General features: G+C 47.1%; 1 protein-coding gene across 1 annotated transcript; it reads left to right on the forward strand.

The window, feature by feature from the left end:
• The first annotated feature begins 8216 nt into the window (after positions 1–8216).
• Positions 8217–25461, forward strand: C19H16orf78 (chromosome 19 C16orf78 homolog). The gene is made up of 5 exons (XM_059903585.1): positions 8217–8366; positions 12118–12231; positions 12763–12898; positions 22667–22919; positions 25314–25461. The coding sequence occupies exons 1-5, from the start codon at positions 8217–8219 to the stop codon at positions 25459–25461; spliced, it is 801 nt and encodes a 266-aa protein (XP_059759568.1).
• The last annotated feature ends 46399 nt before the right edge of the window (positions 25462–71860 follow it).

Here is a 71860-nt window from a genome sequence, read left to right on the forward strand (position 1 = left end):
GTGTGTCCCATCTCAAGGGGGAAGCTGCCAGCCCAGTCATACCAGATCACCATTTATTAAACAGATCAGAAATCTGAAGTTTTTTAATGAAATGCCCTGATCTCTAAAACACTCTGCGGGCTGAATAGGATACACCAGTGGACCAAATATCACATGCACTGATTTGCAACTCCTAATGGAGTCCTAGTTGCTAGAAAAGCAAAGAGGCCAAACAGCAAGTCCAAGGTCACACAGCAAATGAGGCAGAGCCAGGCGAGTCTCGGCCGAGGCTTCTGGCTCCCTGATCAGCCCAGTCTCCCCAGCTCCATGCTGCTCGGCGTTTTAAGCACCTTCAGAGGCATCCAGCCCAAGGTCTGCGCCCCTGGGAAGCAGTGGCCTCCTTGGAGCCCTGCAGAGCAAAGGAAGGACATTCCCAGGACAAAGGAGACTGCAGGGCTCTGAGTATGTAAATCACAGCACAGCCATCCTGAGGCCTAATTGAGACATTTGCTTGGAGTGTCCTCAAAAACTAGGGCAGATGTGGCACTCTGAGAGAGCCACCCGCCGCAGCTGCCCTGCCAACACTGGGGACCGATGGCTGTTCTCTGGAACTTGGACCAGCCACAGGGAAGTCGGTTCTCACTAATAAGATTATATATATTTTAAATGGCCCTTGTTTACTACAAGGATACTGAGTATTAAAATGCCGGAAAAGAAAACAAAGTAAAAAAGACAGCCCATCTCTGCAGGAACCGTGCAGCACCAGGCTGAAAACCCCCTGCGGATTTTGCCCCCAGGCATCCCCTAGCCTGAGCCCGGAAGGCTGGAGGTGTGTTCAAACCCATCGCAACACTCAAGGCCTCCTTGACTCTTGAGGGGGGCCGCTGCTTGAACCCTGTTTCTCAGACTCGTTTCTCTTGGAAACTCACAGTGCTCTCATGGGCTGGGGGTCCAGTCCTGGATGTACTTATTCCCAGCTGAGTGGACTTGTGTAAGTCACCTCCCCTTCTCTCTGCCTCAATTTCATCCTCTGTCCTTTGCGCTGACATAGCACCCAGCTCTGGGGAGGGTCCAATGAGGCAGAGGCTACAAACGGGCAACCCCAGGCCTGAGCAAGGCCACATGGGTTTTGCCCAATCAGCATTTCTTTTTAAGTTTGTTTCCAACTAATTTCACATAAACATTTGGATTTTTGCCTTCTCTTTAAAAATCGTAATATCTGACCCCACGGGGCTGACACTCCCACGTGGCCACAGTGGGCCGTAGCTGAGGGACAGCTTGCCCGTTCCCCCCTCACCACCCACTCCCTACTGCCTATACTCAGCCAGCTTCACTCCTTTATGTTACCTACTTCACACTTGAATTTGAGACCCCTGATTTAATGCAATAGATGTGAAGATTCTTTGGAGGAAGTCTACAGATTCTGGGCTTCATTATTATTAATGGAATTTCCGGGTCTCACTATTTGGCTTTGACCTTGGGCAGGTCTCTTGGGCTCTCTGGGCTCTGGTCTCCACCTCATCTGTGAAATGAGAGCGAGTACTAGGGGGCCCCAAGAGCATTTCCAGCTCTGACCCTCGGAATGTCTCAGTGGTCCAGTCTTGCAATCTTGGCTCTTCAATTGCAGTCCAAGAGCCTCTCGATTACCTAGGTTCTGCCATAATATTTGTTAAAGGGAGGGAGGCAGAGAGGGAGGGAGGAAGCTGGTCAAGGCTCCCTGGGTACAGGCCACTGAGTTTCCATCTCTCTAAACCCACCCCCCACCCGCTGTCCCCAAGACAGAGCCAGGCTCTAAAGCCAGGAGGAGTGAGCCTAGGAATGGGCCAGCTGGGGGCAGGACTGCATGTTGGTTCTGATGACAGAAAGCATGGAAAAACACCGTCTTCCCCCGACCACACTTTCTATTTCTTCTTTCTTTTTTAACATCTTTATTGGAGTATAACTGCTTTACATTGGTGTGCTAGTTTCTGCTGTATAATAAAGTGAGTCAGCTCTACGTATATGTATATCCCCATATCCCCTCCCTCTTGCATCTCCCTCCCACCCTCCCTATTCCGCCCCTCTAGGTGGTCACAAAACACGGAACTGATCTCCTTGTGCTATGCGGCTTCTTCCCACTAGCTATTTTACATTTGGTAGTATATATATGTCCATGCCATTCTCTCACTTTGTCCCAGCTTACCCTTCCCCCTCCCCGTGTCCTCAAGTCCATTCTCTACGTCTGCGTCTTTATTCCTGTCCTGCCCCTAGGTTCTTCAGAACCATTTTTTTTTTTTAGATTCCATATATATGTGTTAGCATACGGTATTTGTTTTTCTCTTTCTGACTTACTTCATTCTGTATGACAGACTCTAAGTCCCAGAGATAAACCCACACACATATGGTCACCTTATCTTTGACAAAGGAGGCAAGAAAATACAATGGAGAAAAGACAGCCTCTTTAATAAGTGGTGCTGGGAAAACTGGACAGCTACATGTAAAAGAATGAAATTAGAACACTCCCCAACACCATACACAAAAATCAACTCAAAATGGATTAAAGACTTTCTATTTCTTTTGCACCACTGCTCCTAATGTCTTTTTACTAAAACCTTAATGAACATCATGTCAATAAATTGCCTTGCAATTTGTTTCAATAAGTACTGTTTGGTGGGGGGGAGGGGGGAGGTCATTGTTCTCCACTCCACCACCAAATTCCCAAGCTTCATTTCTTTCACCCAACCCTCAACTCAATCCCAGGTCCAATCTGGACTTGGGATCCAGGCTTGCTGGCAACAGTGCTCTATTTGATGCTGTCTCTATATATGCAGGGTGTCTTCCTGACTTTCTCCAGCTCAGCCTGCCAACTCTCCTCCCCACCTGCCCCTATTTCTGTACACATCACTTAGAGGTACCTGGCCCATCAGAAGCATTCAAGAGCTGATTGTTGAATGAATGAGCTTTCTAAAGCAACAAAGCATCCCTGTACCTTCATTCCCTGGCTCCAGACTAGTTCCCCACTCCCTGTCCCCAGGCCTCCACCCTTTAGACACACAGAGTATTACCTCCCCATACAACTCCATGCTCTGGTCGATGCAGTTCCCTCCATCTGGAATGTAATTTTCCTATTGTCAAAATCCTCTGCAAAATACTTTAAGATCTACCTAGCTCTAATACTTCCTCGGTGGAGTTTTCTCTCATCCCCCGAAGCAGACTTTACCATGCCCTCCCTTGTGCTCTCACAACACATTTTGTAATGTCACTACTGCACCATCTCCCCTGTATTAGCTATTTGTATCACACAAAAGATTTTGATTGCAAGTAACAGGAAACACAACTCAGGCTGAGTTACACATTAAAAGTCTGAAAAGCTCAGACACTGGTTCAATTTTTCAGTGAGTCTCATGGCTCTGCCTTGCTCTTTGAATGGGGTTCATCCTCATGGTATCTTCCCTCCCTCATCAGAACAAAATGACCACCACCATTCCAGGCTTTACATCCAAATGCCCCACCATTCACAGAGAGTCTGTTTCCTCACATCTCTAGCAAAAGCTCCCCATTCCATGCTGATTGGGCCCCTACTGTGCCAATCACGGTAGCCTGGGGAAGGCTGCATATTGATTGGCTCAGCCCAATCTGGTCCCTTCCCTCAAATTGGAGCAGTGTTTACTCACCCAAACTACAAGGGGAACAGTGGAGGGAGCATGGGGAGACACAACAGTGCCCACCAGGCTTTGTAAATGTCTCCCTAAGGAAACAACAAGCTCCATGAGGGCAGGGACTGACTCTAATTAATCTCTGGGTCCTCCTTCCTCAGTGCCCAGCACGGTGCTTGGCACCAGAGACACATGTGTAAACGTTCCTTGATTTGAACACCCTCCTGTCCCATGAGATGATCTTCTGGGACCTGGGTGGCCTGACCTCTGGTCTCTCAAAATGACAGTGATGGCTGTCAGATGACCTAGAGCACTTATGTTCACAAGAGTAGAGTTCTGCTACCCCAGTTTCAACCTCAGAATAGGGCTTCTAGAAACATGTGACCTCTACTGAAGATTTGGGGAAGAGAAACCTAGGATGAAGAAGCCTGAGATTAGGCGCCAGGTATTGTCCATTCGCTCGCTCGCTCGTTCACTCACCTGCTCACTGTACTGATGCCTACTTATCATTGCCTCCCCAGCCCACAGCCCCTGCTGAATGGGGACAGACCGTGTGACTGTACGCTGCCTGCTTCCACCCATCCTAACCATTCTTGATTGATTACAATAGATTATTTCATTGGTTTTCAGTGGAGTTGTACCATTCCCTCAGAGGTGTTTGGAAAATTGGGGAGGCTTGTCTTCTATTTTAGTTGAGACCACGCATTAAAATATTGACATACACCCAAGGGAAGAGTATATTTTTTTAATTTCTCTTTTTTTGTTGTTGTTTGGAGGATTATAGTAATTTTTTAAAATATGTGTATTTTATTGCAAGATAGCAAAGGGGGTCTTCTAAAATGTGTTATGTAAAGTGTGCATTGGCAGGGGACTTCTGCCTCTGGCTGAGTGAGAATATGGTAAATCCTCTCCCCAAAACGCAATTATAAAGCTGGGCAAAATTGATCAAAACAACCATGCAGCACTCTGGACATCAACCAAAGGCATACAACAATTGGAACAGCACTTGTGCTGGGAAACTGGAAATTTGGGCAATAACAGTGAGAATCTATGACATTCTAGCCAGAGGCGGCTCCCATTCCCCTCCTCCCAGTTCAGTCAGAAGGGAGGTTCCACCAAGGTGGGGCAGTTTCTCTGGTTTGGTTAAAGGGGGCTCACTGGATTTGGATCAGGGAGCAGCACCTACTCTTGGCAGCCTTGTTGATTTAAGTGAAAATCTCCAAGTCAGAAAAGCAGGAAGGCCAACAACTCCACTGGACAAATGTTGCAGTTGTGTTTGGGCATATATATTTCTGGCTAAAGCTGCATGCATGCACCACAGAAACTAGAAAGGGCTCAATCAAGCCACAGGCTCCTGGCCAGCCCTGAGGCTGTGAATGTGTGTAAAGGAGACAAGAAAGAGCCCAGTAGAAAGTAAATGATAAGGACCGTGTGAAAATGGCCTGAATTTTGAATGTGCTCCTGGGATAGGCAGCTTCTAAAATGGTTCCCAATGATCCTCACCTCTAGGATGAGTGCCCTGTGTAATCCTTCCTTTGGGTGTTGTCTGGACATAGTGACTTGCTTCTAATAAATAGAACATGGCAGAAGTGATAGATGTCACTTCCAAGTTTAGGTTATAAAAGACTGACTTCTCTCTTGCTCTCATTCTCTCTTTAGTTCTTCTCTCTGCTGTTCTGATGAAGCAAGCTGCCATGTTGTAAGTTTCCCTATGGAGAGGCACATGTCACAAAGAACTGAGGGTGGCCTTCTGCCAACAGCCAGCAAAGAAAGAACTCAGTTCAATGGACTGCAAGGAACCCACTCCTGCCAACAACCAGATGAGGAGCTTTGAAGTATATCCTTTCCCAGTCAAGCCTTTTGGGCCAATCAACCTGGCCAGTAGCTTGATTTTAGCTTGAGTCAGAGGACCCAGCTAAAGCACACTCAAAATCCTGACCCACAAAAACTGTGTGGTAGAAAATGCTTTTGTTTTAAGCCACTAAACTTTGGGATGATTTGTCATGTAGCAACATGATAACTGATACAGCTCCCCCACCCACACACAGACAAATCAGCAGAGGACAGATAATTGAGGTGTTTGAGCACAATCTCTGTCCAATCTGATATGCAGGTGTAGACACAGAGACAATGCTTAGGAAGCTAGACTTAAATATACAAACAAGAATATAAAAAATTTAATCAGAACTTCAGCAGCTTCATACCGTAGGGAAGACAGGATTCCCAGATTCCCAGACAGGGATTGTCTGATTCACAGAGCCTGGAGAAGTTATTTTTAAAATAAACAAATTAAAAAACAGTAACAATAAACCTTGGGGGCAGAGGGGTGAATCAGAATCCAAAGTTACCACTATACTATTTTAATGTCCAATTGTCAACAAAAAGAAATTACAAGTTATACAAAGAAACAGGAAAGTGTGAACATACTCAGAGAAACAGCTGTCAATAGAAACTGTCTGAGTGTTCCCAGATGTTGAATTGAAAGACTTTAAATACCTATTAAAATATGGTCAAAGAACTAAAGTAAACCATGTTTTAAATTTTAAATGGAAGCATGACAACAATGAATCAACAAAGAGAGATTCTAAATAAGAAGAAAGAAATTATTTTTTAAAAGGGGATATTCTGGGCTTGAACAGTACAATTGAAATGAATATTATACTAGAAAGGCTCAACATCAGATTATATATGGCAGAGGAAAGAAGACTGAACCTGAAGATAGACTGATAGAAATTATACAATCTGAAGAACAGAGAAAAGAATAATTGAAGAAAAATGAACAAAGCTTTAGAGACCAGAGGGACAATATTAAGCCTGCCAACAGATGTATAATGGGAGTCCAGAAATAGAGAAAAGGGCAGAAAAAAAAAAATGGAAAAAAAAAAAGGCCAACATCTTCCAGAATTTAATGTCTTTAAAGACATTAAATACATATCCAAAAAATTCAACAAATCTCAAGTGGGATAAATACAAAGATATTCACACCTAGACTCATCATAGCAAACATTTGAAAGACAAAAACAGAGAAAAATCTGCAAGAGAAAAATGACATATATGCAGGAGAGTAACAATATGATTAGCAGCTGACTTCCCACGTAAAACAATGAAAGGCAGAAGAGAATGAAATAACACATCAAAGTGCTGAAGAAAACGGTTAACCAAAAATTCTATTATCCAGCAAATTTTTCTTCAGAAATGAAGGCAAAAATAAAAACATTTCTACATACACAAAGACTAAAGAATTCATTGCTAAAATCCTGCAAATATATTGTAAAACAAATGAAGCCAGACACAAAAGACTACATGTGTATGATTTTATTTATATAAAACTCCAACAGGCAAAAGAAATCTATGAAATTAGAAGTCAGAGTAGTGCTTACCTTTGGAGGGAGGTAGTGAACTAGCAGGGGCCATAAGGGGGAATTTCTGGAGCATTAGTTATTTGTGATTCTGGCACACTTCTGCATATAGTTTCCATCAATAAAAGTTTACTAAAACAAAAAAGGAAGCTTGATCATGTCACTCCCTCCCCTATGTTTGATTCCCTTTATTGTTTCCCCTTTACTTCCCTTTCCTTCCCAGTCTCAGCAAACCTGTGACCTCCAAGGTGCTCTCTGGTCCGGCCTCTGCCCACCTCTCCCAAGGTGCTCTCTGGTCCTGCCTCTGCCCACCTCTCCAGCATCATTTCTCATTACCTAGAACTCTAGCCACCTTGACCTTCTGCTATTCCTCAAGTGTTCCCTGCTTCCATCCTGCCACAGGGCCTTTGCACATGCTTGTCCCCCTGGTCCAGAGCCCCGCTGAGACCAGCTTACCCTTTAACTCCAGCCACTCCCCAAGTGTGATCTACTCACTACCCACCCAAGTCCAGTTCTTTTGTTTTGTTTAGTTCTTAGAATTATATTCCTTTCCTTCAGAGCACTCATCTTCATTTGTCATTATGGATTCACAGGGTAATTATTTGACTGCTGTTTTGTCTTTCCCACTAGCCCATAAGTTTTAGAAGGTCTGACTATGTTTTTATCTTGTGTTGTATCTCCAGCACCATGCCTGGCACATAGTAGGCATCTGATAACTATCTGTTCAATGACTATAAAACTAATTAAGGCTCTACAAACCTTCATTCTAATTAGAGCACATTGTGGAAAGCCTACCAGACTAAGAAATTTTAGATTTTTTTTTATAAGCTACAAGGAGTCATTGAAGGTTTTTGAGAAGAGGAGATATGTAAGCTGAGCTTTGTTTTAATAAGATCTCTGTAGAAATGGAGGTGGAGAGCCCATAAAGGAGGCTGTGGCAGAGTCCAAGTGATGGACAGTGCCTAAAGAGGGACAGTGGCCATGAGGGAAACCAGTGTCTTGCTCCACTCTGACCCCCATGGACAGCCTGACAGTGACATCACAATCACCCTCTGGATCTCCTACCCTTGAAGGTTAACATCCCGGCTCTGGCCTAACGCTGCCCTTTATGTTCACATTTATGTTCACATCTAGGGGACAATACCCTACCATCTGAGTCATCCAGGCCAGCAACCAGAGGCAGAGGGTTCAACAAAGCAAGAACGTGCCACCTTTCCGCCCAAGGCATGACCAAGGCCCCATGATGACAGAGCAATCAGAGGACCTGAAGGATTCCCTGCCCACAGAGAGGAAACACGTGTGGAGGACGGCCGAGGAGAGGCGGATGTCAGACCTCGCGCGGGTGTTGGAGTGGCTGGAGCGGAGGCAGGGGAAGAAGAAGCAAGCTCTCCAGGTGTGTACTGTCAAAGAAAACCTGCAAGGAAGGCTTCACTCGAGACTACTGCGGTATGATGTGACGGGGTGAGGGGAGGGTTTGCAGCACGGGGGTGAGCCAGTAGAAAAGCACCGGAGGGCATGGGGGGAGATTGTCAATGATGTGATCAGGCCATCCTTGTTGGCTAATTATCCCTATGGAGTTAGCCTCTTACCCTCCCACAGAGACTGGGAGGTGGGAATGCTATCTTTCCTGATGATTGCCTTTCAAAGGGATGGCTCCCAAGCTCTGGAGAAAAACATTCCTGGATTATAAAGCTGGGCAAGAGGCTGGGAGAAGATCTACATCTCAAAGGGGCAGAGAAAGAATTTACAGGTGTAAATTGTCTAAAGGAATTGTTCTAGGAAAAGGGAGGTCAAGGTCCTAGAGTCAGGAAGAAACCTACCTAGTTTAGTCGAGGTGAAGGGACCTTAAAGCCATCTTGGTCATTGTTGGAGAAGGGCTGAGAGGCAATAGCTTCCAGTGTTTTGATGATCTCAGAACGGGTCGTCCCACTGTTCCCAGGCGCTTCCATCCACATGATGGTCGCAGGGTCAGAGGGCATTCTCCACCTCCACTATCCCCACTGGGACTCCTGCTAACATACCTCTTCCTTTCTATCCTGCATTAAAACTAGTTGTAACTGCCTGTCTTGGTCCATTTGGGCTGCTACAACCAAATACCATAGACCAGGTGGTTTAGAAACAACAGAAATTTCTTTCTTCCAGATCTAGAGGTTGGGAAGTCCCAGATCAAGGTGCCAGCAGATTTGGTGTCTGATGAAGGCCTGCTTCATGGTTCATAGGTGGCTGCCTCCTTGCTATATCCTGATAAAGAGGAAGAGTCAGGAGAGCTCTCAGGGGCCTCTGTTTTAAGGCCCTAGTCCCATTTATGAGGGCTCCACCCTCATGACATAACAACCTCCTGAAGTCCCCACCTCCTAATACCATCACATTAGGAGTTAGGATTTCAGCATAGGAATTTAGGGGGACACAACATTCAGTCTGTAGCACGACCCTTTCCTCTTTCTCCAGGAACTATGACAACCAATTTTGCCCCAGTTTCCCCCAGAGTTCCCCTCTGGGCCCATCATCTACAGAAAATTAAGCCATGTCCTTGGAAAGTGGTCTCCTCTGCAGAGGATGTCACCTAATCTTGACTCCCCTGGCTCCCAGAGAAAAAAGGGTGAAAATGGCATTACTAAGAACAATGATAACTTTTATTAAGCGTTTCCTGTGTGCCAGGCCCTGTGCTTACTGCAATTAGTTGTCTGGTCAACTGCTCCCAGCAAGGCTACAATTTGCTTGAGCTCACAGAGCTAGTGAGGGGCCGAGCCAGGGCTCAAACTCAGATTTATCCAGTTTCCAAGCTCGTGGGCTGTCAGGCCCACGCACCATCACCACCTCCCCTTCCCCTGCTTCACCCAGTTCAGCAGCCCCTGCATTTCAGGGGAGCTCCTGTTCTGGTTATGTGCTTACTTATCAATTATAGTCAGAGAGATCTGGAGTGCCAGTTCCATCAGATACGCATAAACCCATCTGACAAACATATTTTACTCTAAGGCGTTAGTGATTTACCTACCCTCCCCCTTCCCCCCATTTTTTGGGCCTCTCATTACTCATTCGCAGAAATCATATTCAGTTCTATGATGAATATGTTTGATCCCATCTCTTCAACTAAGATTATATTCCTTTTTTTAAAATTTTTATTGGAGTATAGTTGATTTACAATGTTGTATTATTTTCAGGAGTACAGCAAAGTGAATCAGTTATACATATACATATATCCACTCTTTTTTTTAGATTCTTTTCCCATATTGGCCATTACAGAGTACTAATTAGAGTTCCCTGTGCTATATAGCAAGTTCTTATTAGTTATCTATTTTATATACAGTAGCATGTATATGTCAATCCCAATCTTCCAATTTATCCCTCCCCCTCTTTATCCCCTGGTAACCATAAGTTTGTTTTCTACATCTGTGACTGTACTTCGTTTTTGTAAGTAAGTTCACTTGTAACATTTTTTTTAGATTCCACATATAAGCGATATCAAATGATATTTGTCTCATAAGATTATACTCGAATAATGTTTTCACAGCTTTACATTATATGTGGCTTTTATTGTAAATAATTTTGGACCCAGGGATGGAACAATTTAATTTGAAAATACAATTAAATCTTCAAGCATCATTACCCTTGCCAGAAGCATTTGTATTTTGAAAGAAGCTCCTGAGAGAGAGGGTGATGCTTCCGTGGCAGGTCTCGTATGGCAGGTGGCGGGGGACCCTTTAGTGAAGACGGTTGGAGGGGGGCTGTCTGCGGCCTCCTCTCCCTTCTCCTGGCAATCCAGGCTTTTCTCCACTTCAGCACGATTATGGAGCTACCCAGAGGGCTGTGCCCCTTGTGATTCATTTGCCATGCATGAAGACCCCTGAAGTTCAAAGTCTCAGCCACAGGGGCCACTGAGTCGTGGCTATTGCAGTTTCCTTGGGTCTGTGGTATCACCACATCCATTCCACTCAGCTTCCTCCAAAAATGGGGGCTGGTAGCTACTCAGGTGACTCTTGAGGAGAGGCTGAGGGTTGAGAGGAGAAGGTGGGAGGTGGGCCACCCCTGGGGGATCTGGCCTTAGTCTCTCTCTAATCACGCTGCAGCGTCAGCCCTGGCCCCAGCTTGCGCCCCTTCCCCCCACTAAGCCAAACAAAACCCCGAAGTTGAGTAGCACCCCGTCCTTTGATGGCCTGAAGCAGGACCTTGGACAGCTTCCTTCCACCCATCCAGATGGCTTATCAAAACCCTCCTTCCGCCCATACAGTGTTGCTGACATTCATGGAGGGCTTAGCACGTCTGTGCAGTGATTCATTTATTTCCCACTATAACCCTATGAAGTAGGTTCTGCTATCGTCCCCGTCCTCAGAGAGAGCCGTCCCTTGCCCAAGGTTGCCCAGCCACTCAGCCATAGAGCAGGATTGCAAGCCGGGCCGTCAGCCCTGGAGACCAGTCTCAGTCATCACCCCATGACCCCGACACCCCACGGCACACCCCAAGAGGAGACCTAGTTGATTCAGTTTCCCCACGATGCTCCAGCACCCCATGCCCACCCCTTAGAGATGGGCCTGGATGTGCCTCTGTGGGCCCCTCCCCCGATGGGCCCTGGTGCTCCCTAATGAACCTTACTCTTTCCCTGGGCGCTCCTGGCAGCTTTCAGGGCCGAGCACACGTGCCTCGAATGGACTTGCACGTGCCTGACCTTCCTTTCCCAGCAGGCAGACAGGAGCACCCAGGGAAATAGAAAGGCAGGAGGCATTGGGATCACAGCTCTGGGAGGACAAGATGGGGTGGGAGTGGGGCAAGGAGAGGAGGGGCTCTGGGCATAGGGAGCAACCCTGGCTGGGCTTGAAGGCTGGAGGTCGTGGTAGGGAAGTGGCAGCTAGAGAGGCCATTTGAGGGCCGGAAGGAATACCTACCAGGCTGGGGCATGGGGCCCTCACGTGGACGGTGATAGTGATGGATTTTGAGGTGGAGAGGGACAGCCAGACCTGGGGCTGGAAGGTCATCCTGGGGGCAGTGTGATATGGACACTGGGTGCGTCAGGAGGCAGAGGGGCTGCGAGGGGGAACAGGAGCGCCAGAGTGGGTGCGAAAGCTGGGTGGCACCTTCCCCTCTGCAGGGTGCAGGGCTGGTCTGTGCCCACTGGGCCAGCCACAGGGTTTTTCTCCCTGTTCTTTCAGAAGAACAAACCCAAGGTGGTGACACTCTCTACAGCACCTGTGAAGGAAGAAAAGAAAGCCAAAAATGTCCAGAAACAGCAGGGAGGGAACCACCAGGTGGCATTCTCTAAGCAGGTGACACAGCCCCACCACTGTCTCCACGTGGAGGAGGGGCACCCACTCTGCTCCTGCGCGGGATCGGCTACTTTTTTTTTAATTTAAAGCTCTAAAATTCATTCCTGCCCCACACTAGCACCCAAATGGATCACCTGCCCCCTCCACCCATCCAGCGCCCCCCCCCAACACTCTGCACACCCCCGTGGGCAGACTTGCACCCCTGTGGTAGAGTTCATTCTTCCCGGGTGCCACCTCCCTCCCCTAAATCACTCAGGAGTGCCACTGGAAAGAGGAGGCCGCCAGCAAAGGCTGTGGTTTCCAAGGTCCCTCAAGGCCTCCCTCTGAGCTATGGGGACAGAAGGGAGGCGTTGGTGAGCGGACACCAGTGTGCATTCCTGTCCCAGTGTTCCGGCACCCAGAGCAGGACTCTCCTTCGGCCCCCTCGCCTGCCTTTCAGCAAGCCCTGGCACTTGCTCATTTCGGGAATGAAGGAGGCGGAGCCAGATCCCTGTTCTCCCTCCTGTAATGTCTCTCCAGCTCCCCTCCCAGGCTTCAGGGCAAAGCTCCAAAAAGCGCGGGGAAGCCTCCGCCCTATACCGAAGGCTCTACAGAGCGGAAGCAAGGGGAAAACGCCTCAGCAGCATGACCCCGGGCAACTACCCCAAGGATGCACCTAGGAAATCTGGTAAGGGAAGTGCCTTGGTCCGGATGCCAGAACTGTCCTCATAACTGCCCTCCTATCAGAGGGACCAAAAGCCCACAGCATCCTTAGGGCAGCACCATCCACGTCGACCCAACCTCTGTGTATGCAGGAGCCCCACGTGACTGTTCGGGGAATCACAGCGCAAGGGGGTGTGGCCTGGACAGGAGGCGAGCGGATGTCAAGGCTCAGCTGGCACCAGGGTGTTCTATTCTCAGGAAGCCAGTATAATGGCCCCCAGGTTTCTGAAGCCATTTTGGTGACATCAACCTCATGTCCAAATGATCTAATTAGTTTAGATACTGTGACAATGTCAAGGTGCTACAGAAGGTACCACACCTGCTGGCTTGAAATCTGCCCAGTGATGCTTGCACCCAAGAAGAGGTGGGCTTGGGTTATGCCAGATACCTATTGCCAAGACTTCCTGAGTTCAAATCCCAGCCCCACCAATCGATAACAATTGTATATGAGATGTTATATAATCCCAAGCCACTCCAACTCTGGAGTCTAGTTTTCACATCCATAAAATGAAACATAACATGACCTGCCTCGCAGTATAGTTGTGGGTTGAGGCATGGAACATACTTAGCCTGATACAGAGTAGGTGCTCAATAAATGTTAGCAAATGGTTATTTCTAAGTAAACATTTTGCTAACGTTCTCTGGTGGGCTGTGTTGGAAAAACATGCATTTATTGTGCCTGGCCCCTTGGGATGGAGGCGTATGGTAAAAAAGAAATCTGGAAGGGATTCCAATTAGCCCAAAGGCAGAGGGGCAAGAGCCTTCAAGCAGGGGCTCGTTCTCCTGTACAAACTGCCCCCATTGTGCCCCAGAAAAGCTCTTTTTTTCTTTTTCATTGAAAAAGTCATTGTAACCAAACTGTAGTTACTTGCCTGTCAGAATTAAATATGATTGGCTCTAAATGCAAGGCAGAATCCTGGACTGAATCCTAAAATAGCTCTTCAGTGGAAAAATTGGTGAGACCCAAGAAAGTTCTGTAATGTGCCCATGTTAATTGCTTGTTCCCTGCTTATGTAAGATGTTAACATTAGGGGAAACTGAGTGAAGGGTGTATAGGAACTCTCTGTACCATCTTTGCAACTCTTCTGTAAATCTTAAAGTACTCCAAAATAAAAAGTTTATTTAAAAAGTAGAAAGAGATTGACTTATGCCCTATGGGAAGCCCCACACCTTCCCCAAGTTTCCCGTCACTTTCAGTGTCCTGGTCCTGCTGGGACCCTGAGCATCTGTAGGTCTCACTTCCAGTGGCTGTTTCCTTCTCCCTGCTCTCTGCCAACCCAAACACAGAACACATTTCCTTCATTTCTCCCCAAACCTTTCACATGAACCCTTTATGTATAAGCAGACTTTACTGAAGGTTTTGGGCAACAGAGGGAAATAATTACATCACAGACTTACACAGCAAACATATTAGAAGTCGATTATGATCCCCTCTTGTTCTTCAAAGTCCTTTGTCCCCTGCCACCAGGAGATTTCCCTGGCTACATTTCCTGCAGGGGTGGCCTCCAGATGTTTTCCTCAACCCCAAGACTAGGGCTAGAGTCAGACAAGCCAGGCACCCAAGTCACAAGATTTAAGGAGGTGCTCTCTCTCAGGTGCCAACCCTGCACTTTCATGAGCCTGAGAGCAAGCACCTCCTTAAATTTTGTCCCCTGGGTACCTCGTTTGTCTCATTCTAGTCCTGGTTCTGCCCAGCTCTCCCTCTTCTTCTCTCTTTCTTCTCCCCTCCACTCCATCCTCTGCCTTCCTTGCCCCGCACATTCCCATTGGCTTCTTACATCAAGGGATCACTTTGTTTCCTTTGTTTCACTGTCTCATTCCACACTCAATGTAATCTATCAAGATATTTTCCTAAACAAAGGCAGTTCCTTCCCTAAGAGAAACTCTCATGCAAGTCGATTCATTTTTTTCATTTCACTGCACAAGGATGCCAGCAGGGCAGGCTGACTCACCAGCTATTTGGTCTTCTGCAGTTCCCCCTGCATCTGCCCAGCCCTGTCCCGCACAAAACCACCCTGTTGGAGAGCAGTCTTCCCTCTCCTAATGTAATACAACCAATGGCCACTGGGGGTCAGCAGGTGCTCATGCCCCTCAAGTGCAGCAGCTGTTCAGAGGCATCCAGGAACCACCTGGGCATGCAGGTGTGGCACCCAGGACTGAGTCAGGGCTGAGCCTGGGCACAGCAAGGGGAACTTACTGTGAAGGCTGTCAGGAAGCCTGAAATGAGTGAGCAGGATCTGGTTTGGGAGTGAAGATCAAGACAAAGCAGCCTCTAGGAAGGGCATAGAGGCAGTTAAGGGCTAAAGCAGGAGTCTAAGAGGGGGTAAGTGTAGATCAAGGAAAAGTATTATAGACCAGAACATCTGTTTCTAACCTCCCCCAGCCCCACTCAGCACCCAAATCATTAGCGTCATTTTCAAGAACCAGATCCCCTGTGTGTCCCACGTTCCCTGTCGGAAGAGTAAGCTCTTTCCACTCTCCATGTCGTGGTTCTGTGTTGACCCGGTGGGCATGACCATCAAACATTCCCCACCACCTTCGGGACTGGAATGTGACAACTCAGCCCGTGCAATCACAACCACTCCTGCTCTTCTGTGTTTTCGGTGTTGTGATGGCCACAAAATCAGAATCTGCAAAACATTGTGAGTGTTCTGAATGAATGATATTAACTGTCCCTGGCTCCAGAACACCGAAGCAAATAGAAGCAACAGTGACAACACCCATGTGGAATACTTTCGCTTTTCAGAGCAGACTGCTTCGCCTTTGTCACCTCACCTAATTCTCACCAAAACTCCCACTCACTGCTGAAATGCCCCTGTCCCTCCACTGATTACCATTCGGCACATTCAGGATGCAACAGCCTGCTGCCCCTCCCTTCTCCTCCATTGCCTCTCCTCCCTTGAATTCCCTGAGCACACTTTCTTCTACTTTCTTTCCTCTTTCACCACCCTCTCCTGGTCCCCTCTGAGGGCTCACCCATAAATGCTGACTGCTTGGCCGCCTCCCAGCACAGCCTCTAGGTCAGCCCAACCCAGACCCAAGGCAGCAAGAGATCCATATGGCTAAGCCAAAGCTGCGGTCTTGGGTCACCTCACTTCTGTGAAAAAAGGGTGCAAAATATTCCCATTTGGTGGGCTTCTTTCCCTTGCTTCATCTGATTTCCATAAGGCTTCTCTGACCCACACATAATTTCCACTTAAATTTATTAACCTCATATATTTCTAACTTGCTACTAACCAACCTTCCCTTCTTTCCCCCTTCCCAGACCTAAATTTCCCCCTCTGAATTCCCCACTGATCAGTACTGCCATTCTCATCCCATTATACAAGTTTCCTTGCTGATTCTATCCAAAGGAGTGGCTTTAACCACTGTCTAGGGAATTCCAAATCCAAATCTCCAGACAGCCTTCTCTCCTGAGTTCCATCTACATGCCCGCTCCCAGTGTTAGCGTGGATGTTTCTCAGGCTCTGCAAACCCCCATGCCTCCCCTTCACAGGGGCCATCGCATGGGCTAGCACTGGCCCAGCACAGTGGCCCAAGTCAGAAGTTGTCTCCCTCCACAACCCTTTATGACCCGTTACTGGGTCCTGGAGATTGTACCTCCTTCATAGCTTTTATCTCTTTTACTTCCTCTCCACTTTAACTACTATTATTTTAGTTTAACCCCGATCCTGTTCCACCCTAAGAACCTCCAATAGCTTTCCTCCTCTATGGCTACCAAATTGGCCTTTCTAATTTATTTGGGTCTTTATGTTTAAAGGGAGTTTCTTAGAGGCAGCAGATGATTGGGCCTTGCATTATTTTCAATCCAGTCTGACAATTTCAATCTTCCCATTGGGATTGGGGTATTTAGACCATTTACACTGAATGTAATCATTGATATGGTTGAGTTGGGTTTTTTTTTTTTTAATTAATTATTTATTTATTTATTTATTTTGATTGTGTTGGGTCTTCGTTTCTGTGCGAGGGCTTTCTCCAGTTGCAGCAAGCGGGGGCCACTCTTCATCGCGGTGCGCAGGCCTCTCACTAGCGCGGCCGCTCTTGTTGCGGAGCACAGGCACCAGATGCGCAGGCTCAGTAGTTGTGGCTCACGGCCCCAGTTGCTCCGTGGCATATGGGATCTTCCCAGACCAGGGCTCGAATCCGTGTCCCCTGCGTTGGCAGGCAGATTCTCAACCACTGCGCCACCAGGGAAACCCCACCATGTTGGTATTTGTTTCTAATTTATTCCATCTATTCTTTGCCCTCCCCTTCCTGTTTTTCTGCCTTCTTTTGGGCTGAGTAGTTTTTGTGATTCCATTTTATCTTCTTTGTTGGCTTGTGAACTATAACTCTTTGTTGTGCTATCTTAGTAGTTGCTTTAGGGTTGACAGGATTCATCTTCGACATATCACAGCCTACCTTCACCTCATAGTCTGTATCACTCACGTAGAACATAAGGAGCTTACAAGAGTATACTTCCATTTCTCCTCTCCCAACCCTCAGGCTATTATTGCCATTCATTGTATTTCTCCATAAGTTATTATAAACCGCACTATACACTGTTATTACTCTTGCTTTAAGCAAGTATCTTTTAGAGAGACTTCAATATTTATCCATAGTTAACATTTCTAGTGCTCTTCATTGCTTTACATAGGTCCAGCTTTCTGCCTGGAGTCATTTCCTTCTGCCTAAAGGTCTTCCTTCAACAATTCTTATGGTGTGGGCTTGTTGGTGACAAATTCCTTCAGCTTTTATACATCTGAAAAGGTCTTTATTTCACTTTTGTTTCTGAAAGGTACTTTTGCTGAGTGTAGAATTCTAGACTGCCAAGCTTCTTTCTTCAATGGTTTAAAATTTTGCTCTGCCTTCTAGCTTGCATTGTCACCAGTGAGAAGTTGGCTGTCATCTTTATTTATGTGTTCCCTGTAATGTATCTTTTTCCTCTGACTTCTTTGGAAGTTTTCAAGCATCTTGATTATGATGTGTCTTGATGTCGTTTGCTTCATGTTTCTTGTGTTTGTGTCTGGGGTTTGTTGAGATTCTTGGTTTATAGTTTCCATCATATTTGGAAAATTTTGGACCATTATTTCTTCAAATATATTTTCACTCCTCCACTCTCCTTCTCTCCTTCAGGCACCACAATTACACGTATTTGAAGTTCTGCAACTCAGTAGGGTTTTTTCCCAGTCTTTTCTCTCTTTGTTTCATTTTGTATAGTGTTTGTCGCTATGTCTTCAAATTCACTAATTTTTCCTTCTACAATACCTAATCTGCTATTAATCCCACCCAATGTATTTTTCATACTAGACATTGTAGTTTTCATGTCTAGAATTTCAATTTGGGTCATTTTCAATCTTCTGTGTCTCACCTTAGCATGCTCAAGCTTTGTTGAACATACAGAGCTATACAGTTATAATAGCTGTTTTAGTGGTCTTGTCTACCAATTCTATCTGTGTAGTTTCCTCTCCTGCATAACTAATATTCAGCTGAGAGAAGCTTTTGCAGATCTCTACAGCTCTCCATGCAGTTTTCTCCTGTTACTCTGCCCTGTGAATTCTAGCTTCCTTGGCCCATTTAAATTGTCTATTCTCTCTCCCCAACTCAGGGAAACTGCTAGATACTATCTAGGTTTTCCCCTCCCTGTGCTGCAACCTGGAAACATCTCCCAGCTCTCAGCTGGGGCTCCCATGGGACTCACCTCTTCCTTTTCTCAAGGGCCACTGCCCTGAGTTACCTGCTGTCCAATGTCTGAAAAAGGCTGTCTCATGTATCAGGCCCCACTTTATAGCTGCTTAAGTTGGAAGGATAAATCCAGTCCCTGTTACCCTATCTTGGCTGAAAGCAGAAGTCTCACATTGGCTTTTCCAAAGCACAAACCTAATTGAGTACAATGACAAGTCATTGAAAAATTTTAGGAGGGAAGCTACCAAGTTAGATTTGAATTTTTAAAAGGTGACTCTGGCTAAGGGCCACTAAAAGATGCTGGGAAAACACTGGGAACACATTTCCAAAGTAAACCTTGACAAAGTCTGAGCATCTAGACTAAGAAAATGGAACTCATTTGGCTTTCTCTCCTTGCCCACTATGCTCAGAGCATTCTGTCCATGCCAGGCAAGGGTGCATTCCTAATGCAGAGAGTTGGAGGGCAGTTACCAACTCTGTCTCTATGAGTACAGAGTGATCCCTGGAGTCCCAAACATAGCTCAGCAGAAATCTAACTTATCTGTTCAGCCATGGACTCAGGAACATGGGACATTTGGTCCAAGAGGGTAGCCAGGACAGGCTCCCAGAAAAAGGCACTGATAACCTGGGTTCACATTTTCCTGGATCCACCACTGTCTATGGCATCTTGGGCACATGACTTAATCTCTCCAATCCTCCACTTTCCCATTTGTTCAATGGATGTGACATGGTTGTGAGATTGTAGTTGCCCCCCTCCCTAGAAAGGCTTTAGAACACTGCCTGGCACATAAGTTATGCAATAAATGTTAGCTAATATGTAAAATTATCATTGCCTTTTCTATTACTACTCTTCTTTCCTACATGAGACCTACCTTGACCCAGAAGAGGATCAGATGTCTCAGGAAAGGCTATGGCCCTTTCTCCAAGGGATTTCTATTTGTGTCAATGAAGATGTGTAGCTCAGGATTCTCCTGGAACATAGGACCAATTTCCACCATGCACAAACAGACTGCTAACACCACCTGACCCTATCACTCTATTAGGGGCCAGCTGTCAGTTTAGAGAGCCATACTGGACATAAAGTTTCCAGTTCAGCCACTGACTCATTATGAGACATTGGGCAAGTCAAAGCTTCTCTCCAGGCCACTGTCCCTCCCTTTATGTAATGGTAGAAGGTCCAGACTCCCCCAGACATATCCTGGTAAAATTCCTGGATTTTATTTATGAAATCTTGCAAGCTTACAGGAAGAATAACTTACTTACAAAGGAAAAAGAGTCAGATTAGCATCAATCTAGAAGTGAAATGAACACCTATAGACTACTGAGAACAAAGATTTATAATCTCATAATCCTATCCTCAGCCCGTATATAAGTTTCCATTGGGGTGAATGAATGATATTTGCAAATTCAGAAATATTTAGGGACTTTCTCAGCCATTTATCCATTCATCTATAGAAAATGCCCTGGAAGAGAGCAGAGGCACCAAATTAGGAAATAACTGGTTTAAAAATCAAAATCTAGATACACACTTAAAATCATGTGATATAGAAAGAATGAAAAAAAGATAGGCAAAGAGATAACAAGAAATGCAAACATATGAGGTGGATTTAAGGCTAAAAGAAACAACAGGGTAAAAGAGGGATATTTTAAAATGTTAAAGAGAACAAATAATAACAATAAACCTACACACAACAAAAAAAGTAGTTAAATAAACATTTAGAAATGCAAAGAGAATCTGTCAAAACTAAAGTTATAGTAGGAGACTGCAAAATACCTCTTTCAGAACCCAATAGACAGATCAAAGAGACAATTACAATAAGTGCCTAGAAGAATCTAACAATGTAATTAATAAACCATAACTTTATATATAGTTGAATAGAGAACACACATTTTTATATGGCCAAAGAATATTTCTAAAAATCATCTGCATATTCATCAAAAGAAAACATTAACATTCAAAATAGTAAAGATTTTAGGGCCACCTACAGTATCCTAAAGCAATAATTAGAAATAAAATTAAAATTAAAAGATAATCTCAACAGAAATTAAGAAACACTCCTAAAATACCATTATTTCAAAGAAAAAAACTATTGAAAATAAGTCTGTTTCATACCAAAATCCATGGGATGAAGGCAAAATCTATGCCCAGAAGAAAATTTACAGCAAAAACTAAAAGTAATCGTTCTTGTCTGTATAAAACAAACAAAAAAATTAACACTTTTATTAATTTAATGATATAGAAGAAATAATTAATACGAAAAAGAGAGGATTAATACATTAAATACCAGCTAAGATTAATGAAATACAAGATTAAAAATAGTTAAAAGCATAAATCCAAAGCTAACTTTTTAAAAAACCAAGTGACAAATAGCATGAAGTTATCATGAGCCTTGTCAAAAGAAGAGTCAAAAATATACAAGATTTTATATGAGAAAGGATGCATAAGCAAAGATAAGAAATACATTAAATGAATTATAATAGAATACTATATGCACATCTACACAATACACTTGAAAATCCAGCATAAATGAATAATTTCCTATCAGACTATAAATTATCAAAATGGACATAATAAAGAGTAGAAAAGTTGAATAGAGCAATTTCTGAGGTAAAAATTGAAAGATGGTAGACATTTTCCCACTAAAAAAGACACCAGGACAAATGATTTCACACCAAGTTCTACCTAACATTTAAAAAGCAAATAATCCCAATGTTACTTCAACTATTGCAGGCCATATAAAATATAGACATTTGTGCATTAATTTCACAAGCCATCATAACCTTAAACTTAAAAGATTAGGCAAAAAAGCAGGCCAATCTCACAATAATAGATGATTTTTAAATGATTTTAAAAATTTTAGCAAATAGGCTTAATGTATGAAAATATAGCAAATATATCCATGTATGAAATGAATAATAAACCGTGACCAGGTGGGATTTATTATAGCAGGTTACGAATGGTTAGGTTAATCAATATCAAGATATCTAATAACATAATTTATTACATCAATAAATTAAAGGAAAACCATATGATCAGTAGATGATAGAAAAGCAATAAATAGAATCAAGCAATTATTACTAATAAAAACTCTGTGTAAACCAAGAGTAGAGCTGCTAAATGTTATAAAACATATTCCAAAAATAGTGGCATATATCATTCTAAATGATGAAATGCTGAATCACTTTAATTAAAATCAGGAACAAAATGAGGCATGACTGCTATCATCATTATTGACATTGTTTTGGAGGGTCTGCCAAATGCAACATGTCAAGAAGAGTACATCATTTTTATAAATATTAGGAGGAATATATTTTCATTTTTCTCCTGATATGATTGCCTTTCTGCAAAACTCAAGAAATTCTAGTCAAAAAATAATAAGATCTGGTATGGTTGTTGGTGTACTAGAAAAAAAATTTTTAAACAGTAGTCTTTTCTCTATAGTAGTCACGCCAGTTAGAAATAGAAATGAAAAGAAAATATTCCACTCGCACAAGTAAAAATCTGTAAAATACAGAGAAGTATGTTTAACTAGAAAATAATTAAGCTCCAAGTCTCCAAGCTCTAGTCCCAACAGTATTTCACTCACTACAAACACCATATTTGGGTAACATCAGACCCTCATTATTTCATTTCATATATGTGTGTCTTTGTGCACGCTGTTCCTCCTGCCCGCCCATGCTGTTCCTCCCTTTTTCATCTGACACACTATTTGTCCTTTAAAAATCCAGCTCAAAGTTGATCTCCTCTGATACCTTCCCCTAAACCCCCTTTAGGCTAACGTTCACTTTAGGTGAATTTTCTCTGGGGAGGGAGAGAAGATTGAGAGAAGGAAATGAATGAAAGGAGAGAAAGGGAATGAGTTGAGGAGATGAGGGGAAAGGACGGAGAAAAAGATGAATGGGGATTAAACGAATGTTAAGAAGGAGAACCTGCCAAAGCCTTGAAAAGACCTCATGTCTCAGTGATGTCTGAAGCCCTTGCAGCCTTCCAGGCCTATCCCCTTCCTATCCACCCTACTTCTCACCCCTACCAGGATCTAACTCCCTGGTGACATCTGTCCAATTTCAGACTTAGACATCAAGGATGAAATCACCCAAGAGTCCACTCAGCGCTTAACGCCATACCATCGACAAAGCATCATAGAACCCATGCTACAGGATGCTATCTTTGTCCCACGGAAGTCGACCCTCTTGCGAGACTGGGTTGGCAAGATGCCCGACGCTTCCTTTGAGCGGAAGCTGAAGAGCCTCATGGAGAAGGGCAACGAGCCCAAGATGGAGATGGTGAGGATGCTGAAGCCGGAGGAGGTGCTGAGCTGCCGGTGAGCGGTCCTGTGCAGGTGGGGCTGGGCGCGTTCTGCAAGACCAGGCTTTGCTCACGACTGCCTGTGGTTCATACACCTGGGCCGAGCCCAGAGCAAGGGAGGGTGGCTGCAGCATGTCCGGGCTCTGTCTCCGAGTCCAGAGGGCTGCTCCAGGGCTGAAGCTGTTGGGTTTCTGAGCAGAGAATCATCTCCTGAATGGACACAACATTTAGGCGCTGCCATTTTGATGGCACGCCTTTGGACACATACACAACCTTTCCAGAATTTCTTTTTGTTTCACAAAAGAAACCATGAATATTATTCACAACGGAAAGAATAAGTTGTTTGTGGCCTCGTTTTAACAGGAAACTCCCCCAAGATCCTTTACACGATGGTGTTGAATTGCTGGTGACAGTAGCCGCCATTCCCAGGGCTACCTGCTGTATGTTTGGGGTTTTAGACTCCAAAGGGACCATGAACAAAGTATGAAACCATTTGGTATTTACTGCTCTTACCAAGGGGTCTCACTTCGTGCTTGTTCTTTGTCATACTTATCAAGACCCACTGGTTTTCAGCAACACCAAACAGCTTGGTTTCTGCCCCCAAATCCAAGCATCCCTCCCCAGCCCAATGTTATTCTTTACTGTAAAGATGTAACTGACAACACTCAGAAACTTTGGCAAAGGAGGAAATAGGACAAGAGACTAAGGTAGTCATCCTTGTAGAGTTCACAGCAGTGAACTCACCTGTAGGTTTCAGACGGCCTCAGATGCCTGGCATCCGAGGGCCCCACCACACAGGCCTGCTCTGCTGGCTGACTGGCTAGGGGATGGAGGGATGGAATGGCTAACTGGCTGAAAGACGAACAGGCAGTCTCCTCGACTAGAGGGGGCTTCTGGCTCACGCCACCTCCACAGCTGGATGACTTTGGCTATGGGTTTCAAATTGATAAAGTGGTTTTAATTGATTCCAGCCAAAGACAGCCTACCTGGGTTCCATGGTGGGGAGAAAAGAGGCTTGGACAGGGTAGGGGGAGAGAATATTTGGAGAGATGACAATTAACAAGCCATTAGAAAAACATCCAAGAAAAGGATGAAATTGTCCTTTGCAATCTTAGTGAGCGTCCACAGGTAGATATGTGTGAGATTGCCCCCTGGGGCTGGGCTGGTCAGGGAAGGGTGGGGCTGACCGGAGCCATCAGGGAAAGGTAGTACAGGTATAGCGACTGGTGAGTGGGGTCTGAGCTGGCTGTAAGAACAGGGAAGCTCTGGGCAGATCTTGAAAGAGAAGGGCAGTTCCCTGGTGGCCTACTGGTTAGGATTTCAGGCTTTCACTGCCAAGGGCCTGGGTTCATTCAACCCCTGGTTGGGGAACTAAGATCCTGCGGGGCCACAGGTATGGCCAAAAAAAAAAGAAAAAAAAAAAAAAGAAAGAGAAGGGAGACCATTCCCAATGGGTAGAAAAGCCAGGTTCTATCAATATGCAGCTCCTCCCCCACCATCTGTAGCAAATTAACCAACCAGAATGCAGCCTGAATCGGGGGCCTCCCTCCTTATACTAAAGCTGGGAGCAAGGTCAAAGTTGATGGTGGAATAAGGGATATGATGGCAGAGATACTGTCTAAATCACATAGATGGCATCAGTCCTATTCTTCAGTCAAGTCAGAATGGTGGGGCTTTAGCTAATATTTTAAATCAGTGTTTTAATTTTAATTTTTTAATTGAAAATTTTAATTGTTTGAATACTATTAAAAATACTCACCTCTGTTCCAACAATTTTCTCAGCCTTTATTTCCACTGTCCTGGATTTCCCCCTGCCCTTGGCCTCACTCAGATCATACACACATGGCAGTGAAGAGAGAAAACACCTAACAATTTGCATCCTGGTTTTTTCTCCCCATTTGGCAATAACGTCACAGCCATATTGCATCTTCTTCTTCCTAATGACATTTTAACACTAGCAGAAGAGTCCTTGAAATGGATATTCCATTTTTTGCTTGACCATTCCTCTGTTGATGGAATTTCCTATTTTCCTATTGTTGATAACCCCAAAATAAACATTTTTTTTTATGTAGCTTTTCTTTCCATTGAATTCTCTTCTTGGGATAAGTTGAGGACCTGAGTGGAATTACTGAGTCAAAAATAATAAACCTGGTTTTGTGGGGGGTGGGGCAGGAGGTGCTTGGCATATATGTTGCCAAATTGATTTCCAAAAGAGTTATACCAATAAAAACTCCCACCAAGTCTGTGGGGTGTCCCAGTCTTTTATGAGACCTCTGTCCGCTGCAGAAATGTCTGGAAGGACAGTCCCTTACAGAGGTCCCACACTGACACTGTTTAAGCTCTTTTCAATGAAGTTTGCAGCTGCAGTTACTCCACCCTCAACTGACCTCTTTGGCCTTGTCTCGCACAGATACCTGAGGCTGTCCAAGAACAACATTCGAACTTTGCTCAAGCTGTGCAAGGATGCAGGAATGAACGTGGACATCCACCCCCATGTGGTCGAAGGAGAGATAGATGCGAAAAAGGTGTTCAACCAAAACATCAGTGTAGCCCTCTAAATAGCTCCTCTCCCTGGCCACCTCAAGCCCCCTCTGCTGTTGGACCCTCGGCCACCAGATGCCACCCTCTGGCACACCACACCTGGCTCTTCAGACCTGGGGCGTCCCCTTTTGACAGTAGCGATCATGAAACAAGGCTAGACTGCTTGGATCATTGCACTGACGTAGTGTTTTGTCCTCGTCATCCAAGTCAGAACCAACGCAGGAGAAACTATAGGTTTCCTCCCCACTCCCCAAAGAACACTCCTTGGAAAAGCCTTCTTAGAAAGGAAGTCTTAGAAGAAGTGAGAAATGGGAGCCCAGAGTCTCCAGAGGGATTTCAGGAGGGACAAAGTATTGAGGGGCTGCTGGGGACACATACACCCCAGGTCTTGCCCAACCATCCCCGCTACCTCCTGTGGTGGACACGGCCCTGCGGGGAGCTGGCCCTCTTGTGTGCAGGGTGGGGAGCTGATCAGGAGAGCAGGAGGGGGAGGACGCTGTCAACTCAGGTACACAAGGATTACTCAGAGAAGTCACAGAGCAAGGAACTGGCTCAGAGTCACGCAGGCGAGAAGCGGCAGGGCTGGGATGGGAAGAGTGTCCTCACCTTAGTCTCCCGTTCTTGCCTGACGGAGCTTCTGGCAAATCCTGCCCGACAGGTCAGAGATGCTGCCTTCCTCTCATGCAGCAACTGCCAAAGGAGGTCCCTGTAAGCACTGCAAGTAAGTTCAAATCCCAACTGCCCCACTTACTAGCTGTGTGACTTTTGGCAAGTTACCTTCCTTCTCTGTGCCTTTGTTTCCTCATCTGTAAAATGGGGCTAATGATGGAACCTGCTGAGCAGGGATGCTGAGAAGAGGAAACGAGAGCTTCCACGTGAAGCATGAAGCACAGACATTGACACACAAGAGCTCGATGAACATGTGGGCTGTTTCCCTAGTTCCTGGGGTGGACGAGGAGCAGATTTCCCAGCCCCGGCTTCCCCAGGAGGGGTCCTCAAAACTGGGCCTATCGACGTTGAGTCAAGCCCTGTTGAAAAGCTGCTGATTCCAAACCCATGCCCTTCGTGGTAAGTCCAAAAATTAAATGGTCCCTGAGCCCTCAGGGGCTAGTGAACACCCCCAGGGGATAAGGTGTAGCCGCTGGTCCAGCTGGGCCCCGCTAACCAGGTTTTACTTTCTGCCTCCATATACGAAAAGGGCAGGGATTCCACTGCCCCCCACCCCATATGCTTTGTAAATCTCCATGCCCCATCTCGAGGCTCCAAAGTGACCCCGCTGAGGTGAGTGGCTCTCTCCACTGAGAGTCATTGCCCTTGGGAGTCAGAGTAAAGGTGTGGAGGCTTCCAATCCCCCCATGCACCCACTCAAGTCACCACTAAGGGAAGGCAGAGCCCCTTAGGGTTGTGGGCAGCTCAGAGACGTGTGCCCGGAGCATGGCACCCCGGCGATGTTTAGACAGAGCCCACAGATAGAATCTCAAGAAACCAGCTGTGAACGATTAGGTGATAGTCCCTCTCTCCAGCAAATACCTATTCTTGGGGAGAACCAGCTCTTCAAAAAGGGGAAAGAAAGGTATTTCCTGAGCCTTACCAAGTGTCAGGCACTTTGTCGGTATCGTCGCATTCAAAATCAAAACCTAAAACCATCTTCAGAGGCATTCACTTCGTCCCACCGACTCAGTGGTCTGCATGAGTCACTGCCAACCTCTTTCCTGCACTGAATGTTCTCACCTCCAGGAAGTCCTTCTGCCTATCTAATCTGCCTCTCTCTTGCTGCAGTTTGAGCCCATTTTCTCTCCTTTGAGCCCCAGTGGAAAGGGAGGAGAAGTCAGTCTCCTTTGTCTAATAAATATTCATATTCAGGGAGGATGTGTACTGAGGAAAAAGTGCACAGATGAAATGGCCCTGAGAAGTTAAACGTCAGGTACATCACTAAGAGCAGCTGTGTGATATGACAATGGCCGTTTAGCCTTTCCAACTTCATACTTGTTTTTTCAGTTTTCTGTCATATAATTCCATCTGATTATTTCTCCAGTGTCCTTTCCACATCCCTCTTAAAATGCATTGATGAAGGCTGGATCTAGCCCGGTTTTCTAATAAGGTGCCAAAGACTGAGTTCTTTCTGGTAAGAAGGATTGACTCCAAGGTGACTATAAATTCCACTCATTCATTCGTTTTCTCTCCCCCCACCAATTGTATTGTATGGCAGGCTTGCTGTATTCCCCTTATGGTTCACCGAGACCGCTGGGTCCTCTTCTGCAGGGCCGGAGTTTTACATCAGCTTTTTCTCCACGACTCACTAGGAGACCCAGATGCAGGGAGGTGCTCAGGGAGAGGGAAGCCCAGCCCTTCTGACGTCACAGAGGAGCCAGGTGCCACTGAGAGGTGCCACCTTTCCAACCTCTAATCTGGAGCTCTCCTCGCCAGGTGGAGTGGTCAGGTGATGCAGAGCAGGACGTTTGTGATTCTAACTCTCCAGTAACGATCTCCACTGCACCACCCAGCTCCTTAAATCCATCACGGCCCACATTCTCTCTGACCTTCACAAGTTTGGACTGGGGAAAGAGCAGATCTTCAGCTCACCTAGTTCGTCTGCTTCTGATCACATCACATATTTACTGAGCCCCACCAGGCCCTACGGTTGGGCCAGGGACTCAGTAGTTAAGAAGGCCTGGTCCTGCTGGCCTGGGCCATATGGTCCTGAAGACAGAGGAGTAACCAGTTAATCAGTGAAGTGCAGAGAGCATGTGGAGTGCCTGGGAGACCTGGGGGAGGAGGACCGCACCATGGGCTGGAAGTGGGGAGACAGAAAATCTTCTTTTCTTTTTAAATTGAAGTGTAGTTGATTCACAATGTTATGCTAATTTCTGCTGTACAGCAAAATGATTCAGCAAAGTGATATATATGTATACCTATATATACTTTCTTTTTTATATTCTTCTCCATTATGGTTTATCACAGGATATTGAATATAGTTCCCTGCGCTATAAAGTAGGACCTTGTTTATCCACTCTATATATAATAGTTTGCATCTGCTAACCCCAACATTTTTGAGAAAACTTCTTGAAGGACGAAACTTCTGATGTAAAACTTTTGAGAATAAATAGTCCCCAGCGTTTTTGTATGGGAAGGAAGAGCAGACCAAAGGAACAGTGTGTGCAAAAGCTTAGAGGCTGGGGCAGTATGATGGGGAAACTGCAGGTAGTTCCATCTGCATAGGGTGGAGAATTGACGAGAACAGTGGCAGGAAATCATATGCTTGCAAAGGATTTGTAAGCTATGCCACAAGGGTTTTTTATTTTTTTTCCCTTGGGCTTGTTATTCATTCATTTAACAAATCTTTATTGAGCACTTACTATATGCCAGGAACTGTTATAAATACTGGGGGTAGAGCAGTAAACAGAAAAACACATGATTGCTGCTTTCCTGGAGCTTATATTCTAGTTAAAGGTGTTACTATGCTCCTCAACACCAGTACATTCAGCAACTGATGAGAAAATAAAACCGGGATGCAATGAAAGGAAAGGACTGGGCAGAGGTTGGGGAGGATGTCTTTAGCTAGAGTGGTCAGGGCAGGCCTCCCTGAGGAAGTATTTGAGTTAATATGTGGCTGAGGAGGAGGCAGCCAAGTGCAGATATAGGAGGGTCTGCTCCAGCAGAGGGGACAGCAAGAGCAAAGGCACATTCATGGGACTGAGAGGATGGTCACTGCGGCTGAAGCCCACTGAGGAGGCAGGGAATCAGTCAGGCCTTGAAGACTATGGTCCAGAGTTTGGAGTCATTCAATTGCAACAGGAAACCATTGGAGGGTGATAAATAGAGGAGAGATCACTCTGGCTTCTGAGAAGAGAAAATATTGTGAGAGCGGAAGGGACAGCTGGGGGACTAGTTAAGGAGGTGTATCAATTAGCTATGGCTGTGTAACAAATTACCCCAAAATATAGTTTAAAGAACATAATTCCTCATGAGACCTCTGGTCAATCAAACCATTCTGATCCAGGCCAGGCTTAGCCAATCTAGTCTGGGTTCATGTGTTGGTGGGTTAGCTAGTGACTTCACTGAGGGTTTGCTGGTCTACAACAGCCTTGACTGAGATGTCTAGTCTCTGCTCCATGCAGGTCATCCTCTAACCGGCTAGCCTGGGCTGGTGCTCACGGTGGTGGCAACATTCCAGGAAGTGCACAAGGTCTCCTGAGACCTAGGTTCAAAACTGGCACACTGTAACTGCATGTAGTTCTCAATGGCCAAAGCAAGTCCCAAGGTCAGCGCAGAGTCCAGGGTGGAGAAGTAGACTCTGCCTATAGAAGGAAGGCACTGCAAAGTCAATTGCCAAGGGCCTGGATGTAGGGGGGAATAAAGGATTATGGCCATTTTTGCGATCAACCTACCACAAGAGGCTGTCATGTAGTTCAAGAAAGAGCAGTTGGAGGCTTAAAATACTATGATCATGGTGGAAGCAAAGAACTGAGAATACACTTTAGAGGTAGAGTTGATAGAATTTGTCACTGAATTGGAGGCAGGCATGAGGGAGAGGAGTCAAGGATAACACTTGAGTCATCCTTTGGCCAGAGTGACTGTTGGGTGTGCCTAAAATGAGCTGGTGGGGTGCCGGGGGGAGGGAGGCAGGAGCCAGGGATTCAGCTGGGGCTGGTTGGGTGGGAGACGCGGTCAGCATCCGTGATGCTGCTCCAGTGGTCGCGATGGGCCACTCCTGACAGGTAATCACAAGGAGAGTGATGTGATGAAGGACAGATGGGAGGGGTAAGCCCAGACGTAGGCTGTATTTGTTTCCTAGGGCTGCTGTAAAAAGTACCACGTACTGACTGGCTGAAAACAACAGACCTTGGTTTTCTCAGTTTTCAAGGGCAGAAGTCCCAAATCAAGGTGTTGGTAGGGCCATGTTCCTTCTGCGGCCTCTAGAGAAGGATCTTTCCCCCTCCTCGTCCAGCTTCTGGTGCCCCAGGTGTTCCTGGGCACGTGGAAGCGTCACTCCAATTTCTGCCCTCATCTTCACATGCTTGTCTTCTCTGTGTGTCTCTGTTCTTTCTGTAAGGACACCAATCAGATTAAATTACGGCCCACACTACAACCTCATCTTAGCCTGATTATATCTGCAAAGACCTTATTTCCAAATGAGGTCCCAATCCCAGGTTCCAGGGGGTTAGGACTTCAACGTATCCTTCTGGGGACACAATGTAACCCATAACACAGAGAGACCAAAAGTGAGGAGTTGGAGGCCCAGAGAGAGGCGGAGAGTTTCCCAGGAAGCCCTTGAGCTCATGCCAGAGTTGGCTCTGGAACCCACGCTCTTGACCCACTCCCTGACCTGGCCTTCCCACCACGCCCTACTGCCCACACTGCCCATCTCTGCCCAGTGGACGATCCAGAGTTTGGGTCCCAGGCTGGTGGCCCCAGGAGCAGAGCTGTCACTCTGCTGGGACACTCAGAGAGCCAGGGCCTCCAAGAGATTGTCCCCGGGCCCCCAGACCCTGGTTGCTGGACTTGCTTATCAACATGCAACCCTCTACACAAAGTGAACTAATCTTAGCAGGAGGTCAGGCCCAGCCCCTGCTGTGCTGAATGCCACATCCTCAAGGGATTGCTTGGGGTTCCCAGACCCCCGAGCGGTGAAATGCTGTGAGAACCCCACCTCTCGGACCCCAGATGCTCCTGCAGAGCCCGGTGCAGGCTTCCCTGTGGCCCAGCACAGTTGGGAAAAGGGAGGGAAAATGAATGCTGGGAAGAGACTTTGCCCCACCCCAGCTGCTGGGGCCACATGGGTGCTCTCTGGGGGTCCAGAGACCTCACAGGAACTAGGAGTATCCAAGTCAGCTTCCTGACTTTCTGGGCAAATGATCCCATGGTGAGCCCCAAGATAATGAAGAGAGGGAGAGGCTTGTCAGCAAGCTCAAGCCAGAGTCCACTGGCAGACAGCCACACCTGCTGCACACCGTACTCTAGGAGCTTATAAACTCTGAAATGACCTCGTGCATCGTACCATTACATTGCATTTTCTGAAAGAAACAGACATATATACCAGGAGCAGATTTACACGGGTACCATCCCCTGGTTTATGACAAAGGTGACACAGCAGTGCAGTGGGGAAAAGATGATCTTCTCCATAAATCAGGCTGGTCAATTAAATATCCCCATGGAAAAAAATATTGACCCTCTGCCTCCCACCAGATGCAAAAATCAGTTCCAGATGGGTGCAGACTGTGAAAGCTTTTAGAAGAAAAGAAGACAATCTCCATGATCTTGGCATAGGCAAAAAAATTTTCAATAGAACACAAAATAATAAGAGAAAATATTAATAAATTATAGTATAGTAAAAGTAGAGACTTCTGCTCATTAAAAGACATCCCTAAGAGAGTGAAAAGGCAAGTGACCCAAGTGGGAGAAAATATTTCTGAGAAAGTGCTCGTATCCAGATGACATACTGTTTAACTCCTATGAACCAATAAGAAAAAAGTAGGCAACTCAACAGAAAAATGGCCAAAATCTTACATAAACAATTCACAGAAATTAGGCAAGTGACCAGTAAACATAAGAAATTTCATTAGTCATCAGGATTGCAAATTTAAAATACTATGCAATACCACTAATACCCACCAGTACCACTAAGACCCACTAAAAATACTATGCAGTGTACCACTGATACCCACCAGTACCACTAATAGCCACTAAAGATACTATGTAGTACCACTAATACCCACCAGTACCACTAATACCCACTAAAAATACTATGCAGTACCACTAATACCCACTAAAAATACTATGCAGTACCACTAATACCCTTGGTGACAGTACCAAGGGTAGGTGAGAATGCAGACGAACCAGCACTCACACTGCCACTAGGATGGTAACTTAGCACAACCACTTTGGGAAACTGGCAATATCTACAAAAGTCAAATATACACCCTACCCATGGTCCAGTATTTTCATTCCTAGACACATGCTTAACAGAACTGTATACATATGTGCACCAAAACTCTGTACTAGAATGTTCATAGCAGCTTTATTCAATATAGCCAAGTTCTGGAATCAGCACAAATATCCATCAGCAGTGGAAAGGATAACTTGCAGTATATTCATATCACGGAATACTGTATAGAAGAGAGAATGAACAGACATGGATGAATGAACCACCCAAACGATATTGTGCAAAAATAGCAAGATAGACAAGGCAACAGCTGTATACAGTTCCACGTATACAGCAGTCAACCCAGCAAAGGAATCTCCGGCCTTAGGAGTCAGGATAGTGGCAGGAGGGGCTGGAGGGGGCACCTGGAATGCTGGTTACACAGAGGTTCACTGCTGAAAATTCACTGAGCTGTACACTTGGGATTTGTGTCTTTTATGCAGGTATGTTGTACTTTAATTAAAGTCCCTTTAAGAAACAGTACACTAGATGTTTTTCTAAGAGAGTTCTGGTTTTGTTTGCTAAAGACAATAAGAGCCTCAAAATGGAGACGGTTCAGGTCCCCTGCACCTGCAAGGTGAAGGTGGCAGGGGTTCAAACTTCCAGTCATAAGATAAATAAGTCCTGGGGATTCGTGTATAGCACGGTGACTATGGTTGATGATGGGGTGCTGTGTATTTGGGGGTTGCTAAGAGAGTTGATCTTGGAAATTCTCATCACAAGAAAAAATTACATTGTACAACTGAAACTAGTATCATGCGTGTCAATTATATCTCAATTAAAAAATTTTGAAAAATAGAAATCAAGGACAGCCTCAAAAGTGAGGCGGTTCAGGTCCCCTCCCCTCCCATCCTCTCCCGTCCCCTCCACAGCGGCAGTTCCCTCTCCACACCACAAGGTGGGGCTCGATCACAGCGGAAGACCTGCATCTGCACAAGTCTGACCCGGCAGCTGGTAGAGCCCTCAGCACACGAGGGACAGTTGGACCCTGGCACCAGCTTGAGCCCAGAGTGGGTGGGTGAAGCCCAGCTGTTCACACACCAGCTGAGGGCCCCTGGGCACATCACTTCTCTGAAGCTTCCATTCTTCCCCACAGATGAAGGCAAGAAATGCAATTTGAAACAACAATGAGGTATTACTTTATATCTAATGAGACAGGAAAATACTAGTTAGCTGGGGAATGCCAAAGTTGGCCCAGATATGGAAATGAAGGAAGCTTCAAACCTTGCTGTAGGTAGTGTAGGTCACTGTGGCCTTTCTTGGTGAAGTTACACACAGACGTTGCAGTGACGGGCAATTCTACTCCTGGGTGTATATTCCAAAGAAGTTCTGTCACAGGAGATACATTTGAGGGTGTTCACTCAGTGTTGACAGAGGTAGCTGAGTGCTGGAGGCCGTCCATGCGTGGGAAGGTGGATGGCAAAACGTGGTGGGTGGAAAAGGTGGAAACGGGATGAGATGTGACACAATAACCTTCATACAAACTAAAAATATGTATGTATAAACAGTGCATTGCTTATAAGAACATGTATAAATGCATTAGGACAGCTGGAATGGGATTTGGAAGGAAGGAAGGGAGGGAGGAGGGAAGGAAGGGAGGAGGGAGAGAAGGAGGGAAGGAAAAGAAAATGTAGCTGAGAATACCAAGTTTCTAGGGTGTTGTGAAAAGAATCTCAGGGAAGTTTCCATAAGTTTCTAGCACTTAGTGGGCGCCCCATTAATTATTTTCTACTAGTGCCTTTATACATTAATGTTTATTGAGTGCCCACTGTGTGTCAGGCAATGTACTAGGCTCTGTAACACAATAATGAATAAAGAAAAAGAAAAATTCCTGTCACCATGGAGCTGCCATTCTAGTACCTTTGAGTCTTATTCCACAAACTTGGGTATAAAAGAAATGGCACATTTCCCTAAATTAAATTACTATGAACCCTTTTTGTGGATTAAATTTTGTGCCCCTGTCATGCTGGTCTGGTGGGAGATTCCATTTCAGTCGTCTGTGGGGTTCCCTCCCTCACACCCCCAGGGACCCAGGACATTACCCAGAGCAGTACAGGGGGTGTGCAGGATTCCCGGCATCTGGTGTCAGTCTACACTGGTCACTGCTGAATCACTATGGGTCACAGCCCACAAAAGCCTAACTAACAGTCAGCTCCACTGGCTCTGCACCAAGCTGGTTCAAGGGTTTCTGCTGGGAGGCCCCATGGCTACAATCCTGCCTCCTGAGATGGGTCGCACTGCCATCTCTCCCAGGAAGGGCCCAGCACCTCCAAGGCACTGCCAACAACACAGGTACCTGTGCATCGAGGCTGTGCTGGCACTCTTTCCCCCGCCTATGCTTTCTTCTCACCCCCATGCTCACCTCAAAGAGCCCAGGCTTCCAGGCCAAGGCAGGCTGGCTGGCTGTCTGCAGATACCTGCTGCTCCTGGCCTGGCACAGGTGACCAGGAGCTGGTCTCCTCCGGAAAGGTGTCAGGGGAGGGGTGAGGGCGGGGAGAGCCGCAGAGAGCCGGGCACAAAGAATTCTCAGCTTTTAACTTCTTCTCCAAGAGCACAAACAAGACACAAATTAAAATCACCAGAGATAGCCCTGACGTCATTCGTATTTCTAGGTGTTTATCCAACACACAATGGTTGAGCACTTACTGGTGGGTGATCTAGGCACTGGGAGGGGGGCCTTCCGTGAGTGGTGTGATGGTGGGCGGGGCTGTGAAGAGGATGACCGCAAGGTGGCTGTGCCAGTCCAGGTTATCTGATTGCCAACAATAACCGACTCTGGCACACACACACACACACACAAGTGTGTGTGTACATGTGTGAATATGCATGTTTGTATGGTAGGTATACATGTATGTATATAATGCATGTGTGTGTGTATGGCATCAAGTAGATTCTAGAATCAACCTAACCACTTCCAGATCTGGTATCTATGCCTGAGATACAAATTCCAGGGAGAGGGTCTGATTGTCATCTCCAAGGTCAGGGCCCCATCCCTTGGCCCAGGGAGCATCCTTACAGATTATTCCACCAAGTCCACAGGCAGGGGGAGAAGGTAGTTCCCCCAAGGGACCTGGGGTACTTATCGGTTATCTATTGCTGGGGGAGAGTTTCCCTCAAACAATAACAAAGACTGATCGTCTCACCGTTTCTGTGGGTCAGGAATCAGGGAGCAGCTTGGCTGGGATGGCTCCTGAGGTTACAGTCAAGCTGTCGGTCAACTGTGGTCATGTGAAGGCATGGCCAGGGCTGAGGACCCGCTGCCAAGGTGGCTCACTCGCGTGGGTGGCTGCTCAGTGCTGGTGGCGGGGAGGAAGCCTCAGTTCCTCTCCACGCGCATCTCTCCACAGGGCCGCTCGGGTATCCTGATGACACGGCACCGGCTTCCTCTGAGCAAGGCAGGAGCCTCCCGTCCTTGATGCTTCCGCCTCCGAAGTCACACACACCATCACATCTGGTCTGTCTAATGTCTGTCAGTCACACAGCTCTGCTTTATTCATCGTGGGAGGGGACAACACAAGGCAGGGAGTTGAGAGTCATGGGGGCCATTGTGGGGACCAGCTGCCACAGGTGCCACTCAAGGAGGTAAGACAAGCAGAAATAACAGATGTTCACACAAGGATGATGCCCTTGGAGCTCACCATCTAGAGGAAGAATGTAAGATGGCAGAGCCAATGAGTAACTACTCAGCTGAGGAAAACCCCCCATAATGGAAAGAGGAACGAAGAGGAGGGTAGGAACCCAAAGAGGCAGCAAGTAACCTCAGCTGGAGGAGTCAAGGAGGGCCCCCCAGAGAAGATGACATTTGAGTTGCACCTTGAGCATAAATAGAAGCTCACCAGGCAGAGATGGGAGGAAGGGCAGTCCAGGCAAAGACAGGAGGTGGGAAGTGAGTGGAGTCAGTTCTGCAGAAGAGAAAGCCTTTGAAACGACCCAAGGACTGCCTACCTGTGGCAGACCTGCTCCCAGGCCTGCCTTAGCTTTCTGCTTGGATTCTCTGCTGGAAGTACCCACTTTCCCCAGCTAACTGGCCCCTCGGGGAGAGATCACAGGCCTGCCATTCCAAAAGAAAGGCTGGACTCTTAATGGGCACTTCCCTCTACCCCAGCAGAGAACTGGGTGGGTGGGGCTGTGGGCAGCCAGTCAGGGCCCTACCAACCCACTGGGCCATCCCCGATCCCCCCACAGCATCCCCCAAAACACACACACAAATTCCCACTGGTTTCAGGCCAGCGGGATATAGCTTCAGCAGGGCCAGGGGAGCCGCTTTTCCTAAGGCATCCGCCTCCCCCAGGACGCATTAGGCAGGCTTCGCTGGTCAGAGCAGGGCGAGTCTGCAGAGAAACAGGCTCAGGGGGGCCTCACATCTCCAGAGGGGAGGGGGCCATCTGGCCCCAGCTGTAGAAGCAACGAAAGGGGGGTACACAGTGGCCTTCTCGCCACCCCCTACCATGGCAGAAGGGAGGTGAAGGAGGAGGAAGAGGAGGAGAGGAAATTAAGATGCAGGCAGCGATGGCACTATCGCATCCTAAATAGTCAAGGGCCAGAGTCAAGTCCATGCTTCCTGCCGGCAGAGCCCAGCGCCTGGGAGCCGAGGGCCCCTCCCCACAGGGTCCCGGGAGCTACAGGGGCTGCCACCAGGGACCCAGGCAGGAGGGTAGGGGCTGCAGCTCTGCCCACTCCCAGCACATGTCTCCTGGGCCCACACTGAACACAAGCCCACTAGCTGCAAAGTATTAACCAACTCTCAGATTCAGGAAAAATTCCCGTGGCCACCAAGCTTGGAGGGACAGGATTTGTCCCAGATCTGCAGAAACCTCTGAGGTGGAGGGTAAGGCCTTAAACAACTTAAACACTTAAACAACTCTGGGCACTGGCATGGAGAAGGGCAGGGCTTGCCAAACACACCCAGTTAAGAAGTTGCAGAGTCAAGACTCATCCCAGGTATTTTGACGAGGAAGCCTTGCTCTCTCTTTAAATCATTCGTGGCCTAAAGCATTCAGTCAACTTGCAGCAAACATTTACTGAGCTCTTCCTATGTGACAAAGACTGCTCAGCTGTGAGATTCTGTGATGAACAAAACCAGACATAATTCCACTACACGGAGCTTGCAGGTTAGTTGGGGAAACAGGCCTTAAATAAGTTCAAAAATACATAATTGCTAAGTGTGATAAGCTTTGTAAAGAAAAGAATGGGTTTATTCATAGAAAACAATTGGGGAAGGGGTGACCTCCTTCAGAGGGTAATCAGGGAAGATGCTTTTGAGGAAGTACTTTTAAATCCTGCTTAAGTACAGCAGAAATGAGATTAAATGAAATTAGTCAGGATCGATTAATAATGTCTGCCATGGCCACTGAATTAAGAGGTGGTGGTATGCATGCCAGATACTTGTTTCACCTGTTTTATGCCCTCACCTAGGATCCCTGCTACCCAAAGTAGAACTAGATGTAATTCTAATTCTCCTGGAATTCACTGTGAGATAGAGTGGATAAACATTTGCAGAAGAAGCCATGGTACAAGGCAGCTCACTAGTTTCATTAGTAGAAAAATCAAGGAAGTGAAATAGAAGCGGTGAGGGAGTGATCGATTGCCACTAGGGTGAAGTTAGTGAGGCCTTGAAGGACATGGCATTTGGGAGCTTGTTGAAAAGAAGGCCCTCATTTTAAAGAGAAGAAGGTACTTAGCATCAGAGAATGTCAGAACTTCTCTGGCCTTGGTTGGAAGGACAGTTAATTCCTGCTCTGATCGCCTCCACATTCATAACAATCTCTGCTTGAAGATACTTCTCCACATGTGCTCAGAGTCTCACCACGGACCCTCAGTGAGAACCGACCTTCTTCCATCAGCCTCCCTACACTCAGCATCCCATCAAGTGGTCCATCAAGACAACTCAGGGCTCTCCACTGCTACCACAGCTGCGCAGGCAGCTTAGACCCCACCAGATGTAAAACAAAGTCCTTAAGAAGCAATTGTTGGGTCCATCTAAACACTCCTAGAGCAGCCTGCACCTACCCTTCACTGCACTTATCACAATTGTAATCAAGCCTTTCTGTGGCTCTTGATTCGTGGCCTGTAAGTCCTAAGAGAATAGGGATGGTATCTTGGCATAACCGCCACTGAATCCCCAGTGCCTGGCCCATAGCGGGCCACTTAACAATTCTTTATTGATTGAGTGAACTGTTACAGAACAGAAAGAGTTGAGACAATGTTGAGAAGCTGAAAGTTTTGGCCTTGCCCCAGGGACCACTGGTCCTCGAGACTGGTTAGCAGAGGGTGATAGCAATATGGTGGCAGCTCCTCTTGAGTCCTGCTCCCAGCCTCAGGCATGGAAGATCCCCAGGAGGAGGTCGTGAGCCCATATCCTCTGCATTCTCCAGCCCACAGCCTGGTCACTTCTCACAGTTTAGAAGAGGCCAAAGCTTCTTGTGCTCACTCTGTGGGTCCTGTGCTATGTGCTGCTGCCTACGAGGTGGGATCCTTGCCCCTAGGAAGCTGACAGTCCATTGGGGAGAGTAGACTAGACTGACAATCAATGAAGTGGGTCGAATGCATAGAGAATCAGTGTGTGAGAACTCACCAAGGAGTTTCATGAGGATGGGCTAGCCTCAGAAGTCTCCTGGGAGTCAGGTCTGCTAGGACGCATAGACCTTGGATAGACAAGTGGGGAAGAGACTACTCAGAGAAGGGGGCCTTCCATGGGAGAGGGAAGAATGAAGTGGGATAAAGAAGGACGTGGGCATGGTGGGAGAAGTCTTAGGTAGGTGTGCAGACTGGGAAGAAAGGCAGAGTGGAGCCAACCCATGGTGGACCTTGGTTGCTAGCCTGGGATTTGGAAGTTGAGCCTATGGACAATGGAAAGCCACCATGACCTTCTAGACAAGGAGCCCAGAGCTGGTTGTCTGGGGCTTCAGGGGCAATGGGCAGAAGACAGAGCCATGCCCCCTTGGAGGCCAGACTTTGTACACAAGGGGAGAAAGGCCCCAGGGAGTCAGCAATGGATGACTCCTCTAGACCTTGGTTTTCAGAACGTGCCTCATCAAAGGAGCTGGTTGCCTTATTAGTTCCCCCAAACAGCACGTCTTCCGTAGATCAAGACTCCGGTGGAAACACAATGGCCACAAAAGTGGTTTTTGTGTCTTGGCTTTCTGGGCCTCCCACTCCCCCCTCCCTCCAAAATCTGTTCTCCATTATTGGCCAGACAAAGCCCATCCCAAGATGCCCGCGTCTCCGTTGCAGCTATCATCTGTCCTTTCTCACCCGTGCACTTGCCCGTCTGCGCCTCCACGAAATCTTTCATCCCATCCACACTGTAAGAATTCAAAGTAAGGAGGTTCATGTTGTCAAAGAAGCCTTGATCTGAATGCCTTCCCCCCACTTTCTCCTTAAATGAGTTGTTAACAGGAACCCAAGTGTCTGTTGAACCTAAAATACTTTTTTTTTTTTTTTTTTTTTTTTAAATAACATTTCAAGGTAACTTACGGCGCGCACTTTAAGAGGCGAGGGCTCAGCGTGTCCCCGACGGCTTCCTCCTTGAAGCTCTGGTCTTCAGGGCTGTGGGAGGCATCCAATCAGACAGGCCGCCGCTGAGGGCCAGGGGAGGGGGCTGCAGTGGTTTTATCTCAGATTCGAGCTAAGACCATGAAATGGAAGGCAGGGGGAAAGTGAGTGAGCGAGCGAGCGAGCGTGTGTGCCTGTGTGTGCGTGTCTGTGTGCGCACGGCCAGAATAATGAGTCGCACTAATTCATAGAATTCCATTTTGGCCATCACACACGGCTCCCTTTTCTCTTGAAGGCCACTTTGAAAAATCCCGTTTTCATAAGTCATTTACTTCCCCTAGGAGGGCAGGCCTTCTAAAAATATTCCCCATTTCTTACACCTCGGAAGCAAATTATTTATGTTAGAGCAGCTTCGTTATCCTGGCCCCACTGGGCCAGCTTGGAAATGGAGGTGACTTCAAGAAGCCACCACTGTCAATGGCAAAGTCCTCGAGGGGTCTGCTCCCGACAAGGCAAGGCGAGGCTTTCCACCGGACCTGCAGGGCCAAGAGAACATTCGCAGGTCGATAAGGAGAAGTTCTGTTGTGTCTTTCCACAAATATTTAGGTACCAGGCACGGTGCTAGATAGTGAACAGTGAACAGACATACAGGTCCTCAATCACATCTCAGTGAGGAGAGATAGATGCTTGATGAATACACATGTTAATAGGATATGTTGAGAGCATGAGGGTGAACTGCGGGGGTGGTGGTGCCTCTGAAGGGTGTACTTGACATTGTACGGGGTGGGTGGTCTGAGTCGTTGGTCGCGGCATCCAAATGACAAGAAGGGATGAGCTGTGCAAAGATCTAGGGGCTGTGTTTTGCAGGGAGGGGAACTGCCAAGAGTGAAGACCTGACGTGGATGAGCTGGGCAAGCTTGGAGGGGAGCGAGGTCAGCTTGGCCAGCGAGGCTGGGGCGAGTGGGCAGTGAGTGGGCAGGGAGTGGGCCGAGGTGAGGTCCACAGAGGCAGGCACACACTCTCTGAGCCTGGAGGCCAAGGCCAAGCCAGTGAAGCTTTGTGCTCCTGTTTCCTCTTCATGCTGACCCCGTCCACAGATTTACTAAGAGCTCAAGCCCCACAAGGTTAAGTGTGCCCCACTAAACAGAGATGCTGGGAAAGTGGCTGGGACTGGCCCACTTGCACCCCCATCTCAATGCTCTGACTCTACCTGGGAAAATGCAATTAAAAATCACCTCTGAAAAGTCAGGGAGGAAGCAAGGCACCGGGTAGGGCACATGCTCTAAATGGAGGTGGAGCCCATCACGGGCCCCCAAGAGGGGAGCTCATCTCCCCCCTCTAATCATTCCCAGGTTCTGTCATTATCCAGCAGGGGAGAGAGAAGCGAGGAGAGGACCGCTCCCTGGAGAAGCCCCTCCATTCTTTCAGTGTCCACGAGCCAATTAAGTCTTAACGTTCGCAAACCTGAAGGCTTTCGTGGGCCGAGCCCATTGGTGCCTCTCCGTAATGAGGGGGGCCTTCAGCTCACCAGGCGTGCTTTCCCAGCAGCTGGTCCCCGCCTCGCCGAGAGGCAACCAGGCCGGGGGCTTCCCTGCGAGATGCACAGCCCCGGGCTCCGGGCTCCGAGGCACAGGGCGGGGAGAGGGCCGAGGCCCCGTTAACAAGAGGGTGGCTCTGACGCACAGCCAAGGCGGGAGCTGTAGAGCAGGGGCCTCCCTGTACCAGGTTCTACCTAGGAGCGGGGGATACAAGGAGGAGCAAAGCAGAGCCCCTGCCCTCGTGAGGCCTCTTGGGGGCTGGGAGGATGCAGGGGAGAAATAACAAGAGAAAACACACGGGAAGGCATAGCTCAGGGCATGCTGAGGGTGGGTGGGAGAGGCCCCTTCTTCAAACTGGGGGTGAGGAAGCCAGGAGAGGCCTCCGGAGATAGAGTGAGGGGCAGCGTGCCCCAGGTGCAGGGAACAGTGTGTGCAAAGGCCCCGGTGAGGGACCTGAAAAATGGGGCTAGAGGGGCGATGATGCCAGGCACGAGGGAGAGACCCAGGTGGGAGCCAGCCTTGTGGAGAGAGGTGGGCAGGGACCGGGGAGTAAGGCAGGAGGTTCTCGCGAGAGCGGCCGCAGGTGGTGGCCAAGGAAAGGGAGAGAGCGAGTGACCGGTGCTGCCGTGGTGCTGCTAAGGCCAGAGATGCATGAACACTCAGGTCCCTCCCTGCCGATCCCCCTAACTCCCTACGAGGTGCCAAGAGAGCCGTCCGCACGAGCAAGGATGGAGGACCCACGTCCCTCTAAAACCCACGTCTGCTCAGGCACTGAGCCTTAGGGCTGCCGGAAAGAGGGCAGAGGGCCCAGTCTATGGAGAGGGTGGGCTTAACTTCACTTCTCAGGTAGCTGCCTGGAGGCGCTGATGGTGAAGAGGAGAGAGTCGTGGTAAGACCCTCCCGGAGTGACGCGAAGATGATAGCCAATCCCCCGGGCCCTGAATGTCCAGGAATCACAGGGACTGGATTCTCTATGGGGTCCAAACCTGTGTGTTTCAAGGCAGGGTTGAGGGATTCCAGGAGTCAGCATCGGCTGGGGGTGATGAGGATGGACCTTGAGGACCCCAAGGACCCTCCCAGGCCTTAAGTCCCAGGATGCCCCTGAGTCTGTGAGCCAAAGGGCCGGGAAGGGGGTGTGGAATGCTCTGTGATCACTTCCCCTGCCCAGCAATGGGGACAGCCCCGCTAAGGGAAGGAGCCCAAGCCCAGGCCCTAGGACCCTGGGCTTTCTCACCAAGACTTTGGTGGCGGTATTTGCCGCATGGCTCTCGCAGGACTCCTGGGTGGAAGCAGCTCTTCTTTAATAAAGAGAGCAGTGGCCAGCACAGAGGCCGCACACCTGCTTGCTACCCCCTTTACAGGCATCCTCAACCCCGGCTTACAGATAAGGACCGTGCTCAGGAGAGTGGCGTGAGTTAACGGCAGCCCAGCGGTGAAGCCGTCTGATGCCAAATGCTAGGCTTTTAGCCCCCTGGTTAAGCCACAAAGCACAGCGTTTGGTGCCTGGTGGCACACGTGGTGCAGCAGGGCCGGCCGTTTGCACTAAGGCAGCAATGGGTGTGTTCGCAGAGCCAGCGAGGAGCTGGACCCCCACTCGACGGTCTCCTCCCGAGACGCCAGGGCCTGGCCACTCTGCAGACTCCCACTGTGGGCCCAGGCTTTCATCACACGCACCCGACACCCCAAGAAGGCAGGGCCCTGGCTGGGTGTCATTGCCCCTAATGAGTTAATTGTAATGGTGGAAGGCATCTCCCCCATTCCCTCCCGGCCCCATCAAAGCGTTCCCGTAATGACACAGAACGATGAATGGAAACTTGCAGGTGGTTAAATGAGTTTTCTTGCCTCTGCAAGGCAGTGGGGAGGGGAAGGGCTGTTTTGTTTAAGGAAAGCAGCCATGCCACTTTGATGCAAAGCTGATTTTCTCAAGAGACGATGCGTGTGAGTGAAGCCAGCACCACGGCGGATAGATGCTCAGAGCGTCACTCTCCTGGGCAGATGGAGGCAACAGGCAGAGATGGACGCAGAGCATGGCCAGGGTGGGTGCAACCAGCTTGCTCTCTCCCCGTCCTAGAAGCACCTCTAGACATTGTCTAAAATGAGGCTCAGGGCTTGCCACTCCTCAGCTCAAAAACGTGCAGTGGCTCCGCATGGCCCCCATGGATGGGTTCTCAAACTTCTAAGGCGTATGTTTGAGAAGTTAAGAATCCTTTGGTTGCAAGTGACCAAAACCAGAACCCAAAGTGCCTAAGCTAAACGAGTAATGCACCAGCTCTTATTAACTGACAAGCCCAAGGCCGGTTTGCCTTCAGATACAGCTTGATCCAGGAGCTTAGTAGTGTTATCAGGACCTGGGTGATCTTTTCCCATCTCTCAGCTCTCCTGCCTTTGTGAGTTTTGTTCTCTGGCAGGTTCTCCTGTCAGATGGCAAGGGAGCTGTAGCTGCTTTAAATGTATCCCTCCTGTCTTTGAGCAGGAGGGAGACCCAGTGCCGCTTCCAGGTCAAACTCAAGCAAACACCCCTTGATTGTCTCTGGGACCTTGGCTTGGATGACAATGACACTCTGAACTGATCACGTCGGCCGGGGCAATGGAGGCTCTAATAGTCAGAACTGGGAGCTGAGCTTGGAACTACTAGGCTAATGTTTGTCCTGGGACGTCCCCAGCCCTAACTATCCTACCTGCTCTTACTTGAACCCCAGAAGGATGCATCATCTGATGTTTACTCACAAACCAGTTTATGCTTTTAGCCAGGGCCACTGTACCTTAGGATAACATTATTTTCCATGGGGTGAGGCAGGAGTTCTTTTATTTGTCTGGATCAGTCCTCTTTCCCCTCCAAGGAAAAGGTTCCAAGGTGAGGCTACTTTCCTGCTTTCACCTATCCAAGGCCCTGTAGGGTGGACCCCACCCCCACCCCAGGCACACAGTCTCCCCTGTAAGTTAGCCCAGAGGAAAGAGAACAAGTGGTTGATCGCTCAGACTCTATGGTCAAGTCTCTTTTCAAAAGAAGTTTTTAATGTAATTTTTATTTTATATTGAGATATAGTTGATTTATCTACGGTCAAGTCTTGGTTTTACCAGGAAAAGTTATTTCACCTCCAGCAGCCTCAGTTTCTTCCTTTCTAAAATGGGGATAATACAAATATCTAAGTTGTCAGGAGAATTCAATAAGATCACACATATGAAGCACCTAGCCCAATGCCAGTGTGGATTAAGCACTCAAAAAGTAGTACTCGTGGGACTTCCCTGGTGGCGCAGTGGTTAAGACTCCGCCTGCCAGTGCAGGGGACACAGGTTCGAGCCCTGGTCCGGGAAGATCCCACATGCCCTGGTCCAGAAATATCCCACATGCGGAGCAACTAAGCCCATGCGCCATAACTACTGAGCCTGCACTCTAGAGCCTGCGAGCCACAACCACTGAGCCCACGTGCCACAACTACTGAAGGCTGCATGCCTAGAGCCTGTGCTCTGCAACAAGAGTAGCCATTACAATGAGAAGCCCACACACCACAACGAAGAGTAGCCCCCATTCGCCACAACTAGAGAAAGCCGGCATGCAACAACGAAGACCCAACGCAGCCAAAAAATTTAATTAAATAAATAAATTAATTAAAAAAAAAATAGCACTCGTGCAGAAGGATGTCTCTGCTGTGCGTCTCACAGGGCCAAAGCTGTCCATCGCGACAAGGGAGGGTTGGCCAGAAGGGGCGGGAGGATGAGCCAGCTGGGGAGCAGTGCCCCGGCATCCTTCAACCTTCTCCTGGTAACTGCTCCCCAATATTATCAGTAAAAACCAACCCTCTGCCGCTCTAGGGAGACAGTGGACCACAGGCCAAATTTGATCATTTGAGGACTATCTGTGAAGGTCCACCCCCCCCCCCCAAGCCAGCTACTGTCTGTTGGCTCCTAGGATGGGCCAGGTACTACACCCGGCATGGCACACACGTTACCTCACTTAAGCACAATGCCCGATCAAGTGGGGACTATCATTAGCCCCATTTTCCAGACTAAGAAACAGGCTCAGAGAAGGTAAGTGGCTTGCCCAAGTTTGCAGAGCTAATAGGTGGCAGAGCTGACGTCCCCACCCAGCGCGGTTGGTCTCAAATCCTGGGCTCGTAACCATCAGTGCTCCGCTGCCGGGCAGGACATCCACAAAGAGGAGGGGGCCCCTGAGCCAGGTGGGCTGTGAAGCCAACCCCCTGCCCTCTGCCCACCTCCTGGAGCACAAATCCTGCCCCTGCAGCAAACTCCAGGCGATAGACCCAGTCCTGTCTTGCTGGCATCCCTGCCCCCACTGAGAGCCACTGGGGGTCCCTCTGCCCATCTGACCACAAGCCCGACATGCCATCCCCACCAGGGTGCCTGACTCCCTGGGTGGGCAGGGACCCTCAAAGTCTGCTCAGCCCGGCCCGGGGCTCAGCCCAGCAGCGACACATTTCCCTCGGGAGCCGTGGAGGGTTAAATGGCTGCGGGCACAAGATGCACTTGGCACCGCCTGCCCAGGCCCTGGTGTGGGTGCGGCCGTCAGAGGGCTGCTTTTCAAGAACCTCAACAACAGCAGTATCTGTAATCCCCCCTCCGAGTTCACTGTGTTCCAGTCTCCAGTGCACTTTCTTATCTGTTCCCTCATCATTTTTATGGATAATTTTACAAGCTAATATTAGTAAGTATGTGTTATGTGCTAGGCTCTGGACTAAGTGCATTTTATACACTATTTGTTCACTCACCCATGAGGTCAACAAATATGTTTAGCTCTTCATTATGGAGACGTTCAAACCCACCCAAAAGAAGGAAGAATGTAATTAACCCAAATGTACTCATTTTCTAATTTTAACAGTTATCAACATTTGGCCATTTTTGCTTCATCAACTCCCACTTTTTCCTTAAACTGGAATATTTTAAAGCGAATCCCAGGATGCCATTTTACCCATAAATACTTCAGCCTCTTTTTTTTTTTCACCCTAACCTCAATACCACTATCACACTCAATCAAATTAACAATAATTTCTTACTATTGTCTAATAGCCAGTTCTTATTCAATTCTTCTCCAAAATGCCTTTTCACAGTCAACAAATATTTTCAGGCACCAACTACACTCGAGGCTCAGTGGCAGGCACTGAGAGGGCAGCAAGAAAGAGACAGGGTCCCGGCCCTTGTGGGGCACACGTCACGTTGGGGAGGTGGATCACACACTAGAGAAAAGTAAACACAGTAATTTCAAATAGAAATATGGACCAGGAAGAAAGCTAAAGAAGGAACAAGGCGTGAGACACACGCATGGATGGTGTGCCAGGCAGAGAGATGGCAGGTGCAAAGGCCCTGTGGCTGAAATGACTGTGAAAGGCAGCAGGGAAAGTATAAGTGAGGAGAGAGGCTGCTGTGTATTGCTGAGTGAGATGGGAATCACAGAAAGATTTTAAAATGAGAAGGGCACCCCTTCCACTTTCTGGAAAGCCTAATCTGGTCACAGGAGAAGACGTGCACCTGGGTTCATTCCTATCCATCCTTAAATTCCAGGAAGCTGCTCCTCCCTCCAGATGGATTTACCAAAGGCAGGAAGCCTGTATCCCGAGGACGGTTGAACATTCTGATAGGTCCTGGCACACCTGGAGAGGTGAGCAGTTTAGAAGGGTGTTGATGGCAGTGCCCACCGTGGTTGAGCAGTGAGTGCGGGGACTCAGAAGGCCCCAGGGGTGATGGTCAACTTGCAGAAACAAGATTCAGAGGGGAGGCGAGGAACTAGACTCATCTGGGTTCCTCCAGATCAGGGCTCCTACCTGGAATTAGTTTGTTCTCAAATCTCCTAACAGCCCTTGAGGTTGGTGCTATGACCCACACTTCAATATGAGGAGACTGAGGCTCAATTCCTTGGAGTTTGTGAACGTGGGTAGAAAAAATATGACATTTTTATTTTTACTAACCTCTAAACTCTACCATCCGTTAAATTACAAATGTAGGCCACAAATTACAATAGTGTGATCAGTCCCTGTGACTCTGTCACCAAAAGAAAGCAAAGCATTTTTCTAATCATGTCACAGTTATTGCAGATACATCAAAATAGCGTTTCCGCTTACCACTGCTTCAAAAGACAGTCATCATTAGACCTGCCGTGAGTATTACATAATGTGCCAACAAAGCACAGCACTAAATAACAATTTTTAAGATATTTTAATAACTGGATTTTAATATAATTGGCTGCCCTTGCAAGGCTATATCTTCTATTTTACGCATTTAAAAGCGTTATTCCGAGACTGCCAAGGGGTCCCTGGCACAATAGATGTTAAGACCCCCACCCCCAGTCGGTGAGTACAGTGCCTGATGCAAAACTGGAGTCTGAAAGGAAGGGGGAGGCGGGCAAGATGTTAGTGTTAGGCAGGCAAATGTGTGTGCCGTGTACCAAGAAGACGTGTAGCATCCCCTCTGCCGGCACTGGCCGGTCCTCTGCTCACACAGCCTTTAGCGCCCCTGCGCCTCCCCTGACTAAGCATGTGCCGGCTCCCCTTCCTCCCCTTCACTCTGGGCTTTCCCTTCTATCTCTGTTCTGTTAAAATTATCTGAGACTTCCTGTGCTGTTAGCTGACCCATATCCTTTTAGGAAAGTGATGGAATCTTTTTTTTTTTTTTTTTTTGAACCAAACTTGTGAAGAGGGAAAGGCATTTTTAACCTGATTTTACTCAGAGAGAAACTGACAGTCAGAACTTGGGAATTGACTTGGTAAAGATCTCACATCAAGTAAGGACCCTCCAGATCCAGTGGTCCACCTGGGGGGAGTGGTCCTCGTCGCACCTCCACCACGTCCCACTGGAAGCAGAATTCAGCTGGCTGCGGCCAGGGTCTAACTCAGGATAGCGTGCCCCACATTCTCCCTAGGGTTGGGGTCCCAGAGCATCTGGGGTGGGACTAGCCAGCCACTGTCCTCTTCCCCACTCCCAGCACCAGTTAATCCTCCCGCCAGTACCTGAAGCCAGAGCCGACAACTGGCTGAAGGGTGGCTGTTTCTAAGTCATTTCCTACTCCTCAATTTTAAAGTCATTGAGGAGATCTGATGTTACCTTTTCTACGATTCTGGGAGCTGCCATAGCTCTTGCCACACTTTGGCCTGGGCCATGATGGGGATGGGACAAGGCAATGAGGTTGATGGATCGGACAAGAGTAGGCAGAGCAGGACACCCTGAATCTCAGAGGCGCACAGTGGATGCCTAAGAGGAGAAATGCGAGCTTTACGAGGTGGCCTCCGAAAAGCTTTGACAATTCCATCTCTCTGGGCTCACACTGGGGAAGTCTTCTATATTACCTAGATAATACTGTATTAAGAGATTTTGTATTTGGTGTATTTAATGAGCAAGCAACTCCCCAAAGACCAGTAAATTTAACAGGAGAAACGCCTCAATTGGCTTTGCTGCTCTGGTTAAGAGGGCCGCCGCTTTCTGCCTTTACAGACCCTGGCATGTATTATGCTAAGAAAGCCCCAGAATCAATCCTTGAGAAGACAGCCAAAGGGTGGGTGCAATTAAGCGGCTAACTTTCAGCCCCCACTGCCCCAGCTTAAATGATTATTTTAACGTAAAAGCAATGAAGTTGATGAGAAGTCGCCCAAGTTAAGCAGCCGCGCGCTTACCATCAGCATGTCACTGCTCTGAAGGGTCTCTGAGCGCAAGGTCGTTCATGAAGGCAGCCCAGAGACCAAAGCAAAGACTAAATACATAAAGGCATGCGCACCCCCAAACAGAGAGCTAGAGTGAAAATGATTTATGGAAAGCAGTATTGTGGGTTTTGACGAGATGGAGAGAAGATAAAATATTCATATTCATCATCTCTTCAACATGAGTGCATGCCACCTTGGTACCCTTGCAGAGAGGACTGGACAGAAGTTAAATATAGAGATGGAGGTCGAGGTCGACCAGGGCTCTGCACTGGGACAGAAGACCTGGGTCTGTCTGGTTCTGTCTTTACCCATAAATAAAGTGGAGACTTAGTCAATTGCTTACTCCATCCAGCTCCCAACACCCAGCTGGAAGCCCTGGTGATGTGTGTGTGTATATGTGTGTGTGTTTAATTAATAAACTTTATTTTCAGAGCAATTTCAGGTTCCCAGCAAAACTAAGCAGAGTATAGAGTTCCCATATCCCTCCTGCCCCACACATGCACGCCCTCCCCAGCTGTCCGTGTCCCACACCAAACTAGTACATTTGTTACGGTTGTTGAACCTACATTGACACATCCTTATCACCCAAAGCCCATAACCTGGTGGTGTGTTTGTAAATAGAATCCACTCACTCATTCTTTCCATAAACACTTATTAAGCACCTACTACATGCCGAGCTCCAGCTTAGGGGCTAAACAAAACAAAAGCAAATAACATGTGCTTCCTACCCTAAAGCAGTTACCATCATAGACATCCCAAGAGGAAAGTCTCATGAACTCTAATACAAACCTACAGATATACTGCCCATCACGAGAAATCTCAGTTACACAGAGTGTTATCATTTAGCTTTTTTTGCATAACAAACCACCCCAAAACTTAGTGGCTTAAAATAACCATTTATTTAGCTCATGATTCCATAAATTGGCACTCTGGGCTGGACTCAGCTGGGCAGGTCTTCTGATTTCAGCTGGGCTCCATCATGTGTCTGTGGTCAGCTGCAGGTCGGCAGGGTGGAGGCTCCTGGAGGTTAATTGGTCCCTGGCTGGGGCAACGTGGAGTAGGGAAAGGGACAGCTGGACTACAGGTCTTTCATCACCCAGCAGGCTAGCCCAGGCTCATGCACAGGTGTCTCTGGGTTCCAAGAGCAGGGAGAGGAAAAGTGCTTTTCAAGCTCTTGTGTCAGGTTTGCTCTTGTCCCACTGATGACAGCAAGTTACAAGCCAGCCTGATTCAAGAGACAGAGAAAAACTCTCCTTCTTGTGGGAGGAGCTACAAGATTGGCATGGATATGAAACTTCAGATGATTTTTATAAATATGAAACAGGAGAAGAATTTGTGGCCACTTTTGCCATCTGCCACATGTATGTGTCTGGTTTGAGAGAAAACACAGAAGCAGGAGAACAGATGAAACCAATCTCCTTTGTTCAGCATTTCTTTCCAGCCACTACCCTTCTTCACATTGGGAACTTCTCAGAAGACCAGCTGACACTTGCTGTCTTTGCCCTGGCTGCTTTCCTGTCCCAGTCTGGTAGGGATACCACCCTACCCAGCCTGTTTCCTTGAGAACAGTGGAGAGCCACTGATTTCCAAATCTGGACAGTGCCCTTGATTTTTCATCATCCTGGCTCTCTCGGCTGTGTTTTACACAGTGGATCTTTCCTTTCTTCTTGACACTATCTGTGGTCAAGTGTATCATTGTTCAGGGTATCTGTGCCTTCATTCTGGGGAGGATTATACTTCCTGGCCGTGTTGACCTCAGGCTTGGTCTGGGACTGACTTTGGTCAATGAAATCTGAACAGGACTGATATCTGTCACTTTGGAGTGAAAGTTTCAAGAGGCAGTTCATGGTTGCAATGTCCCCTTTTATCTCTGCTTTGAGACTGGTGATGTTGCATGGACGGGCTATACCATCAACCTGGGTCCTGGCAGAGGGCAGTAGCTGACTTGAGATGATCAAGTAGCTTATGCTGTAAATCTGTTTTGGCAAAAGCCACTGAGATTGGGTCTTGTTTGTTCCAGCTACAGCATAACGTAGCACAACCTGACTAATACAGAATTCCCACGGCTTCTATAGCACCACTCTCTTTTTGTTTCCCACCTACCACTCTCGCTGCTCCTTCTTTAAGTCTCTTCTCCCCTCTTCCTCTGTCCGCCCTAAAAATATTGGTGTCCCCACGGTCCTGTGTTTGGCCTACTGTTTGTCTTACTCTCCCTGCTCCCTGATTTCACTATCTCTCCAAAGACTCCTGGGTCCATATCTTCAGCCCAGATCTATCCCCCAAGCTTCATTCTCAGAAGTTTAGTCTTCTAAACTGAGTATATCCCCCTGGATGTTTCACAGGTACCCCTAAACCTACCCCTTCTCCCCACTTGAGATCTCCACTGGTAGCTCCTTTGTCCATTTAATCCCCAAGCTGTCCTTGACTTCCCACTCTTTTTTGGTACATCCCAGCAGTTGAACATCGTAGCACATTTGATGTCCCCAATCCATCCCCTCCTCCCCTCCTATTTGTTCTACTGTCACTTCCTTGGTTCTAGCCACCAACCACTGTTCCCTGCATGTTGGCCATGACCTCTGATAATCTCTACCATTCCCCCAAATCTCACCTTCTGCCACCCAACCCAGACCAGAACTCCTTTTGGCAATGGTGTGAGAACTATCAAAAGTACACAACTGGCCACGTAGATCTGCTTATATCTGCCAAGGTTCCCATTGCCCACGACATAATCTGAACTCCTCACCGAGACCCATAAGGTCCCCCTCACTCACCCCACCCTCACGACTGCACATGCTGGGACCTTGTCCCATTGTCTCATTGCCTCCACTCCTGCTGCCCCTCTATCTGCACTGTTTTGAACCAGCATCTTCCCACCTGTGTCCTGAGTAAGTCCTACTTGCTTTTTAACACTCAACCCAGATATCATCTCCTCCAGGAAGCCCTCCCTTGTCATCACTACCACCAACACACACACACACACACACACACACACACACACACACACTGGTGGATTGGACACCCATCCTCCCAGTTCCCCATGCAAATCAACACTGCACTCACCCCACTGAAGGCTACTTAAATGCCTAATGTCCTTCTCTCCTTTCTGATCATGAGCTTCCCCTGCCATCCGGCATTTCCAGTGTGTCTGCCGCATGGCAACTAACACATGGAACTTCTTAAATGTATGTCTGAATGAGTTTATAAAAAATTAACCATTTTCTACAATGTCTGGTTTTCAACCGATCTGTGAAGTCAGGTTTCCATTCCTAGTTACTACTCTTTCCATACTTTCAGGTCGTGGTTCCTGAGGGTTGGTGAGCTACGCACAACATCCCAAATCTCGTCATAATCACTATAACAAAATACCTCCGAGTATCCTGACTTACGTGACCACACACACGAATGCCTGGAGAAGGCTAGTCACGTGTGCGAGTCCTCCTCTGGACTGATGGCAGGTTCTTTGTGGGCAGGTGCCCCGGTGCTGCATCCCCAGTGTGTGAACAGTACTGGGCCCCAAGTAAGAGCCACATGTATTGAGTGTTTTCTGTAGGCAACACTGCATGGCTTGTCTCATTTAATCTTGACAGCAATCCATCGGATAAGCTATGATTAGTCCCCTTTTACATGTTAGGAAAGGAACGCACAGGGAAGTTAGGTAGACTTCCCCAGGCTACACAGCTTCTAAGTGGTTGAACTGGGATTCCAACCCAGGTGGTCTATGCCCAGCGGGTTCACTCTCCACCACTTCTCTGTGCACATGTATGAGCACAGAAAACAACTTAGGACTTGAGTGGGGGATAGATTCATTGGTCATGTAGATGTGATTTACACCATCATTTTAGCCTGATATCTAACCAGATTATTCTAAAAATTTGACACCCCAAGATATGGGTTGTGATGGAAGGGGCTAGGACTTAGAAGAACCAGCTCCAAGTCTTAGCTGGACCACACCATCATGTGACTAACCTCTCTGACCCTTGGCTCCTGACCCGTAAGAGGGACCGTTACAGATGCCTCAGGGAGGATTACCAGAAAGGTGTCAGGAGCACCCAGTGGTACCATGTGGCCCAATCAGGCTTGTCCCGGGAGAACTTGCGCTCTTCATTTCCACTGGAGAAAAGGCAGTGGCACATTGCCTTCACCTCACCTGAGCTGTGTACGTGACACCCAATACAATTAAAAGGCAAAAGAGGAAAGCAGTGACCAGATGTTCAGTCTACACAGCCCTGTAAATCGACTTGGCCCTTTTGTTTCCTTTCTCACCCCAAGTGATTGATTGTTTTGGCATCATGGAGACAGACCAGACTGGATGCCAAAGTATCTGATCGGTTCCATCAAAGCAGGTTGCTGGGCTGCCCAGAGCCGGCCACCGGCTCTCAGATCGTGCCCTTCCTCACAGCTGGGTCGGGACCTGGTGGAACAGTTGATCTCTGTTGGTAACCACGTACTAACCCACTGTTGGGCTGGAATCCGCTGTTTTTGCTGTTCTTTCTCCTTCAGCGACTTACTCTGTGCCTTGCATTAAGGATTCCATGTCAGATAAAACCAGGTTCTTTCCCCAAGGAGCTCACCATTCAGTGGGAAACTAAGCAAATAAAAACCTGGCTGATGCGTGGACAACAGAAAACATGCAGCCCAGCCTTGCCCGGCTCTGGCCTCTCGCTCTGAGCAGCCTGGCGTGTCCACTGAGCCCAGACGCGGACACACACTCCACGGCTCTGCTTCCCACCCTCCCGACGCTTCCTCCTCCCTCTTCCCAGAGCCTCCCCCTCCGTCCAATGGCGCTGCCTCCCCCCAACCTCTGTGCCACCCACCTTCACCCGTCGCTGACACAGATCTGCCCAGAAGGACTGCAGTTCATTCCGACTGGTAAATCCATACAGGCCAGGCCCAGTGCAGGGGATCCACAGTGAGGACACACCATAGCCCCTGACCTCACGGGGCTCTACTTGGGCAGGAGAGTCAGATACTGAACAAATGATCACACACATGTGTCATTTAACACTCGGAAGAGTTCGAAGGGAAAGATGAGGATGATGAGGGAGCTTATCTCGGGGGTCTAGTATAGATGATCGCTTGGGAAAGGAGACATTTTAACCTGAGGCATCACAGGCAAGTGGGAAGGAACGAGGAGAGGCTGGAGGAGTGTTGGGGCGGCGGTGGGGGTCAGATTCCAGGACAACACGTGCCAAGTCGCTGCCTTCAAACCGGGAAGAGGAAATGAGTTCAAGTGCAGCCCAAACACAGAAGCCAGTGTCCCCACCACCACGATGGAGGCCCGCCCCCAGCATGGTCCAGTCAGGATTCTTAGAAACATGTTTCTTAAAAGAAAGAAAAAGGGTTTTGGGAGGGAAGATATCTGCCTCAGCACAGAGAAGACCACCTCTCACAGGTCTGGACACAGGAGCTGTTGTTCAGGCCCAGGCTTTTCCTTCCACTCAGAGGGTGGCCCTTTCTGAGCCTCAGTCTCCCCATCTTTCAAATGGACAGAGAACATGACCTACTAGCAGGTATTTCATGGAGACAGAGTAAGGTAACGGCATGAACACACTTTGGAAAAGCACACTTTTAACAAACAGCCCAGCACTTGGAACCAGGAGCACATGGAGGCTGTGCTGTCCTTTAACAACGGGTTCCCAAACCTTCCTGCTGGTGTTCACTGAGCAAAGAAACCCCAACAGAAGCAGAAATCATTGTAACGCAGACTATCTAGGAGCACACATTTCAGAATCAGAGCAAGGTCACTTTGGGCAAATGGCTCTACTTTTCTGAACCTCAGTTTCTGCATCTGTAAAATGGGGATAGTAATGGTACTCATCCCATGGGTTATGGTGAGGATTAAACAAAATGGTGCACGTGGAGACTTCAGCTTACAGTGAGGACACATCAATATTGGTGATCACTATTGTGATCTGATTCCCCCCAGATCTGACATTTCCGAGCCTGGCAGAGGCCAGTCCAGAGCAAACAAAGTGCCCCCCGGCCCCACCCGCTGCATCCCGATTTAACAGCCAACGTAAAGAATGGGGTAGGGGGAGTGAGGGGTGGCAGAGGGGCCTAGGCAAGCCTACCTCAAGAAAGCTGCAGGGAAGGGCTGATTCCAAGGTTTTAGCTTATAGAGGACCCCCACTGCCTCTTATCTGGCTGAGCCTCACTGTGACACCCCAGGTTCTGAGCTCCCCATGGAACCAGCCTCAGGCTAAATCTGCCGCAATAATTCCAGGAGCTGGAAATGGGAGGAAAATGTGGGCGGCGGTAGCAGCTGAGCCGGCCCAGCGGGCCCTGCTGAGGACAGTCTCAGCCGAGGTTGCATGCAAACCCCAGTGAAGAGGGCAGCGAAGGCAAATGGAAAGACTCCAGGACCCAAGTTCTTGCTGTTTGTTAACATCAAAATAAGAAATGCAAAGCCTCTTTAAGAAGACGGCACCTGCTCTCCAGACTGGAGCAAAAGAGTTTCAAATACAGACGGTGCAAAGGAGGACAGGAAACCCAGGGGTACATGATCCTGGGCTTGGGGGGACAGGAGTGGGACCCTGGGTGTGATGAATGTGTTGGTGCACACGTATGTGCACGCGTGTGCCGGGGGAGGGTGCTGGATGCGGCAGTGAAAAAGGGAACTTACCCCGAACACAAGCTTGGAAGGGGGGGGGGGTGTGCTTTATTTCAGACAAATGATAGGAGGCAAAGAGACCCATCAGAACTTTTCACCCTTGACCTTCCCTCCTTGGTCTGTATCTGTCTCTAGCATTTCTCCTCTATGTCTCCCTTTCTCTGTCTCAAGGTCTTTTTTTCTCAGTTTCTTTCTGTCTGTCTCTGTCTCTGTCTCTCTGCCCCCCTGCCTCCCAGTCTCTGTTCCCATCTCTTTGTCTGTGTCTCTGTGTGTCTCTGTCTCTCCCTGTTTATCTCTCTATCTCTTTTGGACTCCGTTCCTCTCTCCCTCCACGCATCTCTTCTCATCTCTTCCCCTAATGATCATGTCTCTTCCTTCATCCCAAGACAGCCTTTTCTTCCAGCCCCCCTGGGGCTGCTTCCTGCTCCTTTGTGCTGGGAGAGGAACTGTCTTCCAACAGAGTGGAATCCTCGGGAGACACGGGGTTTCCAGGTCTGAGCGCTTAATTTCACATTCCCACTCCACGAGGGCGAAGATTCCAGCCACACTGTATCCCGGCTTATCACAGGCTCCCCACCAGCCCTGGAGAAACCGCTCTCCTCTCCTCCCAGATGGGGGCTTGGCCATTCTGCCCGAGAAGGGGGCATATTTTAGGGGTCTTCTCAGTGGTTTTCCCCTCTGTGCAGGACACGTGGAGGAGAAGTTTGGGAAATTCTAGGCAGGACCCTCACCTCCTCACCACCCAGAGAGTGAGCCTGGGCTCTGCAAGGGTGGGTCAGCTCAGATTTTCTGAGGGTCCATCCATGCTCTTTATTTTGTTCTGTTCTATTCTAAGAACAAGTACTGACTGGTTTCCAATTGTTTTTTGCTCCGTTACAATTCAAAAAAAATGAAAACCTAAATAAAATAGGTAAAAGTTCTTTGACTATTCATGTGAATGAAGACACACACGCAAAATTCTAAGCAGTTTACAAATCTGAATTCATTGACTCCTTATAATGAATCCTCATTTTACAGATGAGGAAATTATGGCACAGAGACGTCAGACAACTTGCCAAGGTCACACAGCCACCCAGTGTGAATTTGAACCCAGTCGTTCAACCCTGGAGTTTGGGCTCTTACTCCTATACTGCCCTCCAGGCCACCTGCAGGGACACAGGTACCCTCTGTGCAGAGCCATCCCCACCTCAGGATGACAGGGAAACTGACCATGTCGGTTCCTACAACAGCCTCGCCCTTTCTCTCTCCGGGGCTCTGGGCCTGGGTTCCATTTCCCTCACTTTTCTGCAGGGCTGCTTCCTTCTCACCCTTCTCAGGCCTTCCCTGAGCCCCCTCAGTAAAGGATACCCCCTCCCCAGGATGCCCAGGATGTCACAGTATTTATTTCCTCCAAAGCTGGTCACATTGGGGATTTCATGGCTATGCTTTATCTGTAGTCTTGGTCACTCTCTCTCTCTTTTTTCTCCCCAGATTAAACCCCACTATCCAGAACAGAGTCAGAGCTCCAGAAAGATTGAATAAACAAGTAAATGCAAAAAAGAGTGAGATTTGGGCTCGTACAGATACGATGAGAGAGGTGGTCAAGGGTGTTTCAGGAGGAAAGGACAGCTGAACGAGGGCATGGAGGTATAAGAACCCAGTGCACATGCAGGTGCGTAGACATTCTGTGCCACGTGCTTCTGGGTAGGATTGGCTGGGAGGACTGGGAGGTAGACGGGCTAGAATTAAGGGCCTTGAATGCCAGGCTAAGGAGCTTGGGCTTTACCAGCAGGCAACGGGGAGCTAGTGAGGGAGCTGGCGAGGTGGCAGCACACCTGCTGTGGTTTGGGGAGAATGACCTGGCAGGGTGGGTGGGCAGGGAGGGGCTGGGGCAGGACGCCCCATCAGACCTGGCTGAGGGCTCTTCCTGGCCGGGGAGACCCAGGACCTGGGGAAGAGGTGGGGGCAGAGGAGGCCCAGGAGAGTCTGTAGCCCACAGAACATGGGTGAGGACAAGACGCCAGCTGGGTGCTGTGGCAGGAGCGGGACCGAGAGAGAAGGAGCCTCCCGTGGTCTGAAATCGCCCAGATGCATTTTCTAAAAATCAGCGCCGTTTGGGATCTTTGTTTTCTATTTTTCCCCTGCCCACTTCAGGGCAATGAGAAGCAGATTGTGTTTCCAAACACATCACAAGAATCTGCAGTGGAAGTTGGAAGAATAACCCCAGGCTTCTTGGTCTAATTCTCAAGGTCAACTGATATCATTAGAATAACATGAACTCAATTTGAGTTACAGCAGGGAAATCATGTTAGGAATATGGGTCACTCATCACCGAGTAATGAAGCTGTTACCTCACACGATCGCAAACGCGCTCAGAAGCCTGTCAGCGTCCTCGTCCCGTGGTCCTAAAAATGGGGCCGGCTCGGAACGATGGAGTCGCCCACGGAAACCAAAGCCCACTGGAAGAGGGAGCCATGTGATGGAGCAGGGCCCGGCTTTGGTGCCTGCAGCCTCAGGGCCAGCCAGAAGGGCGGGGGTGTCCCAGGACAAAGGGCCAATTTCCATCCTATTGGTTTTCATCCGGAAGCTTTCGCTGTGATTTTTGAGATTTGCTTTAAAAACCACAATGGGAAACGGGCAGAGGGAAGGGCCCTAAGGTCCTGAGGTCGTAGAACAGACAAAACCCAATGCTCCATCTGCCGGGGAAGACGGGTTACGGGGAGCAACAACCAGCACTTGCCCAGAAGTCAGCTCCGACAGCAGCCTGTGTAGACAGTAAGAGTCGTGACACAAGTGAGGAAACCGGGGTCGTGGGTCAGGTGTGCGACAGTAGAATGGCGAGATGCCCACTTGGTAAAGGGACCACTGTTGCCCAGGCCAGCCCCCAGCTGAACAGCAGGACCGTGGCCCGGCTTTGGAAGATCCCCCAATGTTTCCGTGAAAAGTAGAAACTCAGGACTGTATGTGAAATCTCCTTATTTAAGGATGGTGGCAACCAATCAAAAATATTTAGGGCTACAGTGTCTACACCACAAAACACGTCTTGGTGTTGCCGATTTGTGACTTACAGGGTCAAGAAAGGCTAACTGATACCCTGCTGGGGCTGGAAGGCCCTGGGTTAGGAGACCTTGGTCCCCCATGAGCTCCCAATACCACAGTGAGGGAGGGGCGGCAACTCAGCTCCGGAGCAGCCTGGGCAAGTGCTCGGGCCCTCACAGTGGATACCCCAGTGCCTGTGCCCCCTCCAGGGCCGAACACTCAGCAACTGGCTACTAGGAGCGTTGGCGCTCTGCTCTCTGCTGGGCCGTCTCAGGGTGTCGCCTGGGCTGACAGAGACACTTCACATATGGACGCCGCCCCCTGGGGTAGCCCGCACTTATTGGCTGATGTTGCGGGAGCGGGCGGTATACGGGCCTGGACTTCTCACCCCAATTGGGAGCATCTCTGAAGGCCCACACCTGCTCCAGGGCTCCCAGCAGAACCAGCTGAGGCCTTTGCTGTGATTGCGTCATGGCCCGGTTTCTACTTCTGCCTAGCCTTGCTTCCCTCATTCCCTACAAGTACTGATCCCACAAGCTACCGACCGCCCTCAGGAAACCCAACTGTGATGCCTTCTTAAACCCTAATTTCCTCATCGGTCCCATGGAGAGAATCACTCGTCTTATCACGTCTTACGAGGCTGTAATGAGTTGATGGAGGTGGAGGTGGCAGAGTCAGGAAGGCACCGTGCATGCCGCAGGTGCTCAGTAAATGCTCACTGTGCGTCGTGGATTGAGTGCATAGGAGAAGGCGGTAAATATGTGGCTATTGTTACTAACCACACGGGATTTATTCCCTAAGGCAGAGCTTCACCTGCCACGACTGATATTCAGGGCCTGATCGGTCTGTAACGTGGGGGAGGAAGGGCTTGCGCTGTGTTGTAGACGCTTAACAGCCTCTACCCACGAGATGCCAGTAGCAACCCCCAGCTGTGAGAACCAAAAATGTTTCTATACATGACCAAATGTCCCCTGAGAGGCAAAATTCCACCCAGGTGAGAGCCACTGCCCAGAGCCATCAGAGTTCCTCAAGCTGCAGTTGGGGGAGATCCCAGCTTCAAAAAGTTGACCAAGAGGCCTTTCCCAGGCCTCGTCCACAGGGAACAGGGAATCCAAGCCAAGGTGGTATGGGACAGTGGCAGGAACGCACACAGGGGCCAGAGACACTGCTTCAAGTCCCAGCGACTCAGAATGCAACCCAGAAAGGGTGTCTCTTCTCCCCGCCTCAGTGTCCTTGTATGAAGAATAGAGATATCAGTTCAGTCCTGCCGACCTCCCGAGGGTAGGGGGTATAAAAACATTTGGTTTGGTGGGTGGGAGAGCATTTTGACAAAATAAAGTATTGTGCGGAAGTGCAATAAAATTGATTCATATAAACCATCGACTTACCCAAAGAGAGGGACAGAAAGGTAGACAGACAGAGGGGCCTTTACTTACACCGTCACTCTTTTGTCCCCACTGCCCCAGGGAAGGAGAAGTCACTGCTAACATGCCCAAAAAACAAAATAAGTTAAATTCTCAGGAGCCACCAGGTCCTACTGATTTACAGGATTTTCAAGATAAATTTCACTTGGTAAAATTTACAGGAGATCTTGCCTTCTATGGCAACTTTCCTAACCTTGAGTAGAATGCAACTGGGCTTTTTTTTTTTTTTTTTAACTCCAAAGAAGTAAAACGCATATCAAAAAAAGTTATGCCAACTTGACAAACCCATTCCACCAGCAGTGGGCAGCAGAAGCAGGAAAAGAAAAGTTTGCCTCTGAAACACCTGGTGGAAGCAGAGACACATGGGCTCCACCTTCCTCCACCGCCTGCCCTCCATCCTTCCCTCCCTGGAACAGAAGAGAAGCAGCGAGAGCCTAAAATAGTCTCGCTCCCAATGGTGAGGCAGGAAGGCACCAGCCCCACGACTGACAGCTCTCGTGCAATTGCCACAGAGAGCCGGCCGCTGCCCTGTCATTCACCTCAGGGGGCTCGAAGCCCCCCACCTAGCCAGGGAGGGGAGGCTGGCAGGGGTCCGCCAGGATGTGCTCCCTGGAGACATTTCAGGGAAGGCGGGATGAAGGCAGGGATCAGTTCTAGGGCAAGGGGCTTCTCCCCTCCCCCGCACCGAAACCCCCAACTGTGGCTCTGCCATCCCAGACCCAGGGGCTCAGCTGGGTTTACCCCATAAGGAGCGGAGTCTACAGATATTTCAGGGGCCATTAAACACACTTGAGACCCGAGAAGGAAAAAAAAGGGCATTGACTCTAAAATATGAGAAGAAAACTGTAAAATCAAAATTACTAATAATTTCACAAGCAAGATTCCAAACCCTTTTAACATTCTTAAGCAAAATAATTTTGGAACTAATTACATTCAATGTAAGCTGAGTAGATTTTAATATGTTGATGTGCGGGAGGGCCTCGCAGAGGTCTTAAATTGGCCCCTGGAATATACTCCTCTCCCCTCCTGGGGGTAAACGTTCTCTTACCTTGCTGAGCGTGAATGGGACATGGAAGCAGAACGTCTCTGAGGCCACTCAGCCCTCCTCCCCCGGAATCTGCAGGATAGCCTCAGAGACCGCAGGGCACAGGCAAGGCGGGAACCGGTGTTCTGGAGCTATGGAGAGCTTCAGCGCAGGTCTGAACTCCTAGGAGCATCCTGACCTGTCTCCCCAGCCCAAGTCATCAGAGCCTTGTCATCGCCTGCCTTCTACCCGGCAAGTCTGGTGGAAGGTTCCAGGCTGGGAGTCAGGAGCCGGGGTTCCTTTGCATTTCCTTATAGGCAAAGGCAATGCAACACTCTCTGCACCAATGTCACCACTGAAAGCAGAGAAACACAGGATGGACTGAGAGGACCATTCTTATTAAATAAAAAATGGGAAAAGGCACATTTCTTTGTGAAAGAGGAAACTCTTCTCGCTGATCTCAGATGCAGATAGGTGCCTGCCCATCCACTGTGACTCCCACGTCACTCATTCCCCTTACCGGACCCAGCAAGCCCTGTTTAGGGTTGGGTGCTTCCCAAATCTGACACTGCGATTCTCTCGGGCCCTGGTGTCCTCCGAGAAATCACACGTAGCCAACGGAGGTCAAGCGCCAGCCCCTGCCCACTGCCTGCTGGTGACCCCGGTTGGCAGAAATCTCTTTTCCCGGTCGGTGGGCAGGGTTGTGTTTATTTTGCAATTAACAAAGAACAAAGGAAGTGGCAGGGGGCTTGTGGCTGGCTTTGGGGGACCAAAATCCCTGCCTTGCCCCGGGTTCTGTTGATTGCAGGTCCGGGGGTGGGAGGAGTGTCCATGTCCCCCATCATTTCACAGCAGTCTGCATCTTTTTTGGCCAGGTCACCAGCTGCAGCAGATGGGCCTATTCTCCAAGAGAGGCCGGGGGCAAGGCCCCGCTCAAACAGACCTCCAGGCCCACTCAGGTCTGGGGTGACAAGTACAGGCTCCCCCTTATTCATCGAGGGTCCCATTGGGAGACCAGGGTACCAAGACCATGCAAGTCTCAGAGAACAGCCCCTACTGGTTCTTCATCATGCCATCTGCAAAGTGGGAACCGTGTCCCTGTGTCCTACACGGGGATATGGCAGACCCCCACTAATGAAAGCAGGGAGACTTGGGGGGCACTGGAAGTGTTGATACAACAGATAGGGCTCCAAATTACCCACGGTAAACAAAGCCAATTATATTTACTTCCACAGGAGCCTGAGATTTTGACAGCAAAGAGAGACTTATGGTAGAGTTGTTGCTGCATTTATATTTAATAAATTTAAGAGAGAGATGAAATAGACTTTAGCAACGCTGGTGAAATATTTATAAAAGCACACCGAAGCCATGTAAAGGAGAGAGAGGGAAATAAAACAGCTCACATGTGGGATCAAATGGAGCAAGCCAGCTCTTAACCTGACAGCTCCCCAGCACTGCGGGCAGAAAGCTGCCAACGGGCCACAGATGCACCACACCTGAGCTAGCCGGGAAGCAGAGGGAGGTTTGGGGAGGGGAGGCGGGGTGGGACTCTTGTGCGTGCACAAGGCACAGCCAGCTCCATGTGGTCCAGGGCAACTGTCACACCTGCCCGCCTGCTCAGGTGCGCCTGGCACCTAGCAATGCCAGCCAGAGCAGGTTCTCCTGCCCCTGGCCTACGTCCAGTCAAGCCCATGGCCTGGTAGGAGCATCCAAGGCCCCTAGGAGGCCTCACAGACAGATGGAGGCTGGACACCCCTGGGCTTCCATCTCTCAGAGAGAGTGGTCTGTCTTCAAGCTATTGTCCCTGGCAGGTCTTGGGATTATTAGACTGAAGGGAAACCAGCTAGTTTTGTTAGTTTGCAGATTCATCACATTTTTGAAATGCACAACTAATGTATAGTCATGGTGGAAAATCAGAAGAAAACAGATTGATAAACATGCAAACCCTGTCACCCATAATCGCAACCACTGTAGGCATTTCCAGACTGGCGGCATACCATTTATCAAGGGGCGGTTTTACTATTATGTAGTTCTACTCCCTTCTGACATGATCTGGAATATGCTGGCCATTGTATGTCTCGTCCCTTACCCTCAGCTTGGGGACTTTCCCTCTGCCTGAAACATTCTTCTTTTCGTATCCTGATCCAAATCTAAGTTCGTCTTGTAGACCCATTTCAATCCTGTCTCCCCAGAAAGCCACTCGTAGGGGCCTGCTGCCCTCTGGCCCAGTCTCTCCCTCAGCTGAATCCCCATATCGCCACACTGTGGTTCATCTTTAGAACATCTTGTTGGCTGGCCGTGCTGCATGTTGACTCTTCCTGTCTTCTCATTCCCATGGAGGGCCCTGCCTTGTCCTTTTTTGCCTCCGTCTGCCTTGGGCCAAGTGCAGGCCCACAGTGGGCTCCAGAGAGCATCCCAAACCCAGAACCTCCCAGAACATCTTCCGGCTTCAGCTGTGGGCTGTGGACAAGGTCTGGATGTCTGCTCTGCCTCAAAGAATCACATCAGTGCGGGCTGCTTCCTCCAGGAGCCGAGGGCTGATTTGCAGAAACCAGGTTGCAGAAGACCAGTTCACCGAGTGGCCAGCCGACCTAGCAACGGAGGGGTGCTTTGGGGGTTTCAGTTCCCCCACTCCAGTCTCCGCCCTGCTTCTACCACTGCTCATGCGGACGCACCAGCTGGGCTAAACACTGCTTGCTGAGCGTCTGTCCCACCCCCTCCACCATGCACCCCTTTGGACTTGGAACTGCTACAGAGAACTCTGCTAGACCAAGTCTAAGAGGTATGTCTAAACGGCTCATTCAGCAAACTGGACTTGTCGAATGAAATTTCCGCACATCGGCTTTTGTGAATGCCGAGGTCCCCCCTGGGCTGGAAAAGAAGTTCTGAAGCCACCATGGGACGTGGTCTGGGACCCATCTCCCTGACCCCTCAGGCCACGCCCTCCCGCCTCTGGCCTCCTGACCCGGGGCCCTCCCATCTTCTTCTTTCAGCTGATAGCCTCCTTCCTTCAGGCCCTGCCTAACTATTCTGAGCTCTGACTTCCAGGATGGGGCTTATTTGTACATCTCCACAGAGTGGCCGAGTGTCACGGGAATTTGTAAGAAGCAGAAAAAGCAGGAGCACAGTGGGCCAGGCCTGGGAACTGTCTGAAGTTTCCCAGAGATTCTTGAGTGAGGCACAGAATGTATTAGAAGCAGATAACAAGGGACCAATAATCTCTTCATGTCTCCTGCCCCATTCTCCAGCCATGCTGAACCCTTTTCACTTCTTAGTAGCCCTCTCGTTCTCATCTCCAGGCTTTACACAGGCTGTCACCTCTGCCCGGAGCATTTTCCCCTTCTTTCTCCCTCACTACCTCCTTTTTTTAAAAAAAAAACAATGATATTGAGGAATAATTTAAATGCAATAAACCACACACATTTAAAGTGTACATTGTGTCAAGATTTGACCCATGTAAATGCCCCTGAAACCATCACCACAGTCAAGATAGTGAACCTGTCCATCATCCCCCAAGTTTCCTCCTGACTCTCTAATTCCTCCTACTCACCCTTGCCCCGGTACCCAGGCAACCGCTGATCAGCTTTCTGTCTCTGTAGATTAGTTTGCTGTTTCTAGAATTTCATATACATTGAATCATATGATATACACTCTTTTATGTCTGGCTTCTTTCACTTGGCATGATTATTTTGAGATTCTGTTGTGTGTATCAGTAGCTCATTTCTTTCTACTGCTAAGGAATATTCCATTGTATGGATATACCATACTTTGTTTATCCCTTCACCCGACTGGTCGCTGCCAGTCTGTTGATATTAAAAATAAAGCTGCAATGGACATTCATATACAAGTTTTTGGTTGGACCTATGCTTTCATTCCCCATGATAAATCTCTCAGAGTAGAGTGGCTGGATATTATGACAGGCACATGTTTAAATTTTTAAGAAACCACTGAACAGTTTTTCAAATCAGCAATAGAAGGGAGTTCTAGTTTTTCCACATCCTCACTAGCACTTGGTATGGTCAGCCTTGTTCATTTTAACCATTCTAATAGATGATTGGTGGTAGTGAATTTGCATTTCTCTAGTGGCAAATGATGCAGAGCATCTTTTCATTGGCTTATTTGCCATCCATGCATCTTCCTTGGTAAAGTGTCCATTCAAATCATTTGCCATTTTCTATTGGTTTATTAGTGTTCTTCTTATTAAATTTTGAAAGTTCTTTACATATTCTAGAAACAAATCCTTTATCAGATATATGATTTTATTTTGTTCATTCTTTTAATGGTGTTTTTCAAAGCACAGAGGTTTTTAATTTAAAGTCCTATTTATCGAGTGTGTGCTTTTAGAGATCATGGTTTTGATGTCATTTCTGAGAAATCTTTGCCGAACCCAAGGTCACAGATTTTCTGCTACATTTTCAACATTTAGGTTTATGATCCATTTTGTGTTAAACTTTGTATATGATGAGAGGTATGAATCAGAGCTCATTTTTTGCATATGGATATCCAATTGTTTCAACACTATTTGTTGAAACAACTATCTTTTCTCTACCTTTGCACCTTAGTCAAAAACCAGTTTTCCACATATATGGAGAGAGTCCTATTTCTGGTTTCTCTGTTTCATCCATCTCTTGATCTTTACACCAGTATCACACTCTCTTCATTACTGTGGCTTTTTTGTAAGGCTTGAAATCAGGTCATCATAGTCCCCAACTTTGTCTTTTGCAAAGTTGTTTTGGCTATTCTGTGTCCTCCCTTTGCTTTTCCAAATGAATTTTAGAATTGGCTTGTTAGTTTCAACAAAAAAGTCTGCAGGATTTTAATTGGGATTGCTTTGAATCTGTAGATAAATTTGGGAAGATTTGACATTTTAAAATTACTGAGTCTTCTGACCTGTAAACAAGCCATATCTCTCTATTTATTTACCTCTTTAATTTCTCTCAGCAGTGTTTTGTGGTTTTCAATGTACAGCTCTTGCAGACCTTTTGTCAGATGGATTTCTGTTTCATATTTTTTGATACTACTATAAATGGTATTCTTAATTTTAATTTCTTATTGTTCCTTGCTAGTATACAAAAATACAATTGATTTTTGTATATTGATCTTGTTTCCTGCAACCCTTCTGAACATCTTTGTTAATTCCAGTAGTTTTTTTATAGATTCCATCAGATTTTCTATATATACAACTATATCATTTGCAATAAAGATATTTTTACTTCTTTTTCAATATAGATCCTCCTGTTCTCTCTCTCTCTCTCCCCCCATCTTCCCCCCTTTCTTTCTTTCTTTTTCATTCTTTCCCCACTATTTCACTGCTAGATCCTCCAGTACAGTATTGAATAGAAGCAGTGAGAGTGGACATCCTTGTCTTGTTCCTTATTTTAGGAGGAATGCATTGTCTTTCATCATTAAATATGATGTTAGCTGTAAGCTTTTCAAGATAAAGGAGTTGCCTTCTATTTGTCATTTGTTGAGAGGTTTTTATCAGGAAAGGATATTAAATTTTATCAAATGCTTTTTCTGTGTCTCATAAGGTGATCATTTTCAGATCTGGCTTTTATTTTGTTGAGGTAGTTTTCTTCTATTCACAGGTTGCTGAATGTTTTTATCAAGAAATGATGTTGGATTTTGTTGTGTTTTTTCTACATCAATTGAGAGGGTCATGTGTTTTTTTCCTTCATTCTGTTAATGTGGTGTATCACACTGATCTATTGTCATGTGTTGGATCATCCTTACAGTTCCAGGAATAAATGCCACTTGGTTATAATCCTTTTGATATGCTGCTGCATTTGACTTGCCAGTATTTTGCTGAGGATTTTTGCATAAATATTCATAAGGAATATTGGTCTGTAGTTTTCTTGTAGTGACTGTCTGGTTTGGGTATCAAAGTAATACCGGCCTTATAGAGAGAGTTAGGAAGTGTTCCCCCCTCTTCAGTATTTTGGAAAAGTTTGAGAAATGTTGCCATTAGTTCTTCCTTAAACATTTGGTAGAATTCACCAGTGAAGCACCAAGACCAGGGCTTTTATTTGCCAGGAGATTTCTGATTACTGATTCAATCTCCTTACCAATTATAGGTCTATTCAGATTTTCTATTTCTTTGTGATTTAGTCTTGGTAGGTTTGTGGCCCTAGGAATTTTTCCTTTTCATCTAGATGATCCAATTTGTTGGTGTACAATTGTTCTTTCTTATAATCCTTTTTATTTCTGTAAAATCAGTAGTAATGTCCCCATTTTCATTTCTGATTTTAGTAATTTGAGTCTTCTCTCTTTTTTCTTAGTCAATCAGAATAAAGCTTTATCAATTTTGTTGATCTTCTCAAAGAACCAACTTGTGGTTTCATTGATTTTCTCTGTTGTTTTTCTGTTTTTCAGTTTATCTTTGCTCTAATCTTTATTATTTCCTTCCTTCTGCTGAGTTTAGTTTGTTCTTCTTTTTTTAGTTCCTTAAGTTGTAAAGCTAAGTTGTTTGTTGATTTGAGATCTGTCTAGTTTCTTTTTTTTTTTTTAATGCAAGTGTTTGTAGCTATAAATTTCCCCCCTTAACACTGCTTTCACTGTGTTCCATAAGTTTTGGTATGTTGTGTTTTCATTTTCATTTGTCTCTCTATATTTTTTAATTTCCCCTGTGATTTCTTCTTTGATCCATTGGTTGTTTAAGAGTGTGTTGTTTGATTTCCACAAATTTGTGGATTTTCCAGTTTTACTTCTGTTGTTGATTTCTGATGTCGTCCTGTTGTGGTGGGAGAAGATACCCTGTATAATATCTATCATTTAAAATCTATTGGACTTAATTTGTGGTCTAACATATGGTCTATCCTGGAAAATGTCCCATGTGCACTTGAGAAGAATATATATGCTGTTGTTGTTGTTGTTGTTGTTGGCTAGAGTGTTCTGTGTATGTCAGTTTTATCTAGTTCGTTTATCGTGTTGTTTAAGTCCTGTGTTCCCTTATTTATCTTCAGTCTGGTTGTCCTATCCATTATTGAGAGTTGGGTATTGTAGACTCCAACTCTTATTGTAGAGCTGTCTATTTCTCCCCTAAATTCTATCAGTTTTTGCTTCATATATTTTGATGGTTTGTCATTAGGTACATAAATGTTTGTAATTGTTATATCTATGTTAAACCTCTTAATATATAACGTACTGCTTTCTCTCTTATAACATTTTTTGTTTTAAATCTATTTTGTCTAGTGTTATATAGCCACCCCTGCTCTCTTTCCCTTCTATTTGCATGGAATATTTATTTCCATTTTTTCACTTTCAATACATTTTTGTGTCCTTGGATCTAAAGTGAGTCTCCTGTAGACAGCATATAGTTGAAACGTGTTTTTATCCATTTTGCCAATCTCTGCCTTTTAATTGGAGAGTTTAATTTATTCATATTTAAAGTAATTACTGACAAGAGGGACTTCTGTCATTTTGCTTTTTGTTTTCTATATGCCTTATAGTTTGGAGGGGGTTGATCCCTCATTTCCTGCATTACTGTTCTTTCATGTTTAATTGATTTTTTGTAGTAAAATGTTTGAACTCCTTTCTTATTTCCTTTTGTGTATATTCTATAGCTATTTTCTTTGTGGTTACCATAGGGATTCCATTTAACATCTTAAAGTTTTAACACTCTAGTTAACACTCCAGTTAGAAATTATACCACCTTTAACTTCAATAACATACAAAAACTCTGTTACTTTTTAACTCCATCCCCACCCTTTATGGTTACTGCTGTCACAAAATTACATCTTTAAACATTGTGTGCCCCAAAACATAAACTAAAAATTATTTTAAATGTGTTAGTCTTTTAAGTCACATAGAATACAAAATATGGAGTTACAAACCAAAGTTACAATAATGTTACCTTTGTTTTTTTAATGCATTAATCTCTTAAATAAAATATAAAGCAAAAAGTAGTTATAAAAAGTAATACTAGCTTTTACAATTTCCCATGTATTTACCCTTTATTGAGATCTGTATTTCTCCACATGGCTTCAAGTTACTGTCTAGTGTCCTTCATTACTCCTTGCAGGACTCCTTGAGCATTTTTTGCAGGGCAGGTCTAGTGAAAAGAAACTCCCTCACTTTTTGTTCATCAGGGAATGTATAAATTTCTCCCTCACTTTTGAAGGACAGTTTGGCTGGATATAAGATTCTCAGTTGACAGTTTTTCTTTTAGCACTTTGAATAGATTGTTCCACTGTTTTCGGCATCCAAAGTTTCTGATGAGAAATCTGTTGATATTCTTATTGAGGATCCTTTGTATGTGATGACTCACCTCTGTCTTGCTGCTTTCTAGATTCTTTCTTTGTCTTTGGTTTTTGAAAGTTTAAATACAATGTGCCTTGGTGTGGGTCTCTTTGAATTCATCTTACTTGGAGTTTATTGAGCTTCTTGGATGTTTATATTCATATCTCTCATTAAATTGGAGAAGTTTTCAGCCCTTATTTCTTCAAATATTCTTTCTGCCCCTCTCCCTCTCTCTCCCTTCTGGGACTCCCACCAACAGTGTGTATAATATGTATGTTGATGTGCTTGATGGTGCTCCACAGGTCCTCTAGGCTCTGTTCACTTTTCTTCGCTCTTTCAGTTCCTCAGATTTGATCATTTCCATTGTCCTATCTTCAGGTTTGCTGATTCTTTTTTCTACCTTCTCAAATATGCCTTTGAGTCCCTCTAGCGAATTTCTAATTTCAGTTATTGTGTTTTTCAGCTTCAGAATTTCTTTTTGTTTCCTTTTTAGGTTTTCTGGCTCTTTTTGATATTTCTACTTTGTTTACACATCGTTTTCTTGACTTTCTCCACATCTTCCTTTAGTTCTTTGAACCTCTTCATAACAGTTGTTTTAAACTCTGTCTAGTAGATCTGCCTTCAGATCTTTTCCAAGGACAGTTTCTGCTGAGTTATTTTTTTCCATTGAACAGATCATACTTTCCTATTTCTTTGTATACCTTGTAATGTTTATGTTGAAAAGTGGATGTTTAAATCTAATAATGTAGTAACTCTAGAAATCAGATTCTCTCCCATCCTCAGGATTTGCTTTGTCATTATTTTGTTTACTGGGTTTTTTTGTTTTTTGTTTTTTTTTAAATTGTAGACTGTATCTGTACCAAGGATCAGCCTGAGGTGAAAACTTAAGGTCTTCCCAGGTATTTTCTGAGCCTATGTCTTTCCCTAAGCGTATGTGGTCACTTTCTAATTTTCCCTATATATGCAGTTGCTTATAAATGTCCTAGACTTTAATGTCTGGCTCCCAAAAGAGGAAAAAGAGAAAAATGAAGGCAGGAAGTGTGTTGGCCTTTTAAATCCCCTGGAAGTCACTTCAGCTGGAGGGGAAGGTGCTTATCACAATGGATGATGGTGCAACAAAGATGTCCACCTCTTTGTCTGCACCCCTGTGATTAAAAGCACCGATCAGCAATCAATCAGAGCACAGATTCCCTATATTTGGAGGATAGGTCTCTTTTGCCCATCCTGACTCCCACAAACTGCATTCAAGCTGCTCCAGGAATACAAGCATGGCTGCATGGGGATGAGAGGTAGAGAGCTGCTACCATGCTACAAGCTGAAACTGACCAAAATTAACTGCAGTTTACCACCAGAGCCTTCCCTTGGAAGTTGCAAGCTTTCAATAGACTCCAGAATTCCAAAATAATTACATCAGACATATTCCATCAATGTAATTATTGTCCAGGTAGAGAAACAGATTCCTGGTGCTTCCTACTCCACCATATATTCAGAATCTACTCTCTATTTTGTCTTCATTTTTGAAAAATATTTTCACTAGGTAGAGAATTGAGTTGACAGTCTTTCAATGTTTTAAAGATGTTGCTCCACTGTCTTCTCATTTGCATTGTTTCTGGTGAGAAATCTGCTGTAATCCTCTATACATAATGTGTTTTTTTCTTTGGCTCTAAAATTTTTCTCTTTAAGAGTGATTTTGAATAATTTGGTTATGATGTGCCTTGGTGTAGTTTTCTTCATGCTTCTTGTACTTGGAGTTCATTGAGCTGTTTGGATCTGTGGGTTTATAGTTCTCATAAAATTTGGGGAAATTTTAGCTACTATTACTTCGTCTGTGTTTACTGCACCCACCTCCTTAAGGAACTCTAATTACATGTATTTTAGGCCACTGAATACTATCCCACAACTCATTTTTGCTATTTACTGTCTTTATTATTTTTTTCTCTCTTTCTTTCCTTTTAGAAAGTTTCTATTGCTCTCTTTAAGTTCACTAATCTTTTATTCTGCAATGTGTAACCTCCTCCCTTAATCCCATCCAGCATACTTTTCAGTCTCAGTAAGTGTAGTCTTCATTTCTAGTAGTTTGATCTAGGTCTTTTTCACGTCTTCCGTGTCTCTAATTAAGTTTTTGAATATATGGAATATCATCAGAACTGTTTTAATATCCTTACCTGATAATTCTAACACCTGCACCAGTTCTAGGTCAGTTTTGATTGAGTCATTTTTCTCTTCATCCTGGGTCATATTTTCCTGCTTCTTTACATGGCTGGTCATTTGTAAATGGATGCCAGACATAATAAATTTTATCTTTCTGTATGGTGGATGTTTTTGGGTTCCTGTAAATAATCTTGTGCCTTAGTCTGGGCACAGTTAGAGCACTCTTCACTCTGACCCTTTCGATGGTTCATTCCTAGGCTTCAGTTACCTTCCCCACATGCATGTGCTGATTGATGTTCTGCTAAATACTTGAGGAGGGCTCCCTGCAGATCTCCAGAGTTCTCTGTGCCA

Source organism: Balaenoptera ricei, chromosome 19 (genome assembly GCF_028023285.1).
Source record: "Balaenoptera ricei isolate mBalRic1 chromosome 19, mBalRic1.hap2, whole genome shotgun sequence".
Taxonomy (NCBI): Eukaryota; Metazoa; Chordata; class Mammalia; order Artiodactyla; family Balaenopteridae; genus Balaenoptera; species Balaenoptera ricei.

Excerpts from the sequence above, each read along its gene's own strand:
- C19H16orf78 (XM_059903585.1), top strand. The coding sequence starts at position 8,217 with ATGACAGAGCAATCAGAGGACCTGAAGGATTCCCTGCCCACAGAGAGG. Across the intron at positions 8,367-12,117 it reads AGAAGAAGCAAGCTCTCCAG|AAGAACAAACCCAAGGTGGT; the intron begins GTGTGTACTGTC and ends CTGTTCTTTCAG. Across the intron at positions 22,920-25,313 it reads GAGGAGGTGCTGAGCTGCCG|ATACCTGAGGCTGTCCAAGA; the intron begins GTGAGCGGTCCT and ends TGTCTCGCACAG.